General features: G+C 46.6%; 3 protein-coding genes across 4 annotated transcripts; 2 read left to right on the plus strand and 1 right to left on the minus strand.

Annotated features, from left to right (window-relative positions):
• Positions 1-7,290: 7,290 nt before the first annotated feature.
• LOC101877191 (zinc finger protein 862) lies at positions 7,291-32,658 on the plus strand. The gene is made up of 7 exons (XM_005154192.2): positions 7,291-7,406; positions 7,953-8,056; positions 8,927-9,189; positions 10,104-10,171; positions 25,776-25,963; positions 29,030-29,680; positions 30,494-32,658. The coding sequence occupies exons 1-7, from the start codon at positions 7,291-7,293 to the stop codon at positions 32,656-32,658; spliced, it is 3,555 nt and encodes a 1,184-aa protein (XP_005154249.2).
• Positions 16,759-20,262, plus strand: PRDM11 (PR/SET domain 11). The gene is made up of 2 exons (XM_013130321.3): positions 16,759-17,185; positions 18,880-20,262. Exons 1-2 carry the CDS (start codon positions 16,759-16,761, stop codon positions 19,464-19,466), a joined length of 1,014 nt encoding a protein of 337 aa, XP_012985775.2. The 3' UTR covers positions 19,467-20,262.
• Positions 32,659-49,126: 16,468 nt separating the features above from the next.
• SYT13 (synaptotagmin 13) lies at positions 49,127-63,678 on the minus strand. Of its 2 annotated transcripts, none has more exons than XM_005154193.2 (6): positions 63,183-63,678; positions 58,170-58,392; positions 56,169-56,303; positions 54,218-54,531; positions 49,795-49,924; positions 49,127-49,528 (listed from the first exon to the last, which is right to left on the minus strand). In XM_005154193.2, the coding sequence occupies exons 1-6, from the start codon at positions 63,363-63,365 to the stop codon at positions 49,224-49,226; spliced, it is 1,290 nt and encodes a 429-aa protein (XP_005154250.2). In that variant the 5' UTR covers positions 63,366-63,678; the 3' UTR covers positions 49,127-49,223. The 2 variants fall into 2 exon arrangements, with proteins under 2 accessions (XP_005154250.2, XP_012985777.2); XM_013130323.2 differs by having other exon boundaries at positions 56,169-56,309.
• Between the last annotated feature and the right edge of the window lie 513 nt (positions 63,679-64,191).

The raw sequence follows: 64,191 nt of genomic DNA on the forward strand, positions 1-64,191 counted from the left end.
TTTGTGTCAAATCCTGTAAAATCAGCATCATTTTCCACCTTTGCTAGCAACCACTGTAAGACAAATTTAAGACTAGTTCAGGGATTATTTCAGAGGTTCTTCTTCTTCTCCCTCTGAAATGTGCCTGTCATGAAATAGATCATGGCAGGTTTTGATGACATGTTTTGCCAATAAACCATTTAAGAGTGACAGTATGAACACATCTTGCATCCACTTGAAATGACAGGGGGAGTTCCAGGTTGGCAAATGGGAATTTCCCTGTCCCCAGCCTGTCTACAGTCAGGATGACACCAGGAACATAGAGTTGTGGCACCCTGATGCTGTTTGTCATGTCAGTTGTTGGTCTTGAAACCACTAAGAACTCTCAGCCCTCCCTGCAGTAAAATGGGTTTAAGTGCTGTGGTTTTGAAGGTTTCTTGTAGTCCTGATCTTTTTTAGTGACTTCAGAATTCAAGACTCAAAATGTTTCCTACTTTTCTGGTGAATTTACAGCTACTGACTGTAGTGGAGTAATTGGCAATGATTTCACCAAGTCCTAATCGCAGCACATGATGCTCAAATCCTACATCATCCATGCCCTGTAATTTCCACTAATTGAGTTTGAATTTGTGACTAACCCAGCTTGTCTCCAGCTGTGCAGGCTGTGCTCAGCCCTGCTCTGTGCTGTCAAAGAGCCTTGGCCTTGCATCAAGCTGGGATACAGGTCATTACGTCTTTCCCTGACATCAGCTTTCAGGATGTAGAACAGCTTTGCCCAGAGGAACATTAAGGGGGAAAGTTAAGCCAGCACTGTGACAACTGTCAAGGCAAAAGCTCTTTTCCCAGTGGAGCATGGGTTTGGTTCTGTCCATTGACAGTGGTCCTCCTGTGGGCAAACTGGTTCTCCCTCTTATTTTGTGGAATCTCTTGGTGTTTGCATTGGTGGTGAGCATGAGCTGGTACTTCATATAGTGACCTGATATGGTTGGCATGGCCAAGGACCTGGGTGAGTGAATTCACCTCTGGGAGAGCAGTCAGCTTGGGTCTTCCATGGCTGTTTGGAGGGAGCTCAGAGCCTTGAATGCTTTGCTTTATTCCCCCTTCTTGTCTCATCAGTAGCTGACTGTTCTGGATTCCTATTTCTGATAATAATATGCAACTGTAGAAGAAGCATACGAATTCAAGTCTGTCTTTCACCATGGGCCTGCACTTTAAAACATGTTACAAGCTACACAAGATCTTTCTTAAAAGCAGAGGGGATGACCTCCAGAAAGGCGGCAGTGAGAAACTGAGTGGAGGAGCTGTGTGCTGAGGAGGGGATGGATTCCTATATGGCTGTTTCACATGCAAGAATGTCCCAATCTGGGAAATGTGCCAGTAAAATGTAAAATTAAAGCTCTGTTTTGGAGGCTGATCCATGCAGATAAGAGTCTGAGGCTGTTAACCAGTAACTACAAGAGGGGCAATGATAAAGACAGAGTACTTGGAGACAGGAATTCACAGGTTTGTTCATGCTTTACCCCATTTGTACATTTTTTTCCTGCATTAGAGATTAACAGCTCCCATGTTCTTTTGTTTTCTGCTTCCCTGATAGTGAGCCACATGGCGAAGCCACTGCATGTGCCATGAAGATACGTGACACGTCCTTACCTACTTTGTGAAGAAAGTGGGAGAGGTTTATGTGGCACTGCCTGTGAACCCAGGGATGCCTCTTGGGATGTGGAGCAGTCATGCTCATGTCCAGAGGATGTGATGTTGTATGCAAATAGCACCTGGATCTGCACAGCATTCCTCTCACCTAGGGATCATCCTAGATGTTGTGGCTGCCCCGTCCCTGGCAGTGTTAAAGGCCAGGTTGGACAGGGCTTGGAGCAAGCTGCTCTAGTGGAAGGTGTCCATGCCCATGGCATGGAGTTGGAACTGGATGAGCTTTAAGGTCTCTTCCAACCCAACCCATTCAGTGGTTCTATGACTTTGCAGTAGGCTGTGTGCACAGTGGCACTGGGAGGACTGGCTGTCCTGGTAGGCACAAGGACATGCACATAGCAGGCCAAGTACCCACTGAAATATCTTCAGCAGTAACCAAGGAGCCTGCTCTGCTTATGCTTACATGGTGCTTCTCCACATCATGTGAAACCTTCAGAGGATCTTCATATTTAGGTGTTAGCCCAAACACAGCTATAAAAATTGTCCCCTCAAGAAAGAGAAAAGAACAATGAATTGGAGGAAGTGTAAAGTACAGAATGTGAACTAGACTCCTGTAGCAGTGGGAAAGTGAAAGAGGCGGAGAAAGGGCAAGAAAGAGGAACTGATGGGCAGTGAAATTAGCAAAACTTAAAACCAGCTTTAGATATATCAGAGTCTAAAACAGTCCTGAAAGCAGTTGGTGCCTGGAACTGGAGAAGTGTCAGAGGTTCCTTTCCTGTAGCTGGTAGAAGAGTTGGATGATGGTGCCAGTTGCAGTAGTTTGGGGAAGTACCAAACAGCAGCTACTACCAAGTACGTTTTAAACTTGCATCCATGGATTTTAGAAGGGCTGCTGAGCAGCACTCTCTGGGCAATAAATGCTGGTTTAAAATACATATATTAGCTATATATAACTATATATATATAATATATATATAGACATATTATATATGAGTTAGACTGAGAAAAAAGTGTGTGTTAGTCGTTTTTAAGTAAGCTAATACCAAGTCTAATCTGGGCAAGCTAGAATAGTTGGCAATCTGATGTCGGCTTTCAGTAAAATAACATAATAGCAGATAGGGTATGGATTGGTCATGATTTAAGGGGGTGCTAATTGCAATAATCAGCTTGTTCAAATATTTTAAAATAGGGGGTTTTGTGATTTTCTGATGTTGCTATAATTCTGCTTGATAAAGGTTAAAGCTTTGGTATGTGTTGTGTGTTTAATGCACTCAAGTTGTGCCACAGGTCATTGGAATAAGCATCTAGAATGATTCAGTGTGTGACATTGTTGGAGCAGGCCCAGAGGAGGCTACAAAGGTGCTGCGAGGGCTGGAGCAGCTCTGCTCTGGAGCCAGGCTGAGAGCTGGGCTGGGGCAGCCTGGAGAGAAGGCTCCTTAAGGGGAGACCTTAGAGCAGCCTTTCAGCAGTCAATGGGGACTTGTAAGAAAGATGGAATGGGATTTTTAGTAGGGCCTATAGTGCTAGGACAAGGGGTAAAGTTTTAAACCAAAAGAGGGGAGATCCATGCTACATAGAACAAAGGGAATTTTTCAATATGAGGGTGCTGAGGCGCTGGCACAGGGTGCCCAGAGAAGCTGTGGCTGCTCCATCCCTGGCAGTACTCAAGGCCAGGGGCTTGGAGCAAGCTGCTCCAGTGGAAGGTGTCCCTGCCCATGGCAGGGGTTGGAACTGGGTGAGCTTTAAGGTCCCTTCCACCACAAAATATTTGATGAGTAAATGAAAATCTGACTAAATGAAAGGAGAGCCATTGCTGATAAGTGTATTTCTAGCAGTGTCACATGGGAATTTTTTCTTTGGCTTGATTCTAATCAAGTGATGGGTGTTGGTCTCTTTTCCTGAGTAACAAGTGGTAGGGTGAGAGGAAATGCCTCAAGTTGGGCCTGAGGAGGTTTAGATTGGATTTTAGGGAAAAATGAACATGAGCCAGCTTCAGTGTGCGCTTGCAGCCCAGAAAGCAACTGTATCCTGGGCTGCATCAAAAGGAGCGTGACCAGCAGGTCAAAGGAGGTGATCCTGCCCCTCTACTCTGCTCTTGTGAGACCTCACCTGGAGCACTGTGTGCAGTTCTGGTGTCCTCAACATAAAAAGGACATGGAACTGTTGGAACAAGTCCAGAGGAGGCCACGAGGAAGATCAGGGGCTGGAGCATCTCCTGTATGAAGACAGGCTGAGAAAGTTGGGGCTGTTGAGCCTGGAGAAGAGAAGGCTGCGTGGAGACCTCATAGCAGCCTTCCAGTATCTGAAGGGGGCCTACAGGGATGCTGGAGAGGGACTGTTCATTAGGGACTGTAGTGATAGGACAAGGGGTGATGGGTTGAAACTTAAACAGGGGAAGTTTAGATTGGATATAAGGAAGAAATTCTTTACTGTTAGGGTGCTGAGGCACTGGAATGGGTTGCCCAGGGAAGTTGTGAATGCTCCATCCCTGGCAGTGTTTAAGGACAGCTTGGATGAAGCCTTGGGTGCCATGGTTTAGTGTGAGGTGTCCCTGCCCATGGCAGGGGAGTTGGAACTGGATGATCTTAAGGTCCTTTCCAACCCAAAATATTCTATGATTCTAAAATTCTTTACTGAAATAGTCACCAAGCACTGGAATAGGCTGCCCAGGGAAGAGGGTGAGTCACCATCCCTGGAGACATTTAAAAGATGTGTAGATGTGGCACTTAGGGGCATGGCTCAGTAGTGGTGGCAGTGTTAAGTTTATGGGCGGGCTCAATGATCTTGAAGATCTTTTCCAGCCTAAATGATTGTGTGATTCTTAAGTCTGTTTTTGTCCAGGAGGAAAACTGAAGGGGGCCTACAAGGATGCTGGAGAGGCACTCTTCATGAGAGACTAGTAAGAAGACAAGGGATGATGGATTTAAACACGTGGAGGTTTGAGTTAGGTATAAGGAAGAATTTCTTTACTGTGAGGATGATGAGGCACTGGCACAGGGTGCCCAGAGAAGTGGTAAATGCTCCATCTCTGGCAGTGTTCAAGGCCAGGCTGGATGTGGCTTGGAGCAACCTGCTCTAGTGGAAGTTGTCCCTGCCTGTGGCAGGGCATTGGAACTGGAGGATCGTAATGACTGTTGCAGCTCAAGCCAGTCTGGGATTCTATGATTCTAAAACACGAAGTTAATTTGGGTTATGTCTGTGGGCAACACAAAGTCTAAGCAAGTCACAAGTAATGAAAAGAGGCAAGTTAGCGGTGGAGTTGTGATCTCATGTATGCTGGACCACAAGCTGTTGTACCGAGTCTCAGAGCAGGAAGGAGGGAGCTGTTGCAGGAGCTTGGGCTCTTAAAGCAGCACGGTTGTTCAGAACAGAAACCAGTCAGAAGGTAAATGGGTGCTTGGATGCAAACATGGCAATCCTGAGCAGGGCAGGGAGGGTTTTATCGTGGTGCAAGGTGCTGCTCCCGTCAGCACAGGAGTGCTGTGGCCGGTGCTGCGCAGGAATGTTGCTGATAAGTTCAGGGAGGACCATGAGAGGGGAGGGAAGGCATACAGTGAAATGAGCAGCTCTGCCTGTAAAATAAACACTGGGTTTCTTCTTCGTCCCTTTTTCTGTGTTGGAGGCACGCTGTGGTTGAAAGGAGTTCACTGGAGGAAGCGTGGTGGCCTGCCTAGTGCAGGAGGTCACACTGCATCATCCCAGGGTCCCTATTGCTCCGTAACAGGAATCTCCAGGAGGGAAGAGTAGGAGAGGAAAAGCCATTGTCTGTTCACAGACAGATGTCTGCATCTCTTCCTACTGGAGCCCTGGGGGTTGTGAGTGTTTTACCTCCAGGTGCCTCATCTACCAGGCTTCCAAATGGGTTGGTTTACTGACCAAGAGCATCTGCTCTGCAGCCCACACCATTGCAGTCCCCACAGCTAACCAGCTCTGGGGCAGCACCCATCTTTTCTTGGGTTTAATAATTTCCTTCTCCCCCACCTGCTGCTTTTTGCCTTTTGAGCTGTTTTACAGCAGACTTCTCAGGAAAGGCTTCTCCTTTGGTATTCCCTGCCTGCAACAGCAACTGATGCATGGGGCCATGACTGGAGAGCTTCCCTCTCCAGAGAGTGCAGACCAGGGGTTAAGCATTGCAGAATAATGAGTCCCTCCTTGCCCTTATTGTCACTTTCCTTCTTACTGGCTGTAGTAATTCTGTGTCTTGTTTTGGGCACCTTGTAAAGGCTCAAAAATGTCTGTGTTTGCCTATATCTAATTGTATTTACACTTTTCTTTCAGAGCACTATATGAATATTAACTAGTGCTTCCTCGAGACAGGCTCGATAAAGGTCCTTCAGGCTGCACATTGACATGTGAGAAGCTGGGCTGGAAAAACTAATCATTTGTCCCCTGGCACAAAGGGGAGGCTGGGAAGAGCATTCCTTCTGGCTGTAAACAGGGCACAAACAGCAGACTTCCATGGTGCTCACTCCTGTACAACCACGTGTGGAATAAGGGAGTTCCTGTCTTCAGGGGGTTGTGACCTCAGAACATGGATTTTGTCCAGGGTTGTGATGAGGATGTGCTCTTCCATCTCCCCTGACAGAAGGGGTCTGGTCAGCTGCTGAGGCCCCTCTGTTGGGTGCTGTGAGCATACAGCATGACAGAGCATGCCATTGGGCAGTGGACATGGAAAAGAGGGGTGGATCACAGGGAATTTTGGGGACAGCAGCTGTGCAGTCTGTCCAGTCTAGTATGGTGCCTGAGGGCAGCCAGTGTGTGTGTGCCTTGGACTAAGACAAATGCAATGAAGAGGCAAGCAGCGCTCTATTCCTTGTGTCAAGCTGAGATGCTATGGAGCTTAATGGCTCTTCCAAAAATCTTGAGTCAAGCAATTCAGAATTATCATCATTTGCTTTATCAGTATTTTCTCTTCAGCACCATCCCATGATGGGGGAGGAGGGAATTGTTATCATTATGGAGTTTGCTGTCCTTAGACATTGTTAAGTGGTTCCTGGCTCTTGCATTGAGCCGAGGGAAAAGCATTTTCACTACAGCAGCCTGTGTGCCAGGAAGGCTGTGGTAGCTCAGATCAGGTCATTGCAAGGAATGGAAAGGTTGAGAGCATGTCTTGTGTAGTTTGGTGGAGTCCTGCAGGCACTGTAGGCACTTACCTGTTTGTCAGAGGTGTACGGAGCCCATTGAAAACTCCATCTGCAGAGGTGATAGGAACTGGTATATGTTATATTAGAATCATAGAATCGAGTGATGGGTCATAGAATCGTATTTGTAAATGGATCCTGGTTCACGCTACAACCTACATTACTCTTTCTTGTCATTCAGTCTCCAGACACTTGCTCTGAAGTGATGGTGCTCCGTATTTCCACAACACATCCCACCCATCAGTCTTAAATTCCGTGCATGACATTTTTAATGGGTGCTGTGGTGCATACTTAAGATTCTCCATGCCTCAGGTTGCTCCATGGTGACTCACACACTTCACCTGACCTGCGACTGAACTGCTCTTTCCTCCCCACTGTGGGAAGGGGTTTCCATCTATTTGTGCCCTGGAATATCACAGTGGCTCTTGATGCAAACTTGCTCTGCTGCTGCATCCCGGAGGAGAAAGGCTGTGGTTTCCTGGGTGCTCATTCTCTCCTCCCTCCCTTCATTCTCTTTCAGAACATGAGTGAGAACTTGAAGGACTGTTTGATCCAGACCCAGGCTTCCTTAGGGGAGATGGTGACAATAAAAACAGAGGCCTGCTCTCCGCGCCGGGACCAGGAGTATGGACAACCTTGGTACGTGGCTGAGCTTCATTCCCATGTACTCTAACCCCTTTCTCTCTACCTCCACCCCCCTGAGCTTAAAGTTGGTTGTGAGGGATATACTTGAACTTCTCAAAGTTATTAAAACCCTCCCATGTGAAGCTGGAAAAGACCTTTAAGATAATTGAGTCCAACCGTTACCCTAGCACTGCCAAGGCCACCACTAACCCATGGCACTGAGGGCCTCATCAACACAGTGTGTCAACACTTCCAGGGACAGTGATTCCACCATAGCCATGGACAGCCTGTTCCAGTGCCTGACTGCCATTCCATGAAGGAATTTGTCCTGATATCCATGCCTGGAGGTTCTGTAGCTGAAGCCAGTAGATGCTGTAGTCTGAGCCTTAAAGCCGTCTCAGGTACCAGCTTTTGGCAGGTTGGACAGCAAGTGGAGTCATTTCTCTGCTGTAGGTGTCAGGGCTAAAAGAGTTGATCAGGCCCCATTGCCTCTGCTCTTCTCTTTGTTCAGTCCCAGCATCTTCGTTGGTTAATGTCATCTTTCTCCTGTTCCCTCCCCAGCTCTGGAAGGCCTGACCCACAGTCCATGGAGGTGGAACCCAAGAAACTGAAAGGGAAACGGGATTTGATCATGACCAAGAGCTTTCAGCAGGTGGATTTCTGGTGTAAGTGTCTTGTGAGTGAGGGGAAAAGCAATGCTGCCACTTGCATAGGCTTTGGTCATTCCTAGTCGATGCCCTGCTGTTTTGGGGTGAGAAGCAGGGGACAAAAAAACTGAGGCAAATGTGTATGCTCCCCAGCACATTTGCTAGGAAGTTATTGCACAAAAGCAGTTTGTCTGTCATGGGGCTCTGCAGCAGTAGGGAGGTGAGTGGAAAGTGTGCTAGAAACGTGAAAATACACATAGGGGAAACTCCAGGAGCCTGAAAAACCCAAAGGCTTGGATTCAGAAACTGTTTTCCCCATATTCTGGGAAACAAAGTTGGTTGCAGTTACATTGGCATACCTACAGAATACCAAACTGTAGGCCTGAGTCCCTGTCCGGACACAGGGCAAGTACCTGGGGCTGCTGTCTCTCTCCCAAGCACTGAGTAAAGGCTGTATGATGAGGGTATTTGTTTTCAGGGTTGTTTGGTTTAGTTCCCCTCTGGTGTGTAGGGAATCAAACCCTTTGCCATGAGGACATCCAGGGATGTGCAGGGAGCCCTCAACCTCTGTCTGTGCAGATTGTGGTGGCACCTTTCCCTGTGTGTAGCTGTTGGTGGTGAATCTGTGTAGGATACCAGGGCTCATGCAGGCACAGGCATTGGTTGGGCAGGCGTGGGTTGGGACAGAGCCCTTGTTGAGAGTTGTGTGGTGAAACCAGTGAGCTGTTGGTGAAGTGTCCGCATGGAGGCCAGGCTTTGGGAAAGGGGCTTAGAAGGCTGGAGAGAGCTGAGCCACACTGGCCTTAGTACTGTGTGTCCTGTGAGCTGCATGAGCCTATACAGACATCACATCTGCCCAACCTAACTCCTGTCCCCTCACACCCACAGTCTGTGAGTCCTGCCAGGAGTACTTTGTGGATGAATGCCCGAACCATGGCCCCCCAGTGTTCGTGTCTGACACCCCAGTGCCTGTTGGCATCCCTGACCGGGCAGCGCTGACCATCCCGCCTGGAATGGAGGTGGTGAAAGAGCCCAATGGGGAGAACGACGTGCGCTGTATGAATGAGGTGATCCCCAAAGGGCACATCTTCGGGCCGTACGAGGGGCAGATGTCCAGCCAGGACAAGTCTGCAGGATTCTTCTCATGGCTGGTGAGTGACTTGTCTCCCCAATGAAGTGATGCCCCAGCCATTCAGCTCAGAGCTGGGGGACTTGTGGAGCCGAATCTTAGCCTTCTTCCCCCACCTCTGAAGATGCTGACCCACAGTAGGCAAACATCTACTGCCATAATTATTAGCAGCTTAAGGGTATAGACAGTGAAAGGAGATCAGATTCCATGGCACCACGTTCATGGCTGTAGGAAGCAGAGTTTGCTTCTTCTTGCCCCCTGGCCATGTTTTCCATCCCCATTCAACCCCTGGGGCTCCTCCAGTACCTTTTCCTGCTCTGGTCATTTCTTTGAGGATAGAGAAAGGACTGTATCTAGAGATTGCAGAGCTCTCTCATGGACGTGCAGCACTCTTTCTGAGCAGAGTAGGTCATCCAAGAGGCCAGGAGAGAGGAGATCCTGTCCATCAGGAAGTGATCTATATGCAGACTCCAGCACCAAACCCCATAATTTTTCCCCCAGTACTACAGGCTTTGCTTATCTCTTAGATAGAGATATCACTAGATGGACAGGTATTTATTAGGAGATGCAGGACTTGAGTTATAGGTGGGAAAATAATTGAGAGCTGCTGCTCTGAACTGCTGCTCATGCTTCTCTGTCTGTAAAATAAAGTGTGTCTCAGCCCTGTGCTGAAAGGGGAGTTAATCTCCTATATCTGAGGACTGTTAGCAGTTTTGTCAGCTGCATTCATAGTTCTGTATTACATTTGTGTGTAGGAGATGCCTCTTAGTTCTGAGTAGCCTCCACACACATACCCAGGGCAACAGCCTGTAGTACCAGGATGGCTGAGATTCATGTCCTGACTTAAGGCAGGAGCTGAAGCAGTGATTTGCAAGTAATATACTTTCTGTCTGGACCAGCTAGTTGACATACTCCATCTGTTCTCTTGTTTCACAGATCGTTGATAAGAACAACCGCTACAAATCCATCGATGGGACAGATGAAACCAAAGCAAACTGGATGAGGTGAGTCCAGTTGTCTTCTGCCTTCCCTTTTAGGGTTTTGTCTTCCAGAGAGAGGCCATCGAACACACTCCTTGTTTTGTGTGACAGAAAACCAAACCAAAATGCCACTACCCCTTCTGTAAAGGGTGTGCTTGTGCTCTTCCAGTGTTTATTGTCATGAGAATCCTTTGGAGGCACATCAGTGACAGGGACTAAAACAAGGATGTGTGTCTGGAGGATGGCTGTTTTCTGGAATGAGGACAAGTGATAAAGATGATCCTATTTGTCCACTCTTTCAAACGCTGACAGGTCTCACTCCATTGGTTTTGGTTCTTTTAACTTTTAGTTCAGATATTTGCAAAATGCTTTACATTACCCCCAGGGTACCATTTGATTCTGTTTGGGGCTTTTTGTCCTTTCCCATTTGATGGACATTGGAAAAGGTGCTTTTCTTGTTTTCTTTCTGGCTTCTCTTGAAACAATTGTCAGTGGTGGCTGTCATGGGTAGTGGCAGCTTTATTGTGTTAGGAGAGATGTGGAGTGAGTTGCCTCAGCTCTGAATGCAGAAATGCTGCCTTGTTCTTGCACTCCCTCTGCTGACTCAGCAGAGCAGAACCCAAATACCAGTCAGTGGGGCTGGCTCTGGTTTAACTGCAGCAGTAAGGGAACATGTTTAACCACAATGGAGTGCTTCAGGTATTGTCATGTACCTGCAAAGGATGTAGGTCACTCTTGCAGCCTCCCGAGACAGAGGCAGAGCACTGAAGTGCCTCCCATGTATATGGTGCATCACCAGGATGGAGTATTGTGCACTGAAGCCTGTCCAACATTCAGAGCAGTCCTTATTCAGGGGTGAATTTTGGAAGTGGCTGCTGTCAAGAAGGCATTTCACACAAGAGTAAAGCAGTGTGGGAATTAAGTGGTTTGTTGGCCTGGATGTCTAGGATTTTCAGTTGGGGTTTAGGAAAGAGAGAGGGTGAAGTGCAGGTGGATGCAAGCCTGACCTCACTGATAAATGTGGTTGCACCACTTCTGCTCCATGTGAGCGTTCACGTGGATAGCAGCAGTTCTGACCACTACCTTCACAAAGTTCAGCAAAGAATCTCATTTTTCTGTAATAATTCCAGCTGTTTCATTACTGAATGAGAGAAAATGCTAGACCTGGGTTGAGGCTGGAGTTGTCACCCTGAAAACAGGCAGTGGTACAGTGAACAGATAGGTTTGGGGGCATTGAAACTAAATGGTCCTAAGGTCCTTTCCAAGCCTAAGTATTCTATGATTCTGTGATTCTATGTATCTTGAAGTAAAGAATACAAAGTTCAAAAATCAGAGTGAGATTTTTCTGCTTGGATCTGGATCTCTATGTGATCTGGATGGTAAAGAAGCCAGTGGAAACATGGTCTTGGAAAGGAAAAATCCAGTGATAAACTCTTCTTCTTGCTGCCATGAACATAAGTTGGATGTCTTTATTTAAATGGGCACTACTCCTGGTCCCAGCACAAAAGAACAGAGTGTTCTTCTCTAAACTGGTGTTTGCCATGGTTAGGTCTCAGGATGAGTGTGGTCTGGGCCATTCTGTACAACCTGGAAAAGCAAGGAGGTTATGGCTTTGTGGAGAGGGAATGTTTGCAGCTCTTCTGGGAAAGGATGTATCAGTCTTACTGATCTTCCTGTTTTCACTCTTGAAAATTGCTTCTAATAGCAGTATAATGTAGAATCTGACAGATGGAGATAGTGGTCCTCAAGAAGCCTTGGTTTTGTTTGCAACCAGCTTTCAAACAGAGGTGTGCTGGATACCCTGTGTTAGGACATTTGTCATGGAGGTTACCCACAGAAACCACACTGCCAGGATGCTGTAGACAGCACTCTTTTTGTTTTTCAGATGGTGCTCTTTGCCATCACTCACAGATGGAGTGCTTTGCAAAGCAGATCTACTCACCCTCTGGGTAGGTGGGTATGGCAAGGGGAGGGCAGCTTGGGCTGACTCCTCTCTCTTCTTGTAGATCTGGCTATTGGTTTTGTTGTTTGACTACCACATCTGAGTCCATTTTCATGTTCCTGCTGAGAACAGTGTGTACTCTGCAGCACTTGATGGTTTCATTTCAAGTGGCTGTTCCAGGGCAGTGGATGACAGGGAGTAAGGAGCACAGAGCACAGCAGATGGCATGGCAATGGGAACATCCTCTTGCCCTTTCCCTTGTCACTCAGTCAGTTAACACAAACTCCTGATGCTGGGAGCATGTTCTCCTAAGCTGGCTTTGGCACAAGATAATGCACCCTTCTTCTCTGTGTTGAGTAATGTGTTTCCAATACTTTATGAAACTCCCTGGCTTTGACCTGCAGGGATGTGTGCAAACATCTTCCTCTGGTTTTCTGGGGAATCAGGATGACCAGTTACTATGGATTGCAGCAAACCTCAAACGAATTTGATGCTTGCTTGGACACAGACCATAAACTGCTGCTTATGGGAGTTCTTGGGGCTTCTGAAGGACTCTGTAGAATCAGCCTGGTTGTTCCTGGTTATTTCTGAGGAATTTCTGTTATTCAGTTGTTGAGACCTTTAAAAAATAATGGATCAGACCAAAGATGAAAGTTAATTAAGAAAGTCCAGTTTTCATCCCTCTGAGTATCTGTCGTTTCCTTGCTGAAGTGCTTCATGTGTGGAGTTTCCAGGCTAGTTGGGGCATTTATAGTCTGTATCCCTTCTTCCATGTGAATCCCTGAGTTCTCAGGCTGTTGGCACAGTTCAAATGCATCCGTTCCCTCAGCCCGTGGGGAAAGGGCTATTGCAAGGCTTCCTCACTTCCTTCTCCTTTGCCTTCCTTTCTGCCCCTTTCTCCTCCAAATGCAGTAACAAAAGAGGTTACGGAGAGCAAGGCTGTTCTGTAGGTTTTCCTGTATCTCTTTATAGTGGAGATGTCTGTGATTTGATCTTCATACAATAATAGAGCTTGGAAGGGAGCTTTGGTCAGGTGCTCCAACTGCCTGCTCAGAGCAGGATAAGTAGATCCTTTAAGCTGTTGGTTTGACTTTAGAGGACCTTTTAAAAGTCAGGGTTACAATGTCTGCCCATGTGTTCAAGGGCAGTTAAAGCCACCAGCCTCTGCACAAGTCACGTTGTTGAACTTCATAAACTGTCCTCTGTTACCTTGCAGCAAGGGGAGTAAATGTTCTTATCCATTACTGAAGTTTATGCAGATCAAAGGGATCCTAAAGTACTGCAGCACTGTGATCCCTGTTAAAAACCTACTGGAGAGCCCTGGAAAAAGTATCATACTTGTTTCTTAGAAGCCAGGAGAATTGGAGTCTGTCAATGTCTTCATGGGGTGATCAGTAAGTGTTCCCTGTCCTTGTAGTCACAACCTCACATGTGTTTTTAAAGGAATAGCTGAGCTGTCTTGCACTTGCATACTGACCTGGGCTGAGGTGTGAATTCACAACCTCACAGCTTGATAAAACCCACACAGCATCTCCAGAGAGATGCTTCCAGGTATCAGTGACTGCTCCTAGGGACATTCTGCATGCTAGAGGAAATGCTTGAGGGGAAAAGATCTCTCTGCCAGTAATATTGTCTGCATTTTTATAAGGAGGAGGTTAATGTGCCTGTTGGGAACCTCACCTTAATTGAATTTGTAATTAAAACTGGCCAGAACTCATTACTCTTTGCATGGTGAATTAGCTATTAGAATACTTAAGTTCTCTTAAATCATTTTGACCCAACTCATGCTGGAGTAAATGAGTGGAAACCCTCAAATCTAAATATCCAGGTCTACCACTCATTGTCCTATGTGCATTTAATGGAATGCCCTGTGTGGGAAGAGCAAAAAGGGCTCTAATTCCCCATGGGGGCAGCTTTGCTGCTGAGCAACCATAGGTTCAGCTTAGAAGAGGGGGTTCTTGACCAGATCTGGAGAGACTTGGGTTGTGCAAGCTCATCCCTCCCACCCAGGGGCACTTGGCAAATGCAGTTACTCCTTTTCACCAGAGCAGCTTGTCAGTGGAGGTGTGTTTCCACCACATGGAGGCACTGATGATACTCTGGTTGTAGGTACCATGGAGAATATACACGAAGCCCAGTTTTGCTGAATGTGATAAAAATCAAACTTTGCTCAATGTTCTTTGTGGCCTTTTGCCTCCTTCCAGGGTTCAGGTTGGGAGAACTCCTTTTTGCTTTTTATTATCCCCTTGAGGTCAGTGTAGCAAGTGCTTTGCTGGCTCTCCATCATTTCATTACCTGGCTCTCCATCATTTCATTACCATCTTCTCTCTGTAAATGAAGCTCCACCAACAGTATCTCAGGGATGCATTTACATTTGTTCTGGCAAAATGCATCTGTGTGCTTAGCTCCCAGCCGAGATCTGAGCAGTGTTTCCTACTGTTTTTCCAGCTTTAACCAAGGTTAACAGCTTCTGACACTTATCCCAGTGGAGGGCAGCAGTGTCAGTCAGATTCATTAAGCAGCAGTGTGACAGCACTAAGGAGAAACCAGAATGATATCTGACAAGGGGCACTTTGCCTTTCTGTAGGTTCTTAGTCTGCAGCCCACAAGCACATGAGTGCATCCCAATCCTTCTCCTGGGTCACAGCAGTGCTGGGAGGCACCTATGTCTGAGGCGATACCAGCAGGGCCATCACAAATGTGGGACAAGTGGGAAAAATGCCATGGCCTTTGCTTATACCAACCTTTCAGGAAGTATTTTGGGGTGGCTAGAGCCTGCCTGTGAGAGACAGGGTGTTCAGCTGAGATTTTGGGATTAAAGGTAATTTAAGATAACATAGTAATAGCAAAGATGCTATCACTATTACATAGCATCTTTAGTTTTATTTAATTTGGGACCATAAGCAGAAAGAAAGCTAACACATAGGGAAGCCAGTAGGTTTTCCCTCCCATGGTGTCGCTTCAGAGTTACAGTTGTTAGGTGTCCCAACCATTAAGATGTCTTATTTCTTGTATGTTACATCTTAATATCCCTTTTAAACATTGCCTTTCTAGGCTTGTGGTGACAGCTTGTGGAGGCACTTCATATTAACACTGAAGCCCTCTACCTCAGATGACCAAAGAGGTGGTAAATGGGCAGTGCCAGCCTGGCAGTGTTCAAGGCTAGGCTGGACAGAGTCTTGGGTGCCATGGTTTAGTGTGAGGTGTCCCTGCCCGTGGCAGGGGGGTTGGAACTGGATGATCTTAAGGTCCTTTCCAGCTGAAACCATTCTATGATTCTATGAATGTTGTGTTCTCCTCCATAACTCGATGCTGATGTACTTTCCTAGCTGAGAACTTCCTTTTAACGTATTAAGAACTACGTGATGTGAGGACTGAAAAGACCGACCTCTTTCAAAATAGTTCCCAACATCCCTGCTTTCAGTTGTGTTAAGATGTATTAAAGCAAGTCTTTTCTAATGTATAGCACTAGAATAACCATGTTGGCATTTATTTCTCTCTGCTATCATTCAAGTCAAGACATACACTTAAGTTTTCCCAGCAGTTCTGCTCCTCTGTGGCATCTGCTCTCTTCCATGCTGTTCTCCGTGCTCATACACAGCATTGGCCAGGGTGTCATTATTCCGCTGTCTGCGGTCCCACCTTGTTTATGTACTGGATGTTCACATAGTCTGTTTTCTCCTTCTCTGTTGAATAGATCTGCCACTGCCTTTCTTCCCCTAGTAAAAAGCTCCAGTTAGGACTAGTGTTCTGTTTAAGTTTCCTTTGACTGTGGCTGGAAGAGTTAACACCCTCCCCCTTTGGACAGAAGTGCCTCTTCTCAGGATGCTGCCTCCTCTTCTCAATGGGCTGAGGCTACGAGTTGTTGATTTGAAGCACTGCAAACTGGGTGCAGGGTCCTGCCAGCACCAGTGACAACAAAGCCTAGCCAGGAAAAACAAGTGGGTGGCCTCATTCCTTTTGAGAACAATGGGAAATGACAACCATTTCTGGGTGGAACAAGGGTTTGCAGTGGAGTGGATGAATGCTGGATGTGCCGTACTGCTGGTGCTGAAGAAGAGACTTTTCCTTAGGAGAAGCAAGTAGCAGAAACAGCCCCTCAGTCTAGTAGGAATCTCCCTTCCCTGTAAAACATCCCAGTTTGATGTAGCTCCTACATGATATCCTGCAAGTTTCAACAGAAAGGGTGATGTAAAAGTTTCCATTGCATGTTGTGCCAGGCAGAACAATAGGATACGCTTCAGGCCCCTACATTTCCTCAAGAGCTCATTTCTGAGCAATGTCACCTTAGAAGCTAATTCACCACCATGGTTGTGACTTCTCATGCTTATTCCTGAGCACAAAGTGCAGCAGGTGATGTGAGGATGTGCTGAAATCCTCACAACTGAGCCAGAGCATCAAAGTGTATGATTTCATTGTAACTGTAAAGCTGAGGAGGCTCCTTTTACACTATAGTGTTGCTTGGTGTTTTTTTCCTTAAGCTTGGGAATTGCTTCTTAAATCATGTGCCCTTTCCTGGTGCAAGTGAGGAAAACTGAGAGGTTGTTGCAGGTTGTGGGGGGAGCTGGATCCCACCTAACTCCTCTGCCCCAGTGCTGCACTGGCCAAGTGATTGGCTGCAGGGGGATGCTTTGCGCTGATTTCCTTTTACCCAATTGTGCTTTATGGGATGTTCAACCCAAGGAACATGGCTGAACGAAAGAGGAAGCCCAAGTTTTCCAAGGAAGAACTGGACATTCTGGTCACTGAGGTGACCCGAAATGAAGCCATGCTGTTTGGGAGGGAGACAATGCGTCTATCCCATGCTGACAGGGACAAGATCTGGGAAAGCATAGCCAGGCAGATCACATCAGTCAGCCAGGTGCCCAGGTCTGTGAAAGATATTAAACACAGATGGGACGACATGAAGAGAAGGACCAAGGACAAACTGGCCTTCATGCAGAGGTCCCTGTCCAGCCCTGGCAGCACGGGGCGGCCCTCGGCCATCGTCCTGACTGCCCACGAGAGAGCCATCGAGTCCACACTGCATTCGACACGCCAGAGGCACGGCTTCCGGAGAGCGGATCTGGACGTGGTTGACAGCCCGTCAACAAGCTGTAAGTATCACTGCCTTAACACCTCTTTGTCTTATGCTTGCATATCTCAGTGTGACACCACAGGAGCGCTGTGTGGTTTGGGTTGCCTTGTCAAGCTAGGTCCTTACTGCTGAGTTTGGTTTCAAGACAACCTGCTCTGGTGGGACGTTGAGATGGATTGAGGGAAAGCTGTTTCCAAGTTAAAATCATCTTTATCTAGTCCTTTTCCATGCTTTCTTCTAAGAGTAGATGCTGTTCAGATTCCACTTGCTTAATGGGTCATAAGTCTGAACTAATCTTACAAGTGAGGGAACATCTGTAGTTGAAGTGCAACTACCTCCAGTTCATGAAGAAGTGTTTGTAAAGGATTAGGAGTTCTTCATCTTGCATGCACCCCAATAAAACAGCAATGCTGTCAAGCTGAGAATCATGTGCCAGTTACTAATGGATCACTGCATGGTAACTATCTTCCAGGAGGGCTTTTGAGGGGGCTCAGTGCTCTTTGGTGTTGATGCTCTGAGGCCTGGCCACTAATGATTTCTCACTAGGGTTCTGAAGATTAAGTGCAAGTGCTGTGAAATAGGTAGATGATGACTCTCTTCTTCCTGGCCCTGCCTTCCAAGTTAATCTTCTTATACCACAGCTCTCAGACACCTTCCAGTGCTGAACCACAACCTGCTTTCTGCAGGTTCTTTCCCCACTTGCATACATACGGTTGTCTTGCGTGGAGGTACAGCTCAGAGGTGGTCTCTGAGCTTCTAGGGGTAACAAAGGAGAGAAAGAGGAGATAACTTCTTGGGAAGTGAACCAACTAACACTTCATGGGTGGCACTGTCCTACCACATTAGGTCTTATATCTGAAGTAATGTTAATGGGAAAGAAGGACAAAAGTCTTCAAGAACAAAGTGGGACTTCATGATTCTTTGCATCTATCTTGGAAGCCAGTTGTACTATTTCAGAGGTAAAATGAATGCAGCTTGTACAAGGAGGTAGTGGGCAGTTGCAACAAGTGAAGTATTGTTTCTTCTTACTTTTTGCCTGTACCTGTGAACTGGCACATCATTAGACTAATGAGAACTTCCCCATGGTGTTTTGCTTTGGGTTTGGTTTTGCATCAAGTATACTTGCCCTATTAATACAGGGTTTTGCTGCTGCTGTACCTGACTGCCTGGTTATCCCAGTGATGCCAAGCCACATAGTGGCTTTGCAGTTCAGACTTCACGAGCAGCTGATATTATGTCTATGCTTTGCTCAGAGGATGTAAGAAATTACATGGGAGCAGGGATTTGACATGAGGAACCAAATGTGTCAGGGTGTTCAGAGACTGGACCAAAGACCAAGAGTCTTTGTCCCTCCAAAATGTTCTAGCTGCTTATGGTTTTGGGGAAGGGATTCATTGCTACTGTCTGAAATGGATTTATGTTCTAGTAATGAACAATGCTATGTACAGGCTACCTTGGCAGCTTGGATTCCTCCTCTATTGACTGGGTTCGCCTGCTCTTGAGGCCTCTTATGGTTAAGCTTGTCACACAGATGCTAATGTTGCAGCACGTGCATGCTGAGTTATGCATCAGGAGCTACAGGCTTGTCTCAACTGGCACACTGGGGGGTGGAGGGAAAAACTCGTTTTCCCATGTGCTTTGAGATACCATGAAACAGAAGTCAGAGCTGTGAGAGATTCACATCAATAATCCATGCTTTCTCTTCTGTTCAAGCTGATGAAGATGAAGAGATGCCAGGCACTTCTCAGGGACACTGCTTCTCATCGCTGCAGAGGGCCAGTGCAGGAGCCAACCAGCCCTCCAGGCCCTCCTTTCTCCACACTTCATCCTCCTCGGAGCAGTCAGAAGCCACCAGGCAAAGGCAGGAGCTGCACTGTCCATCCCCACACACCACCTCGTCCTGCAGACCCCCGCGCTCCTGCACAAAGAGCCCTCCCCTCTCCAGCTTCGACCGTCAGCTTCTCCATTCCCACATGCAGCAAACAGAGCTGTTCAGGCAGTTCTGCCAGGAGCTGGTGGCTGTTCACAGGGACATGGCAGACAGCATGCATGTCATCGCTCAGAGCATGGCTGACCTCACCAGCCAGGTTGGCCAGTTGTGCCAGACCCTGTCAGAAATCCGTGATGGGGTCCAGGCTTTCCATAGGATGCAGGATCCTAGTGTCGTGCAGGGCTCTCCTCCTCAAGCAGCTTGCTCAAAACAGCCCCCTGAGCCCAGTGCAGAGTCTAACCAAAACACCCCAAAACAGACCCCTCCTGCACGGATTACCAGGTCACGGAAGAGAAAATGCCATCTTTAGTTTGCATCATATAAAGTAAAGAAGGGTGCCCCTTCCTCGAGCTGCTGCATGTTCATGTGGCCTCTCCATCTGTATCAGTACTCTGTGGGGAAGGTCAGCAGCTACCCCAGCCAGTCCATCCCCCTGCTAGCTAACAGCAGTATGAATTGTGGCAGCTGAATAGTAGGGCTGGCCCTCTGCAATGGCAAAGAGGAATCCGTAATCTTATAGAGCTTGGAATGTAGGACATCATTCTATTCATAGATATTAGGAGTTTTTGCTGGGCTCCCTATGCTTTGAATGCTCTATAAACTAAGAGATACAATAGGAATCATTGTCTTGATCTCTTCTTGTGCCTGTGAAATGTTATTTACTGAGACAGTGTATTACAGAGCTCTCTTTACAAGCAACCAACAAATATGCCCTACTACTGCCTTCCCATCATCTTCCTGCAAATTATTATGTGTAGTGTGCAGAGTCACATCCTTATGGCTCTAGAGACTCTTACTGTCATTATTACCAGCAGGAATGGATAATCCAGGGCTTACTGTGATTTAGGAATAGGTTTGGGGAGAAAGATATAAAGCAGAGCTTGTGCAAGGAAGGGAAGGAAACACAATGCTGAGGCCAGAAGGACAGGTCTGAGCACTGTGTGGTTTTAGATTGCTCAGAAGGGCTGCAATGGCATGTGCCTGGATCCTGCAGTGCCACATACACTTCCATCAGAGAGTTTAACCTTTGTCTGCTCCAGTCTAAAACCCCTACCTGCAGTTACTTATAATGTGACAGCATTTAAAGGTAATTGTACCGTATTATTTCCTTGCATGTTCAAGCAAGGAACTTCCTTGCATGTACAAGCTTCAGTTTTGAACCACCTTGCCCTCCCCAGAATGTGAGAGACTGCACAGAAACAAGGAAGGATGTAGGGCCTTCTTCTGACCTTGGGAACAGGTTGGTTCTGTATGGCTGTAATTCTGTCAACTTTAGTACAGTTACTTTGCACTTAGTGTTACTTAGGGTGGGATCTGTACTTCCTTCTCCTCTCATGAAGAGTTTACAAGCTAAATTCACAGCTGCATAGGTAAAAGTCTTAGATGTGCTGGTTTTGTACTTCTTGCTTTCCCAATACAGCTGCAAGGAAGAACTGTGTTACAACATTAGAATTGCATTAGTGCTGCATGAGGTTCCCATGTATAGCCCCAGTTCTGAAACTAGGCTTGAATAATGCCATCTCAGGTGGTGAGAATGTGGCACCTTTTTACATGATCTGTCTTCTCTTTGATTTGCACATCTGCACCTTCCATCCCTGCAAAACAAAAATGGACTATTAGTTGATCCTATTCTGTTCTATTACCATGATATGGTCCAGCAGGGAAAAGCTCCAAGTTAGCACAGTTAGCATTCTGCTGCTCGCCAGGCTGTCCTGTTGTATATGGTGGGTTGCAGGCAGTGTGAATTCCCATCTCAGGGCCATGTCTGGGCTATAGACGAGGCCAAAACGTTGTATAAACTTCAGCAGGTATTGAACATAGGCAGTGCAGAGTAGCAGAAGAATGGCTTTATGTGGTCTTGAAGGATCTTCCTGAATCTGTCTGGGCTGTCTCAGAAGTATAGTGCACTAGCTTGTCTCCTGGGAAGTTCACTGGATGTCTGCTGTGTCAGGCATTCCTGCTTGTCCCTTTTTAGTTGTTCTGTAATCATGATTCAAGTAATTTATTTTTAGTGGTGTGCTCAAGGAAGCAAAGGTCTGGCAAGGAGAAAAACCTGTGCTTTCTGAGGAATGACCTGCACTGGTTTCATGCAGAGGACATTCCTCATAGTGCTGGTACCAGACCAGGGAAGTACTTGCTCACCTTCCTCAGAGGATGTTGTTTTACTTCTGTTATGTGTATTCTGTAAAGTCACAGTCTCCCTTCAGCTGAAGGGAAGATTGGGAAAGGTGGTAGAAATGGATCTAATTTATGAATCGCAAAGAACTGAAATAAGAACCATGGTATATTTTAAAGGCTGAGTCCATAGAGTGCTGCTGCTATATATTAAAAGTAGTATTTTATATTTTTATAATACCTGGTCCCTGCTGACGTTCTCCCATGGATGCACTGTGATAGGATAAGCTCCTTGCATGTTGTCCAGGGGGATCCCTTCCAGGAACCCTCAGGTCTGCAGAGGAGGAGACTCCCATAGGTGCTGGGCACTGGAGGGAGCTGGTGGTGTTGCTGCCATCAGTTTACCCACACAGACATGTTCAGACAGAGCATCCTGGTGCAGGATGCGCAGCCTTCCATCCAAACCCCCAAAGGCTGGGCTCTGGTCAGGAGAAAGGACCTTGTGCTGTGACCTGCCTGATGTCTTCCCCCAGTTTCCTCTGTGGACTATTACAGATTGGCCCAGCTCTGGGGACATATCTCCTGCCCTGTGTAGACCCCTCAGTGGAGTGGCTTGTCTGTACTGGCTTGCAAAGGATGCTTCCTCTTGCACCCATCTTGTTAACTGACTGTTGAAGTAAGTGCCTGTGTCAAAGCAAACTGCTGTGCTCAATCCCAGTATCTCCATGTCTTGTACATGCTGAAAAAGAATTATCTCTTTCAAAGTATTTTTGTTAAGAATGCAATAAATATATAACACTTTTACCACAGTTGCCGAGTCGTTTGTTTCTCTCCTGTAAGATCTGCCTGAGCTGGTGATAAGCCTGTTACACATGCTGGGGTCTCCTGGAGGTGCCTGGGGTAGGGTTTGTGGGTATGGCACCTCATGGCATCTGCCTGGGCTTGAGGCACCTCTCATGTGGCATCTCCTGCCCTGCTTCTGCTTTAGGAAAGGCCAGTGAATGGCCTTTTCCCTGTGGTGCTCAGCCATGGCAGAGCATCAGTGGAGCACCACCAGGGCCAAGCCAGAGGGTGAGCAACACGGGGGCATGGGGTAGGCATGGGGCAGATCCTGCATGGGGAGGAGCTGGGTGGGCAGGAGCCTGAGCTTCCTCATTACCTTGATGTTTTCCTGGGCATGCTCACTGGGCCATCCCAAACCCTGGCAATTGGGTGTCCTGAGTGTGCTGCTGACTGGGGAGGCTATGGGAAAGGTGACCCTGAACAGGAGGGCTCTGTGCCTCCAATAGCCATGGGGTAGATCTAAGCCCCAGTAGCTGCAAATGGGTCATTAATGGTCTCCATTGATGCAGTGGCTGGTCCTGAGTAGCCTGGGCAAGAATCTGTGGTGTTCTTGAGCCTGGCTGAGGGACTGAGCATGAAGTGACCTATTCGTAGCTGTCAGCTGTGCTTCCTGCAGGAGCAGCTCTGGGTGGCTGGGTCTGCTCCATCAGTGATCCGGATCCCATTCCTCCTCCATCATGGTCCAAGGGAAACTCACTACACAAGCAGAGCCATGCCTGTCTGTGTGCAGTACTTGTGTCCTGGGCATCTAAACTAAGGGAGCCATCCTGCCTCTATGCAGCCCGAGTGTTTGGCACCGGGAAGGGACTGGCTGCTTCCCAGGAAGGTTGCTGAGGGTGTGAGCATTGCGGTCTTGGAAAGATGTGTCAATGAAGGCAGGTCCTGTGCTCTGCTCTCAGCAGCAGTCTGTGTCCCTGCCTTGCCAAGCAGGCTGCTCTTTAATGTGACTTCCTCCATCCTCAGCCTGTGGTATGCAGACCTTAGGCCAGCAGGTGAATTTGGGTTTAATGCAGTCCTTTATAACCTGTGTCATTTGTGCCTCTGTGGTCACCAGAGCAGCACTGGTTTCATTTATGCGGATGATCTCATCCCTCTTTATGTTACCTCGGGGAAGTATCACAGTTGTAAAGCTTCCTCTCAAGGAGTGTAAAGCAGTTACCAGCTGCCAGAAGCAGTCAAGAAACATGTTTGTGACTGGATTATTCCACTACTCTCTGCTAAGGGCTTCCTACATGCCTCCTGGTGAAATCAGCAGCACTCCCAGCTCCCTGATGCTCCAGGATGTGTCCGGAGCTGCGGGATGCAGCAGCAAAGCTGAAAGGCACTCCTCAGGCAGAAACCTGGAGGCACAAAGAGAGCAGTGAATGGGAAAAGCATGCTCATTCTTAATCCAATACTTCATCATTAAAGTGAGCCCTGGTGGGAGCAGTTACAGTTAACCATGCTCTGCCCTTCCCATGAAGAGCTGTGTTTTAGAGTATTCTGTACATCTCACTGTCACATGCGCTTTGATGGGGATGCACCAGGACATCCTGCCACTGCCCATTGAATTCAGTGCCACTGACTGTGGGAATGTGAGCCCTGAATATTGCACTAAGGAGCTGTGAGCCACCTCAGGGTGATAAGTGTTCAAGGCCAGGTTGGACAGAGCCTTGGGTGATTTGGTCTAGTGTGAGGCATCCCTGCCCATGGCAGGGGGGTTGGAACTGGATGAACTTAAGGTCCGTTCCCACCTAAGCCATTCTGTGATTTGATTCTACAATAAATCTGTGCAGGTGACCAGGCTTCTTTGCAGGGGCAGCTTTATCTTGTCATTGCTCTGTTTGGGCAGTGGGATGCAGAACAGTTGCAAGGTTTCTCTTTAGCTGATAGAAGCATCCTGGCATTCTGCTTGGACCAGGGAGAGCATCCTCTAGGATTTCCTGTGCTGTGGGACACCAGGCTGAGCCCAGCAAGTTGCTGTATCTCAGGGGTTGTACTGTCAGGCATCTCTGAATGCCTGGTGCACCTATTGTAGTGATGGCTAACACTCAGAAGTGACAGCCCAGCAGCGCTTGCTATGTGCTCTTGCAGGACCTCCTTCCCACTGCACTGCTCCAGGCCTCATTTCCTGCTCAGACACACACAACCTGGTGGTTTAAAAGTGCCTTTTGTGCTCAGAAGTAAACAAGGATTAACGAAAGCCAATGTTGGGGTGATTTTGGCACTGCCAGAGCCTGCTGCTTGGGTAATGACTGAAGATTGCAGAGCATCCTGCATCATTCACATTAGGAAAAATACAGCTGATTGTAGGCACATGCACCCTTGCTGAACATTAAAACCAGAATGGGTGGTCTGAGACACTGCAGACTTGTTTTGAGTGTTTTGTGGGAAGCTTCACCACGTTTGTGACCTTATGTGTTAGTGGGCTCATGTGCAGGTGGGCTTGTGTCTTCTGTGTGTGCATGCACATAGCTGGAGAAGGGGAGAGTGTCTGGATTTCTTAAGCCAAAGACATTCCTGTGAGCTATAAGAGAATGTTTGGGCAAGGACTTGTAGCAGCAGATGTCAGAGGAGCCATGTGCCACTTGCCTTCATTAATGTTACTGCAGCAGGGAGTATATATAATGCATGTGTAATAATAATAATAGAGTAATAGAAGCAAATGGAATAAGAGAAGAAAAAGCTTTTAGCTGTGAACTGTTCAGATCTGCTTGTAAATGCAATGATGGTGCCTCCTGGTTCTGGGTGGGTGTTAAGAGCTCGTGTTGGTAGCAGCTGGAACCAGTCTTACCAAGCCTCTTTAATGTTCTCTGACAGGAACACAAGGACTATGTGAGCAAATGATGTGATCCTAGCTATAGATGCATCTTAGCAAGTGAACAGAAGGCCGGTTGCTTGGAGTGTGAATTAATACATTTCTGCTGAGCTGAAATCTTACTGGTTTAAATCAGGATGATAGATCCCATGCCCAGAAGGCAATCTTCCTGTCAGCACTACAAAGAGATGCCCAATGTAGTGCTGGGTTTTCCACTTGCAGGACTGATTGTACTCTTCTGTCCCACTCTGCTGAATGCCCCAGTGCAAAAAATTCCAGTTCTGGCATGTCCTTGGTTTCCTTTTGGACAACCAGTGAATACCCCTGTGCACATTAGGTGTCCATGTTTCTGTCCTGAGTATCTCAATTCTGCTTGTCCAAGAGGAGAGAAGCAAGGAAATCTGGTGTCTACTAAAAAGAGAGATGGTGTTTTGGGAAAAGAGCCTGGCTGAGGGAAACTGCCATATTCCAGATGTTCCTGAGAGCAAGGGAGGAGTCGCTGGGGTGTGAAGTGGTAGTGAGGAGTCAAAAAGTCCTTGTTTCCATCACCAGGCAAAGCTATTTCTGCCTGTAAGATTCTGCCCTTACTGGCAGATGCTCCTTCAGGTTGGATGTACATTGTTGTCATCCCTTCCCCAGCAGAAATGGACCCATTGGCTTAGTGTTCCCTGAATGTTCGTGCTTGTTGTCCTGTATCTGGCAATTTGCACACCATTACTTATGATTCCATGCTTTCCAGTCTGGCTTTGTTGATGGCTCTCTATGAAGGTCATTCTGGCTCCATCATGGTTGTTATTCTGGTGCAAGGGGAGGGCACAGGAGAGAGCTTTGTGCTTCACACCCAGCTTGTCATTTGGCTTCCAGGTACGTGATCATCTCCCGGGAGGAGAGAGAGCAGAACCTGATGGCCTTCCAGCACAGCGAGAGGATTTACTTCCGTGCCTGCCGTGACATCTGCCCTGGGGAGAAGCTGCGGGTCTGGTACAGTGAGGATTACATGAAGAGGCTGCACTGTATGTCCCAGGAGACCATCAACAGGAACCTCACAAGTGGTGAGTCCTTTCCTTTCCACCCTTCTCCCTGCATCCCCTTGGGCTGAGACGTTGTTGGACCACGTGTGATGGGTGAAATAGGTGATGCACAGGCTAGGTGAGGAGAGCTGTATTTCTAGACACAGAGCAACTCTAGGTGAGAGTCACCAGTTATGCATGGCATGGACAGATGGGTGGATGGATGGATGGATGGATGGATGGGTGGATGGATGGATGGATGGATGGGTAGGTATACAAGAAGAATCAGATAAACACTGTCATGGACATCACGAAAGAGATTTGTGCTATGTTGTGTCATGTCATGTGTTGTGTAGTGTCATGTCATGTGTGTGCAAGAGCCTGAAGCAAAGCCCAGGGATCACAGAGCATCTCTAACACAAGACTTTCCAGCCTGAAAATTGCCAGGCTGGAGATCCTACAGACAGCATTAGGTTTTTCCTCTAAACATGCTGCTTCCTCTGGCTCCTTGAGTAGCCTGTTTGGGGGGACTTCATCTGGTTTTGTGTGCATAAGAAAGAGAGATCTCCTTGGTGTGTTTGTATGTCCATTTTCCTCGCTTAATTTATCTCCTCTTTCTTCAGAGAGATAATTTGGGATCAGCGCGACATCAGCTAGAGACTCCTTAGTCTCACAACCTTAGAGTGCGTGTACAACATACAGGAGGCTTTGTTCTTGTCACACTGATTCCTCCCTGGATAAAAGTTGTTCTTATCTTAAGGAGTAGCCGTTCTGGAACAAACCCAGCGGTCCTTTAGGTCAGTGTAATGTCAGCAATATAGGAAGCTTTAGAGGAAGGCAAAAACTCTTAATGCCTCTCTTCATCTATATAGTGCTGATACCTGAAGTTAATTAAGGGCATTTCTTTCCAGGCCTACCCACAGAATGGCAGGGCCTCAGAGGAGCAGCCACACTAAATATAACTTTCTAATTAAGATTTCCATGTATATTATTGCACAGCTGCTGTTGCTGCCTTGACTTGGTAAAAGGTGTCTCCTCTTTAATCATGGGGTGGACAAGATGTCCTGACAAAGCTGGTTATCCTCTCTCACCTTAGAGTTATTATGCACTTGCAGTGTCACATCTTGATGGCTATACTTGGGCAAGTCCCACTTCTGAATTAACATTGGTGTGAATGTGGCTTTTTCTATGTTGATGAACATCACTGAGTGATTAGATCCAGGCTGCAGTGACTTAGCTGCACAACATGCACGCGTTAGTGGTCCAGATGGCTTAGTACTTAGTACGGCAAGAGAAGGACTGTGCCCTTGGAGCAGCTGCTCTGGATGGTCACCAAGGCTCCTGCCCATGCCACATAGTCATGGTTTGTCATGGTGTTGTGGTTTGAAATGGTCATTCACAGCCTGCTCTGTGCTACAAGTGCAGTGAAGATCTTCTCACCAGGACCCGCCGTACCACACACTCAGGTAGAAACCTACATGGCCATGGAGAATATTCTAGGAGCATCCTGCGTCATGTTGGGCTAGGCCTGCATTCAAAAAAGCAGCACAGGGATGTTGTTAAACGGAGCATCACTTGGGCCATTGCTAGACTTGCAAGAGACGTCACCAACTCAGCTGGAAGGGCACTGGGAGGTGATCAGGGAGCAGCACCAGAACCTCTTGAGTCACTTTCTATTGAACAGACTTCAAATCCCCTGCAGATGAGCCCGTGCGTGAAGTGTCACACTTTAAACTCAAAAGGTTTTGTTTCTGTTGGCAGTTTCTGACCTGCCTTGCCAATGGAGTTGAGAACAGTAATGGGAGGGATCACCTTGTGATTTATAGCTTTTCCGTAGGGCTGAACCACTTGGGTGGTTGGGGGAAAAAATTGCTGGGGAACAAGAACCCATTCTCTAAACCCCTACCTCTGCCAGCGGTTGTTTAGTCTATAACAGGGAAAATACCAAGACTCAAATACCAATACTCAAGGCTCAAAAGCTTTGCCCATAGAAATCCTCATCAATGTGTTGAAAATGAGATCTGTTGTTACGGATTCAGTCCAGAAGAGGCTGGGGTTGCCAGCCAGCATCCAAACCCAATGCAAAATCCCTGCCTTTTGGGCCAGCCCTTTTTACAGTGCCTTACTCTAACTGTTTCAAGTCTTGCATCTTTTCTGCATTCATAGCATTGCTCTCCTTAGAGAGGGAATGGTAGCTTTTGCTCCGTAACAATTATGAAAGCATGAATACACTTTAAAAGCAAACAAAACCAAAAATCAGCATAAAGCAGCGTCTTGTTTGGGAAGCCATCAATGCTTGAAGTTATTTACAAGATAGAAGAATGATGGAAATTGAGCCAAACCTATCGTCTTTTGAATTTCCAGGTAAGGAAATCTGGCTATTCCATTTATTTTAAGCAATTAATAATTTGTATGAGGTTGCTTTTATTTTATTTTCATTTTATCACTGAATGGCCACGCTCTTAGACTCCACTGATGCCCCATCCTTGGAGGGCATTCACCCATTGTAGCTCAGTTGACAATGAGTACCTTTGGGGTTTAAGAGTGCAGGTTGTTTTTTACTCCTTTACCTTTGCATTTCTGGAGCAGCCTCCAAACTGAACTAGAGTAAAGGGGCTTGCAAACTTTGTGCCATGGTTGTCATGAAATGGTCCAAATCTCTCGCTGCACTGCTGTACACTTGATACCTTTTACCAAGTCAAAACAGGCATAGGTCTTCCAGCCAGCCAAAATAGTGCTTGGGCTCTGAGCGTTAGGTTCCACTGTGATCAGTCATTCACCTCGTAGTCCTCTTCCAGCGCAGGTTGGTTACACCTTTAGGTTAAACGAGCTGCCTGTAGTTGCTCTTCTCTTTAAAGTGTGTGGGTTCTACTCTGCTGTGGCTACCCAAAACTGTCTCTGTTTTTGCAGACGTGCCCATTAGCAGGGCTCCTTCCTCTCGCAAGCCTTGGTTTCCACTGGGTTGTGTCAGTTCCCTGGTTTGGAACGCAACGTGCAGACCTGCAGGGATTCAGCCTGCCTTTTTGTTCTATTTTCTGTTTGAGTTTTAGATTGAGGGATGTTGCTGGGTTCCTGGTGATAATCCCCACCCCTCGCTTTCCTTTCTAGGAGACAAAAGGTTACAGAGGGAAAAGTTGGAAAAGAACATGGAGAACCAAGAGGACACGAAGGGGCCACTCCAGCTCGCCTCCTTAAAGCAAGGGAAGAGCCCCTACAAGCGCAGCTGTGAGGAGGGAGAATCCCACCCCCAAACGAAGAAGAAAAAGATTGACCTCATCTTCAAAGATGTCCTGGAGGCTTCTTTGGAGTCTGCCAAATTCGAAGAGAACCAGTTAGTAACAAGTACACCACTTGCCATCAGAAAAGCATCTAAATACCAAGCTGAAGACATCTTTGAGCGGTGTGGCAGTGCCATGCAGCACGGCTCCCTGGGCCTCAGCAGAAACCGGAGCGAGGGGGAATGGAAGGTCCCTCATGGTTCCTCTTTCAGCTCCGCCAAAGAGATGGGAATCCTTGAAGATGAGGAAGAAGAGCCTTTGTCATTCAAAGCAGACAGCCCAACGGAGCTGTCACTGGCCTCTGCACAAGGCAACTCCCATGAAATCCCCACCACCTCCTTCTGCCCCAACTGCATCCGTCTGAAGAAGAAGATCCGGGAGCTGCAGGCTGAGTTAGACATGCTGAGATCTGGGAAGTTACCTGAGCCACCCGTGTTACCGCCCCAGGTACCCGAGCTCCAAGAATTCTCAGACCCCACAGGTAAGCCTTGCCGAGTAACAGCGTTCTCCAAACCCTGCCTAAGGACAGTAGTGAGATGCCTGTGTGCTGTGTACTCATCTAAAGCATTTTTGCCCTGAGTATTCAGGTGAACATGTTGGTTCCGCTGTCAGGTTTTGTGACCGGGTGGGCCAGGAGCTGTTGCTGTGGGCACAGTGGAAAACACTGTCTTGGGAAAGACTCTGTATGACAACTTGCTCTTTGTTGCCATTGTAATGGATAATGCACTGCCAATAAAAAAGACATTCCATTGCAGCCAGTTTGTTTGCTGTATTTTTGATGCCTTCTCTTCCAGCGGAAGCCCCTCTGCAGTGCCTCAAGGGCTAGCAAACAAGTCTGAATGACTGTGGTAACACTGAAATGTGTGCTCTTTGTGTATGAAATGATGTCCCGCTGTGCCCCTTGTTGGAAAGCCCTCTCTGTTTCTCCATTGCCTTAACAGAACCATGTGTCCCTTTCTGAAGATACATTTCATTTCCTTCAGGAATGTGTTGTTGAGCGGCCAGGAACCTTCACCAAAGGGAATATGTGGGTCATACCATGTATTGTGCAAGTGGCCAGGATGTAGTGTTCTTTCTTGCTGTGGCATGTTGGGACAAAGTTCCTGTGCAGAAAGATTGATTTGTTTTCCCTTCAGAGCCATGATTCAAATTCTACCTGTAGTGCACTGTGGGAGCAGGAGAGGGCAGGTTGTGGCCACCTCATCAGGCAATGCTCTGCTGTCACCAGTAGGATGCTTCTTTAGCTCAGCAACTTTATAAATACCTTTTCTGTTTGTTTTTGTTCTTGTTACAGCTTCAGAAAGCATCATCTCTGTTCCCACCATCATGGAGGACGATGACCAAGAGGTAGATTCTGCTGATGAATCAGTTTCCAATGACATGATTGCTGCTACAGATGAGCCTTCCAAGATGTCTTCTGCGACAGGCCGGAGGATACGGCGGTTCAAGCAAGAGTGGCTTAAAAAGTTCTGGTTTCTGCGGTACTCCCCAACACTGAATGAAATGTGGTGCCACGTCTGCAGGCAGTACACAGTGCAATCCTCTCGGACTTCAGCCTTCATCATTGGCTCAAAGCAGTTCAAGATACACACAATAAAGCTTCACAGCCAGAGCAACCTCCACAAGAAGTGCCTGCAGCTTTACAAGCTCAGGATGCACCCGGAGAAGACAGAAGAGATGTGCCGGAACATGACCCTCCTCTTCAATACAGCCTACCACTTGGCCCTGGAGGGAAGGCCCTACTATGACTTTCGGCCTCTGGCAGAACTGCTGAGGAAGTGTGAGCTCAAGGTGGTGGATCAGTACATGAATGAGGGAGACTGCCAAATCTTAATCCATCACATCGCCCGTGCCCTTCGAGAAGACCTCGTTGAACGCATCCGACAGTCTCCCTTCCTCAGCATCATCCTAGACGGGCAGAGTGATGACTTGCTTGCAGACACCGTGGCAGTGTATGTGCAGTACACAAGCAGCGATGGGCCTCCAGCAACAGAATTCCTGTCTCTTCAGGAACTGGGCTTTTCTACAACAGACAGTTACCTCCAAGCATTAGACAGGGCTTTTTCCAGCCTTGGAATACAATTGCAGGATGAGAAGCCAACTATTGGCTTGGGAGTCGATGGTGCTAACATTACCGCTAGCCTGAGAGCCAACTTGTTCATGACAATCAGAAAGACTTTGCCCTGGCTTCTCTGCCTGCCCTTTATGGTACATAGGCCCCACTTGGAAATTTTGGATGCAATCAGTGGGAAAGAACTGCCGTGCCTGGAGGAGCTGGAAAACAATTTGAAGCAGCTGCTCAGTTTCTATCGTTACTCTCCCCGACTCATGTGTGAGTTGAGGGTCACTGCAGCCACTCTGTGTGAGGAGACCGAGTTCTTGGGGGACATTAGAGCAGTGAAGTGGATCATCGGGGAGCAGAATGTGCTCAATGCTCTAATCAAGGATTACCTTGAGGTTGTGGCCCATCTCAAAGATGTCAGCGGCCAGACCCAAAGAGCGGATGCTTCTGCTATTGCCTTGGCCCTCCTGCAGTTCCTGATGGACTACCAGTCGATTAAACTCATCTACTTCCTACTGGATGTGATTGCTGTGCTTTCACGCCTCGCCTACGTCTTCCAAGGGGAATACCTTCTTGTGTCGCAGGTGGATGATAAGATAGAGGAGGCCATCCAAGAAATCAGCCGGCTTGCGGACTCACCCGGGGAATACTTACAGGAGTTTGAGGAAAACTTCCGTGAAAGCTTTAATGGCATTGCTGTGAAAAACCTCCGGGTGGCTGAAGCCAAATTCCAGTCGATCCGAGAAAAGATCTGCCAGAAGACCCAGGTGATCCTAGCCCAAAGGTTCGATTCCCGTAGCCGGACATTTGTGAAGGCCTGTCAGGTATTTGACCTTGCAGCTTGGCCCAGAAGCACTGATGAGCTCATGAGCTATGGGAAGGAGGATATGGTACAGATATTTGAACACCTGGAGACGGTCCCATCCTTTTCCAGAGAGGTTTGCCGAGAGGGGATGGACACCCGCGGGAGTCTGCTGATGGAGTGGCGAGAACTCAAGGTGGATTATTATACCAAAAATGGTTTTAAAGACTTGCTCAGTCACATTTGTAAATACAAACAGAGATTCCCCCTCCTCAATAAAATAGTTCAGATCCTCAAAGTCCTTCCCACCTCATCGGCCTGCTGTGAGAAGGGGCGCGCTGCCCTGCAGAGAGTGCGCAAAAACAACCGCTCCCGGCTCACGCTGGAGCAGCTCAGTGATCTTCTGACCATTGCCGTTAATGGGCCGCCCATTGCCAACTTCGATTGCAAAAGGGCACTAGATAGTTGGTTCGAGGAGAAGTCGGGCAATAGCTACGCTCTGTCAGCTGAAATGCTGAGCAGGATGTCGTCCCTTGATCAGAAGCCGATGTTGCAGAGCATGGACCACGGCTCTGAGTTTTACCCCGATATTTAGGAAGGAATGCCTCAGATCAGAAAGCTGTTGAATAATTTTTTTAATCTATACTCTAAACTTTGATATATTATATAAAATATATATATATATTATCTATATTAAGGAGAAACCCACACTGAAAGTTTAAAAGTTTAAGACGATGTGCGTCTGATAGAAGCTAAGCAGAGTTTTAAAGATTGAGACAACGTTTAGACTTTTACTGGTGTCTCCAACCATGGCAGCTGCAGTGTAGGTGGCAACATTTCATTCTTTAGAAGCATGTGCTGGGGCCATACTCTACATGTTCAAACCTAACTCTCTATAAGCTACACAACGGGTCTTTGTCAGCCTCATCCTCCCAGCTGTTTCTTTTGTATGCGTGTTGTTGTTGGGTTGGTTTTTTGTGTTGTTTTGTTTTGGTGTTGGTTGTTGGGGTGTTTTTGCCTCCTCAGTTTGAATCTCTGCCTCTCTTTCCGTTGTTCAGTCCGGTTATTGAGCCATTTGAGCCTTTTGTTGACAACCCTTTGTTCTGATTCCTGACAGAGCATCCCGTGCTTTTCTGTTGTCCCCAGTTCTCCAGCTCCATCCAGTTCTCTTGGCTGAGTGGGAGATATCTCCACTCATAGAGATTACTGGCAGGAGGGAGAAGCTGGGGGTGTGATTTTGGGTTTTTCTTCTGATTTAGCAACAAAACTGTGATGCCTCTTTCTCAGTTCTCCTTCCTTTTGGGCTGTAGAGTAATACTTGGCTTTCAGCTCCTTTTCTGATTACAGTAGTACCAGTCTATCATGCATATATTCTAACATGATGTCATGTGCAGACTATAAAATAGCAAATTAGAGAAGGCAGGGGGAAATTTTTTGCATTTATATTTTTATATTGTAGGAGATAAATATATATATATATACAACTATTCATTCGAAAACCAGGGCTGCTGTGGAAGCTAGACAGCCAATGAGTCAAGAGCCATCCATGGGCTTTGAGATTCAAAGGCTTAAAAAAGTATATTCTAATTTACATTATTTATACTATGTCTTTATAATCCTAGATTGTTGTGGGGGTTTTTTTGTTCTGTTTCCTTTTGTTTTCCTTTGGAATGACTGAAAGAAAAACCTGCTGCGGTTTGGTGGCAGGAGCTATCAATGCAAGATTATCTTGGATTATATTCATGTGATGATGTTCTACAAAGGTTCACGTATTCTCTTGTGACCAAGGTAACATGTTCCACAGCACAGCAGACTGATGACAGCAGGAAGAAGGGGTTGCTCTGCTTCTTCCTGTGAAATACTTCATCCTTTCTTGAAGGGATGCAAAGCCCAGCTGAAATGTGAATGGGGGACTTGCACCTTCCATCACATATTGTTCTGTGGGCTTGGGGTTCTTCTTTGTTTTATTCTTTTACAGTAAACGAGCTCCAGGTATTCACACAATATCACTTCAGGTTAGAAAAAACAAAAAAAAAGAAAAAAAGAGAAAAAAAAGAGAAAAACTAACCAAAAAAAACCCAACCCCACACAAACAAAAAGGTGCAAAAACTCCACAGATGCTAGTGCCTTGCCCTGCTGATGTGGCATGGACAGCACCAACCTGACCAGATTATCGTGGGGGTGAGAACATGTTGTCCAGAAGGTGTCTGACACGTTCTCACTCCCCAGAGGGATGAGCTTTGTGCCAAGCTGTGTTGTTTGGAAACATGATGGTGGTATCAGCAACACTGAACCTTTCCTTTCTCCTGTTACCCCCCTGCCCTTGGTCTTGGTGCTAAGATATCTCTAGAACCGTTGCTGCTAGTTGATAGCTTTTCATTTATATAAATATATATATATATATAAAATATTATTTTATTTTTTAAACTTTTTTGTTTGTTTTCAATGGAGATGTAGCATGTTTGGAACCGATCTCTCTCGGAGTCACTTTCACTGCCAGGGTTCACGCACTGTCTTCCCCGGAAAACACGCACTTCTACCTAGGTCTTGCTCACCCCCTGCTAAACCTCTTTGCCCCCAGCAGAACCACACAGCCAGCACTGGGCAGAGATGTGTGGCCAAGCCACTGTGGACTGGCTCTGCTTTCAGATCCCATGGGAACAGCTAGACTGGTGTTGGTCAGGGCTTTGGAAGTGTTTTCCCTCTATCCCTATGGGACTGAGCCTACCCAAAGCACTAGTGGTGGTCAGTCTTTGTGTCCTGACTCTGCTTCCTTTGCTGTAAAATGGGGCCAGATGGTCCAAGGGGTGTAGAGCAGACCCCACATACCTTCCGTAGCACTTACTCCCTGTCCCCTCTGCCTTACCTCAGATGGCAACGTCGGGAGCTAGGTCAGGGCATTGCGCCGTTGCAGAGCAGGGGCATCGATGCGCAACACCTAGCAAGCAAAATAATAGGTGTTGTTTGCGTTTTCTTCCCAATAAATGATGTGATCAAATTGACCCATTCATCTAGAGGAGTAAAAATGAAACCCTCTGCAGCTGGGCAGGCTTGGGCTGTTGTTTGCCTGATGGTAAAATAGGGATCTCTCCACACAAGGTGCTTCAGCTCACAAAGCGCTCAGAGCTGCTCCTTGGTAAGGAGGTGGCAGGCTCCCTCCTTAGCTAACATTTTGGAGATGTACAAGGAAGATGGAATTGCTGCTCCATTATTCTCTGACCTGGAGATGGGCAAGGTGAATGTAGATGCTGGAGACAAGAAGTGATTTGATGCACCAGAGGGGAATAGGCAGGTGGGGGAGAGTCTTCCTTGTCGAGCAGCAGAAGAAACAAGTAGCAAAGATACTTGATGCAAGCTGTGCTGGCTGTCAGAGGGGCTGTAAAGACAGTTTCCCTACTCCCTTTTTATTCCATTTTCTCTTGCTCAACTCCATTGCTCTTGGCAGGGGAAAATAATCACCTGCCTTGCTGTGCCAGAAGAGGTTTAGAGTGGATATTAGGAATAATTCCTTCCCCAAAGGGTGCTCAGGCATTGGACAGCTGGAGTCACCATCCCTGGAAGTGTTCACACACTGTGCAGATGAGGCCCTCAGTGCCATAGGTTAGTGGTGGCCTTGGCAGTGCTGGGGAACGGTTGGACTTGATGGTCTTAAAGGTCTTTTCCAACCCGATGGATTCTATGATGCTGTTTGCAGCAGTGAAAGCTTGTGGGCACGTGGGCCCACCAAAGTGCCTGGCCTGCATGGAGGGAAGGGACACTTGAGTGTCCAGACACCTTTGCAGACAGGAGTGCTCCCCAGGGCTTGTGCTGAGCCACCCGAGAGGCCCGTTTACAACTGCTCTGAGCCTTTCTGCTGTTGCCACTGGGGAGTAAATGGTGCCTTGCCTTGTTGGCAAGTAAGAGCTGCCAGAGGCTTCCCCAAGAATGATTCCTCTAATTTGTCACTCCTTTGCTTCATTTGCGAATCCCATCCTCAGTGACAGCTCTCACCGGCTGCTCGCATTCCTCATGGCAGAGCTGAACGTGCACCAGAGCTGGTTTTTCCTCCAGGCAGTCAGCTGGCAAAGGGAAAGTGCTTGTTTCATTTGCAAATGACTTTGTGTGCATCCGTGAGCAGCATTGGTAGGAAGCGTGATTCCCTGCCACAGGATGTTATGGATACCTGCAATGGGAAAGGTCAGGGACAGGGAGAAAAGCCAGCCCAGCTCCCCAACACAAACAATTCCCGGCTTTTGTCCTAGACAAACGCAGGTGCTTTGCAAGCTTTCCCTCTAGCCTTCCCTGCCTATCTCCGATCTGTAGCTGTTACTCTCATGGATAGGCTATGGATGGAAACGTGACTGCAGGCACGAGCAAGATGAGAAGGAATACCAATGCAAAGTGCCTCTGGCTTCCCTGCCTGGCCTTTCCTAGGAGCAGGTTCAATTGTGTGCCCTGTTTGCAATCCCCAGGGCCCGGCTGGGCAGCAGCAAGCATGGCGAAGGCTCTTTGGATCAGAGATCACCATGGTTTTGGTTAAATCCATGCCTTTCCTGCTGTGCTGAGTGAGTGAGAGGAGGTTGTTTTGAACGTGTTGCTTACAGCATCTTCGGCTGCACAGATAGATGGGTTTAATTTGTCTCAGATGAGCTCTTTATGTTCTCCCCCCTCCCTGTATCTTTGCTATGGCACTGGACTGTGAATAATGCACACTTCTCCAGACCCTCGGGTTTCTGTTGCCAATCCCCCCCTCCCCTCTCTTTGCTCAGGCTCTTGCCTCTTTCACCCTGCTGTGAAGCAGGAATCCGTGAAGCACATCCAGACATGTCCTTCTGCAGGGCTCGCCTGTGGCCGCAGGGGTCCCTCTGGCCACGAGGCCGAACTCAGCAGGGATAATCCTCACAAGAGACCAAAGCTCTTCCCATACCAGCAAAAGCACGTGGGAGCCACAGGGGGTTGAGAGGGGACGTGATGAGCAGGGTCCTGATGTGTTGCCTGCCTTGGGTCTCATCTGACCGCGGTGATGTCCCCCCTGTGCTGTTGTGCTTTTGCTGATACAACTCCTCAGACGTGATTCAGGCTCAGACCATCTCTTTCTCACAGCACAAACTCAACCAGGTCGCCCTCGGGGTCCTTCGGGGTCCCTTTTCTTTCTTATCTCATGAGGATTGCTGTTTGTTTGACCAGTGGGTAAGACAACCTAGACAGCCGGCTTGCAAATAAGCATCAACAGCCTCTGCTTTTGCAGATTGCCCTCTGAGCCCTGTCAAAAGAGGTCTTAAAAGCAGAGAAATGGTACGTTGCTCCCCCAGCCATTGTATTCAATGCAGTAATGCCTATGCAATTCCTGTCTCCCTTGGAGACATGTATGTGTGTGCATGTAAGCTAGTGTATGTATACAGTACATATGCATATGGTCTATATATTGTATATACGCACATCCCAGTACATATACACACAGTACAAAAAAAAAGATTAAAATCACATGCTTATATATCTATAAATAAAATCCTATATATTTATATATTTCTATGTTTTCAATAGATATAAAGATATAATATAGAGATAGTCTCAACCACCCTTGTGTAAGGCTGGCCCTGTGTTCTGGCACAAGGCACGTAACACTGAAGACTTTGGACTTTGGGATAGTTTTAGCCATACACTGAGGCCTGCATTTAGGTGTATAGCACTCTATGGAGAGGGGCTTTGCTGTGGTTAGGGCAAGGGGTGTCCTTGCTGGCATGTTAACCAAGTGCTAACTAAGGCTTGTGTCATAGGGGAACGTCTTGGTGGGGGGAAGTTGCTTGAGTGTCCTTGTCTTCTCCTGAGTACGCCTCTGGCTGAGGTCCTATGTGTTCACACTTGCACAGATACATATCCCACCTTCATATGCACTTTGCTCTCTCTGCATGGATGCGGCTGGCAACTGGTGCCCATGAGAATGGGGCTTTCTGTTGTTGTTCCCAGTGTTCCTTGGTGCTGGCAGGCTCAGCGAGAGCATGGCTTTGCTCATGGGCATCAGTTAGTGACACAGCCACGCACTGGGATAAAGGCAGCAGGAAAGCCAAGGCATTCCTGAGTAGAGGGAGGGCTGCTGCTGCGCAGTCAGAGGTGACAGGGATGGTGTTTGGAGCTGGAGTAGCACAGATGAGAAAGGACTGCGAGCTCAGAGCAGTAAGGATGGGAGTGTGTAAGCCCAATGGTGCAGCTCTGTTGGGCCAGGCTGGCCACTGCTGTGCTGCAGGAGCTGCTCCACTCCCTCAGGCTTCATGGATGCTCCTCATGGATGCTCCTCATCCTGCCTGGGTTGGGGACCTGGTGGCTTTTCTGGAGGAAAGGGAATGATGTGATTGAGCAGATGTGGTCAGCGGAGCATGTGGCCTTTGGGCCCCAACACACTGTGTGCCGACCTCACCAGGCTGAAGCACCAGAGGGTGCACCCCTTCTTGCCCAACCTGGTTTTGCATGACAGGCCTTTCTGTGCCGGGACTGGGGATGGATCCAGGCACTGGATCAGCCTCCCCTTAGTGCCCATGTCTGCGGGATGGACAGCAGCCTCATCCCTCCATCCCTCCCTTCACACAGCCACTGTTAGGACACTGACCCTGCTTCGGGGTGCAGTCCTTGGCTGATGCTTGAGGCAACCCAAGAGGTTCCTCTGGCCGGGCTGGCATCACCATGCTGCTTCCCCCTGAGTGCTGAAGGGGAGGCATGGAGGTTTGGCTTTGCAGGTCCACCCAACCATGCGCTCCTCTCCATTGGTTCCAACTGCTTGGAAGAGGATGGGTTGTAATTCCGCCTTGCTGAATGGAATAACTCATTACACTGGTATCGCATTGAGCTCTGCAAGCTCCCCCCAAGCCCTACCACACACCTCAGTGCCCTCTCCCCGGCCTCTCTCCTCCACACAACTGGTAATCCACCTCACCACAACCCGCCTGCCGGCAGCTCCCCATCCCGGCCATGCAGTGCCGATGGGGAGCCCCCGGCTCCTCATGAACCTCAGCGATGGTTTTCCTCGCTCCCAGCCCTCTCCCTTCGGATGCCACTGACACTCACGGAGGCTCAGCCCGACGAGGGGCTCCCCCTGCACTGCACCTCATGTCGAATAAGCTCGCTGGGCCTCGTGAGGGAACCATGTCTCATATGCTGTAATGTCCCGAATGCTATGGGAGGGCCACGGGGTTTTTCTGCCAGTCAATGGCATCCTCATAAACTCACCCGACTGTTGGCAAAAAAAGGCATTTTCTACTTGCAGAAAACAGGAGGTTTCGTCTCGAACCTCTCCATACCCACAAGCACAGCCCTGCTGAACTGTTTCAAACGATCTCTCACCCACCCACCACACACACACACACACAAACACATGAAATGAGAGGAAAATATCTAGACGTCTATTATTACATATGTATTAATATGTTAATATCACTCTTTTGGAGAACATTAAAAATGTTATTACTTTACAGACTATGCTTTATAGTACCTGTGTGAAAGGACCTAGGACACTGGATACGAATAGAGCTATGTTGATATATCATAGTATGTACACGAGAACCTTCCTTTTGTCATATTATCCTTGTAATGTAAAATGTTTGTTAATAAAAAAACATTTAAATTTATCACGTTGGATTGCTCATTCTTTGCATTGGGGGTTAGTGTTGTTTTCCCATAGCAAGGGTTATGGATAAGGGTAAGGGTTATGGGTAAGGATATGGGTGCCCTTGCAGTTCCCTTTCTAGCCTGGTACAGTGGTGGTGTTGTTTGCTGTAGTGGGCTGTGCTTGTAACACACATTGACATTTGAAGGATGGAGACTCTTCTCCTGAGCTCTTTGTGCTCCAAAGCCTGGGGAAGTTGTTTTCCTACCCTTAAAATAAAGGGCAAGTTTAACTTTGTATTCTTTGACATTAAGGTTATGGTTGAGGCTGAGTCCACGAGGGATGAACTAAAGGTGTGACATTTAACACAGTTCAATGAAGTAAGAATCATTTTGGACATGGAGGTTCTTGTACCCCTAAATCTGCATGGGTTTGAGAGGCAACATCTTAAGTTGGAGTATCCATGGGTTAGAGCTGGGCTGTGGGTTGTGTTTCCTGACCAAACACTGTCAAAACTGAGAACATTGGCTCCTTTGGGTTCACTTTGGGTTTGCAGGGCAGTGCAGGCAGGGAGGACATTGCAAAGGTTTAGGCCAACCCCTCTGTAGCACATCACCCACAGATAGAGATTAACATAAGCAGGGAAAATGCCTTCCAGCTCATCCGATTGCTCACTCAGCTGTAAATGTGTCTGTGAGGGAAATCAGGACATACACGAGCAAAGCTGACTGCATGGATCCTGTGTAAGCACTGTGTGCTGCAAGTATTGATGCTGATGGTACTGATGAGTACAGGTGAAAGCTCTCATAAACAGGACTGGCTCTTTAATTTAACTGGGTCAGGAGGGATCTCAGTTTTCCAATTGATCCTGGGCATGGGTACCTGGGAATAGATGGATGCCAAGTGTTACATGAAGTGGGCAAGCAGTTTAGCCCTGTAGCAATGTTTAATGCATAAACAGAGTTTTACTCCCCTTTTGAGGCTCTACTGTCATATGGATGCTCATAGTCTTGGACTTGAGCATCCATAGGTTAGGTGGCCAGCTGTATCCCACTGTTGCAAGGTGAAATGCTTTGCAGGTTGCTGGTGCTCCCAAATGAAAGGAAATTTGGGTGGAAATTCTGGCTTTCATGGAGATTTGGGTTTAGAGGGCTCTGGTCCAAGGGAAAGCATGTGTATGGATGTATTAGACCCCATGGGTGATGGACTGTGCAGAAGCTTTGGTTTCAGAGTGAATGCTCCCCAGTTTTAACCTAGGGACTGGAAGCGAGAAGTTATTTCCAGACTTAGAAGTGGAAATAACCCAAAATCAGTGAACCAATAGAAAAAGTTGCTTTTAGTGACTTCCTCAAAGTCATCAAGCAGGCCAAGTATTACAAACAGCTTGCCATTACCTGGCAGCTTTCACTGTAATGGTTTAAAATAACTTCTTTCTGAGCAGTAATCAAAGTCCTGGTGCTTGTCAGGGCTCCTCCAACTTAGGCTCCAGGCTGGTGGAAACCTCATATCTGGGGTTTTGCCTTTGCTTGTCAATTGGCATCATGCAAAGCAGGGCAATGCTTCACTTTCAGCAGCTCAACCATGTGTAAGGGCAGTGTGTGAAGTGCATTACTAAGGTGCTTTTGTGCTGTGGACACTTGACCAGCTGGGTTGGCAGTGATCAGCTTCCTGATGATAACTTCAAACCAAGGTCTTAAAGCAAGATGCCTTCAAGCAAAGTGCATGAGCTGGTGTCAGGAAGGGAAGCTTGCACAAGTAAATCTGTTGTAGGGCTAAAGGTGCCCTTCATGTTTAGGGCCACTGATTGTCATGTCAATAGGAGTGAAAAGGAAATTGCAACACTCCTCTGTGATGGTTTACTGTGAGGTGTCCCTGCCCATGGCAGGGGGGTTGGAACTGGATGATCTTAAGGTCCTTTCCAACCCTAACTATTCTATGATTCTATGGTTGTCATAGCACTAAAGCCTGGTGTGCTCCTCCTCAGCCCTGCTGCTGTCCTGGACATGGTCCATGGAGAGGTCTGTTGATCAGCAGCTGGCATTTATAACTTGATTTAGCAAAATAACCCCAGTGTGTTGTTTCTTCCTGGAAACAGGACTTGTGATGTGATGCTTGCAGGCATAACAGAGGGGTTTGCAGTGCTTCCTGGGTCTGTCTTCCCTATCTACATCTCCTGAGGAAGGAGGGGAACATGGGCAGCTGAGGACATCAGTGACACGAGTGGGTTTAAGTGGATACCCCCAATGTGTTTGAATCAGAGGGATGGGGCAGGCTCTGTGGTGACACAGAACAGTGGGGCACAGGGGACCAGAGGCTGCTTCTTGCTGAGCTGTTCCACATGGATGGAGCCACAGCTCATTTACAAGGGGCTCTAAAAATATCCATGGGATAATCAAAGGCTCCTGCAGAACAGCATATGTGCCAGCTAGGCTTGTGAGCTCTCTGAAGTGCCCTGTTTGATGTTGTTTTGATCCAAGGGGGAAAACAAGTGTGCTGTCTGTGCTGCTGCAGCTGCCCCACTTATGGGGACACTGATGGTCCCTCCAGAGGAACGGAGGGGTGGGAGAGCAGCATGGAGGGGATGGGGACGGGATGGGGATAGGGAGCCTTGTGCAGCACTGGGATGGGATTTGTGGGGCTGCCTCACATTGTGATGCTCAGGAGAGCTGTCCTGGAAAACTGGGTAAGCTTCAGGTCTGAGCTGTCTTCTCAGGGGCATCTTGGAGCTGCTTCCTTGCTGGGTTTATTCTCAGTACATCTGGAGGGGGCCTACAGGGATGCTGGATAGGGACTCTTCATCAGGAACTGTAGTGATAGGACAAGGAGTGATGGGTTCAGACTTGAACAGGGGAAGTTCAGACTGGATATAAGGAAGAAGTTCTTTACTGTGAGGGTGCTGAGGCACTGGCACAGGGTGCCCAGAGAAGCTGTGACTGCCTCATCCCTGGCAGTGCTCAAGGCCAGGTTGGATACAGGGGCTTGGAGAAACCTGCTCTAGTGGAAGATGTCCCTGCCCGTGGCAGGGATTTGGAACTGGGTGAGTTTTAAGGTCCCTTCCAACCCAAACCATTCTGTGATTCTGTGATTCCACATTCAGCATGCACTAAGTTCAGGGAAGCAGAGGAACAGGCTGCAAACCTCTATGGCCATCACTGGCAATGGCTGCACAGCTGGTGGATTAGGTGCCACTCTCCTGGCACACAGAGGATTATGGGCCAGTCCCATTTTAATGTTTAAATACCGTGGGAGGAGAAAAAGCTTCTAATAACTCCAAAGTGACAATGAGCAGCAGCATTAAGAATGGTTCTGCAACAGCTATTGCTGCTTCTCAATGCACTGGGCTGGGAATTCCTGAGTAACCCTGTGCTAATCCTCCCTGTGGGAAGTATTGTCCCTGGCAAATGCACTCCCTGTGCAGCAAAAACACAGCTCCTTTGCCCTCACATCTGTGGGTAATGCTTCAGTAGCATCAGCCTCACTGTGCAGCAGACAGGCTGGTGACATCCATTTGAAAGGGCTCTGGCAGGTTTGCTTTGTTGTTTCTCCTTGTGCTTTAATGCAGACTGCAATGGGTAAGAGGATGCCCCCAAACTGTCAGTGAGGTAAATGCTTCCCACTCCTGCCCCCAAAATCTGCTTTCTCTTTTATGTACAGCTTTTGATCTCTATGTCTTGTTAGGAATCAGCTCGTTGCAGTGATGGTATTAGGTTAGCTAAGCAGGTGTTCCTCCTTACTGAGGCAGTTACTTGAAACTATTAAGTGGCAAAAAGGCTGAATCCAAACTCACTTCTTAGTTTTGTTTCAGAGATGGAGCCAATATCTGGGAGGAACCTGATTCCCAGATTCTATTCCTTAACCTCCTTACAGTGGCAGGAAAGCCTTTCCAACACTGTTTAATTGCCACCTTGCTGAAAAAGCCAATAGATGTCCTGTGCTTGGCCATGATAGGACTCCATAGCCGACTGCTCCCCTTCTCATCAGACACCCATCCTTGGTGACACCATTCTGAGGACCTTCTGTTGACTCATCCCTGTCCTTTGTACCCCTGACATAAGGTGCAAGCAAGGGGATATAAGGGAAACAACACAGACACACTGTTGGAACAGTTCGGAATCATTTACTTGCAGTGATTTACATGTTGTGCTCTAACACTGAACATAACGGCTGAGCCTCATGCTCTGCTTTGTGCTTTGGACTGTGTGAACACTATAGTGTCTTGACAAACAATATGTGGCTCTGTACCATAAACACACTGGGACACCAAAGGACCAAGTAAGCAGAAAAGCCTTCTCATGCTGGAAGGCTACAAAACACTATTTCACTTTGCTACTGTTCTTGTGCAGTTTGATTATTACCGATAGAACAAACAAGATAAGGTGTCAAGTATTGGTATTTACTCATCATGCTTCTCTTTCAACAAAAGAATCAAATACACTTGAGACTTAGTGAAAACCAGAAACACATAAAAACGCTGCCAAAGCTCTGCCCTTCAATTCAATCCAACTTCAAACTGACCTTCAAAAGAGTGCAGGAAGCATGGTCCAAGCCACATTAGCTCCCAACTCTTCCTAAATATCACCATTCCCAACTCATCTTAGACATGAGGAAAACTTGGGAAAACCTTGGGCTGTATTTCTAGAGCCCAAATTGCAGCCTCCTCCATTCTGGAAGAAAACCAGTCTGGGTGTCTTTGGGCACCACTGCTAGATAATACTGACAGCAGATGCTGGCAAAATGCAAAGTACTTTAGCTCAAGGTGTTGAAAGCACAGTAGTGCCTGGGAGAATAGTTAAGCCTAAATCTTTTCCCAGCCCAGTTGAAGGGAATTTTCCATTGATTTTGATGTATTCCCTCTTTGCGAAGTAAACGTGGTTCCTATCACCATGCAGGGATATTTGGGATACAAAGTGAGGGGAAAACTGTGCACTGAAATAGTGTTACCCTTACAGGGGACCAGCTGCAAATGCTCCCCCTTACAAGTGGGGAAGGCATGAGGTTAATAATGAGTCTAAAGCATCCCAGAGATGTCTAAAGCATCCCAGAGATGTTTTAATAACTATTGATGATTCTGCTTTTAAATCTCTTACCTAAAATCAGACTAAGTCACTTCTCTAGGAAGATCTAGCTCTGAGGGCAGGTCAAGGCAAAGCAACATATGGTTATAATCTATATTTTAACCAGGTAACTAGCCTCAAGTTATATCCTCTCGCCTCTCAGTCCTGCCCAGAGGCCACAGCATGAGACCACCTCTCCCAGGTCATGCTGGATGCAATATGGGAGCTGCATTTCTCACTCTGTTTTACAGTAGTTGTGTTGTTTGGGTTTTGTCACTGGACAAGGGACTGTGAATCCCTGTCCTTAAATCTGTAACCCTCTGTCCCTTTGTGAAAGGATTGCTCATTCTGACCAGGTAGATCTCCCCCCACCCTCTGTTTTCATTTCCTTCTTCCCTGCAGTCTCTTGGCTTACAGCTTCTTCATGTTAATGGGCTTTTGCTATAACCCATTAACATGAAGAAGAATAATGAGAAGAACAACATGAAGAAGAATAATCAGTGCAACCACCAAATAGCCACTGGGGACTCTAATGCCTATTTTTGGTCACACACACAGCTAAAGAACATTAATTGCCTGGGAAGGGGGGGTTTGCTGCTTCTCTTATGATGCAGTTTATAAGCAGCACCCTTTGATTTAAGACTTTTGTGATGTTCCTGTATTTAGGAGCTGGAAACCAAAGGGTTGCCTGGCTCTGTTCCCTGTCCTTCCTGCATTTGAGTGATGCTTCACCAGCTTGTGTTGCTGAACTGCTGGATATGATGGCACGATGCATTTCCAAACACTCTGCAGTTGTATTCATGATGTTGTCATCCACCACAACAGCTCCCTGCAGTTTGTCTGCTTGGACCAGTTTACCATCTCCAGGCCTTGGAGTGCTGAAGCTTAGGGGCATAAACCATTGCTAAACAGAGATGAGGGCAGGGCCACGGCAGGCAATGGAATGTGGTGACAAACAGCTCCTATTAACAGAGTTCAAAAGGGCCTGAGCTGAGGGTCCCTGCCCCTCCAGTACCACACGTACGCAGCATTCCTCCTGTCCAGGAAAACCAGCGCCCTTCCCTGATCCTGCTTCCATCCCCAGCACATGAAATGCTGCCTCATTAAACAAGCACCCGTCAGGCTTTGTTCAGGTTGAGCTGAATGTGAGAAACATTCCTTCTGGGATAAAATGCCAGACAACAGAAATGATCCAGCTGGGAAAGATGCATGAGCTTTCCCTCTTCCTTTCTTCCTATTTAAATCCCACTGCAGCACAGTGAGGGAACACCACCATTTGTTAACACTGATGGCACCACTTTGCTCCTAAGACAGATTTGTAGTTAAGCAGTGTGTAGACACGTAAAAGGGACATTGAGAGATTATGTGAGGGGCTGTGCCTCTAGAATGCTATAGGATTGCTGTCTAATTGCAGGGTGTGCCAAAATCTCTAGGGACAGATAATGCTGTTTACCATCAGTTACCAAGATGTTATAAAAGGGTCGTTAAAATAAGCAGGAGGCAGAACTAAAAAACTCTCTTGGCAGCAAGGCAAATATTTCGCCCTTTAGGCTTTCCGGTGCCAGCCAAATAGGTTCATACCAGGGGATTATCCTTAGTGTTATCCTAAATATAAGGAAGAATCACAGTGCTGCCAGGGGCCTGTGTGTAGAGTAGGCCAACATTGCAATGACTTTTGCACTTCAAGGGAAATACTGATTCCAAATCTGTATCAACAGGCACCTATGAACAGAGCAACTATTAAGAATTCACCATCGGATGAAACCCTGTGTCTACTTTGTTCACAGCATCCTACAACTTTCAGTTAATAAACAACCCCCCACAGAGCAAAACAAGAAGTCAATTATTTCTTGTTTAAATCCCCTCTAACCAGTGGAGCAATATCAGAGATTAAAACATCAGCTCTAAGGTCCATTGGCGTACTTAGCTTTTCTGTTTGGTTGGTTGATCAAAGCTGTTTCTATCACTCTCTATGAAATGATCCTGTAACTCCTGGCTACACCAGCTTTAAAGGGAAGAGCAGTTTAACCTATAAAGGGTAACAGAGTTTTCAGTGTGCATCAACCTTGCCAGTCCTTCCACAGAACCACAGCATCGCTGAGGATGGAAAACACCTCTGGAGATCATCTTGTCCAAACCCAGTGGGGTAAACTGGATCTGGTTGTTCAGTATTGTATCCCATCAAGTTTTGTTTCCGAGGATGGAAGCTCTCTTGACAACTTGTTCCAGTGTTTGACCATCCTCAGAAAAATTTGTCTTTGTTTTTATCATGTGTTCAAATGGAATTTCCTTTATTGCAATTTGTGCTCTTGCCTCTTGTCCTTTTACTGAACAGCACTGAAGAGTCCTCTCCTAGATCAGGTATTTATACATATTGCTAAGTTCCCCCTGACGTTTCTTTTGACCAGGCTGAACAGACCCAGCTCTCTCAGGCTCTCCTTGTGCAGAAGATGCTCCAGTCCCTTAATCATCTTCATGGCCATTTGTTGCACTCTCTCCAGTAAGTCCATACCTTTCTTGCACTGGGGAGCTCTGAAATAGACACAGCACTCCAGATGTGCCCTCACCAGAGCTAAGTAGAGAGGATCACCCCTTTGACCTGCTCACAATGCTTTTCCTATTGCAGACCAAGACACTATTGGCCTTCTTTGCTGCAAGAGCACATTGCTGGGTCATGTTCAACAGAATGCTCAGGTCCTTTCCTAGGAAGCTGCTTTCCAGATGGTCAGCTCCAGGCCTGCACTGGTGCATGGGGTTGTTCTGCAGGAGCATGACTTAGCACTTCTTGTTGAACTTCAGGAAGATCCTGTCAGACCATTTCTCCAGCCTCTCCACATCCCTCTGAATAGCAGCACAACTGCCAGGTGTATCAGCCACTACTCTGAGTGTTGCATCATTTGCAAGCTTGCTGAGGGCATGCTCTGCCCTATTGTCCAGGTCATTTTAAGAAGATGCTAAGCAGTGCCATCCCCACTACCAGCTCCAGTCGCCACTTAGTGACTGGCTTCTAGCTGAGCTTCATTGCCTTGTTTGTAACTGTGCTGCCACTTCAGTAAGTTTTCAGGCACTGGTTTTGGTGTATTCCCTTTGCCAACAGGATGGCAGCATCTGCTAGACTTGTTTGACTAAGCCATCAAAATGGGATGGATACTAGATAAAGCCTAGCTTATATTCTGAATTGAACAGAGGATCAAGTTGACCCTGCAAATATGAAGTTCTTTGAGTTTTTCAGTGCTACAAACTACATAGCTCTGTTTTCAGACTGTTGAGTGCCTTGTCCTCGTTGAAGTCCTTTAAAGCTGTTGTCTACTCCTTTAAATAAAGTGATAGGACAAGCAGTGTGCTTATGGGGTCATAACATCATCACTGTCAATGCCAGATGTTCAGCCCATCGAGACACAAAAGGACAGTAAACAGTAACATTTAAGCTACAACAAGTCTTGAAAGTGCACACACAAAAAAACAAGCCTTGGGGAGTCTGTCTGGTCAGTGAATTCCTTCTGTCTGGAAGTGATGAAATACATGTCAGTTCTTAAGGGTTGTTTTTGAGTAAGGCTGGTATGAGAATTTGGGTGCAATAGTTAACTGTCAAACCAAAACCGTCAATCAACCACTAAGGTATGAAATGATCACATTTCTCTTGCCTAGTCCTAAATATTGCCTGGAACAAAAGTACTTGATATTCCTGGCTCAGAAAAAAAAAACCCAAACAGAAAACATGGCAGTAAGCAGAAAGATTTGGTCCAGGTTTTTGGAGGTAACTTCCTGTCCGTGTTTAGGGTCTTCCTGGGTGATCATGTGGGAAGATAGAAGATGTAGGTATTGTGCTGAAGGATCCTGAAACATTCACATTTTCAGCAGTTTTCATAAACCCTAAATATCAAACACTCAAGCAAACAAAAGTACATGAAGGTATTTGACTTCCTGTTTGGCAGTGGGTGCTTCAAAGGCTACATAGGATGATAGTGTTGATTTTCTCACTCTCTTCTTCCTCTGTTTTCTCCCTTAGTTCTAGATATCTGTTTATTGCACATTGGCTTCACTCTCTCATACTGATACTTTATGTCTGCAGTGAAAGTCACTTCTGTGATTTGCATTTCTCACAATCGTATAAAGTATTATGAAAAACAATGACTGGTAAAGCATCTGCCACGTGTTTGTGATTATGGAGCCAGCACTCATCAAGGACTTGTGTGACAGAGCCAGATGCCAAGGAGGATCTCACATTTCCATGATACCTTTGCTCCCCTATAGAAACAAGGACCTCACACAGATGACAGCAGGCAGGCTAGAAGAATTCATTCAAATCAGCCATCCAGCCAACCCCCGTTGTTTGAGAGAACCACTTGATCAGATGAGACATTGTCCTTTAAATACATTTTCCAAGCAGATTCCCAGGCTAGGATGAGGCAGGAAAATCAGAGAAGGGGGTATAAGAAGGATGCTGTGCTGGTCAGCTTTGTGGAGGGGAAGGTGGAAGGTGAAATGCAGCTTATTCACCCAGGCTCCGAGGCAGGAATCACAAGGAGCCTACATGTGGAGCTGGTGCCACATGGCGATCTGTCTCCTGGGATTCCTCAGCATTTCTTCCCAATGGCTCCTCTCCGTGCCCGTGACATGTAAGCCCAGGCTGCACTTGCCAAGCACGTGGCTCTGCCCAGCACCAACCTGGCTCAGCATTTCCAGCTCCACACTGGAGGCACGCAGGAGCTCTTGAGGCACCTCGAACATGATCATCTCGTTCCACACAGGGTTGATCTTGTGCTTTGCGCGTTTGGTCTGCTTCTTCTTCAGCTTCAAGGACTGATGCCTCAGTGTCACCTTGACAGAAACATCTGTATAGGAAGTGGAAAGAGGCACCACGTTAATGAGCATGCAACAAAATGAGTGCAAGAGAATTCTAATTGGTGACTGAGAGAGAGAACATGAGAAACATTGATCTTGGTTTTGGTTTTCACTTTTTAGCAGTTATTCAAATCTCTTTGGCTTTCTAAGACAAACATTTACTTTCTTTCTGCCAAGCAACCACCCTTCCCACTTTCCTTCCAGGTTTACATAACAGCAGAAACAACAGTCTCTGTTTTCTTGCCATTCTACTCACCATTGCCAAGTAGATCTTTCAGCTGCTTGGAATGGAGGTTCTTAGCCTTGATGATCACCACCAGCAGGCGGTTCGCTGCTGGCAGGTAGCTGATGGAGAGCAGGACCTCCCCATGGCCCGTAGATGGCTCCTGGAAATGGATATGCAGGAAGGGTTCATTTCATATACTATCATGGCCATAACATGGAATGCTAGAGTACTATTTAGGAATGCTAAATAGTATGAGGTGATGAACTGACCAAGTTGTCTCCATGTCTTTGTACAGGGGATATCTTCCCAGTTACATTGAATGAGAATAAACCTGGCAAAGATGTCTGTCCTCCACATTTAAGTTACTGCTTTCTTTTGTGAGTTATTGCTTTCTTTTTGTCATTGGAAGGTAACTGCTTCCTTACATCTACTTTTAGTGGAATATTTAATCAGAAGAAGAGGATTTGGGGCTGAACTACATGCAAGTAGTCAGATACTCATTTTTGAGGTTATCTAGCTGCTTTTTATTTACGTCACCTACTTCCATTACTGCTTTTAATCATTCACTCTTTATTTCAGCGGCTTCTGTGGATTTGTATTAGATACTAGAGAAATATCCTTCCTGTGGGGGTGGTGAGACATGAGAAGCTTGCTGCCCAGAGAAGCTGTGGCTGTGCCATCCCTGGCAGTGTTCAAGGCCAGATTGAATGGGGCTTGGAGCAAGCTGCTCTAATGGAAGGTGACCCTGCCCATGGCAGGGATTTGGAAGTGGATGAACTTTAAGGTCCTTTCTAATCCAAACCATTCTATGATTCTGTGATTCTTTCTCTCAGAAGGCCCTGACCTCACATGGACCATGGTCCACACTGCCTAGCAGGAGTGTAGGTCTCCCTAGGAAATAGTAGGAGATACCCAGGGCTGTGCCACAGCCAGACCCTGGAGCTGGAGCTGAATCTTCTTCGACACCATCACTTGGTATAGTAAAAAGCCCACTCATTCTGAAATCCTCCATGAGCTCCACACAGTGCTTTATCTACTCTTCCTTCCCAACAGTCTTCCCTCCAGCTTGTGGGCATCTCTCCATGCTGCCCTTCAGGATTTCCTCCAGGACAAAGGCTTGGAACCATCAGTCCTAGATTCAGCAGGGAACACTTTTGGTTCTCTTTCCTTTTCTTCTCTTTTATTCCTTTCTTCCCATTAGTGATTGGCCTCTTAGCCTCCTGACCTTTCCTTCTCCCTTGCCTTGGGCAACCAACCCCAGAGGGGGAAGTAGAGGGACCACATCACCCATCACTCCTTCCTGGGAGAACAGTGCCATTTCCTCCTCCTGAGCTGGCTGGGAAGCAAGGGAAGCCAGGAAAGCCCATGCTGGTACATGCAGAGCTGCCAGCCTGTGGCAAGGAGCAAAAGGGGAGCAGTAATTCTCTCAGTGAGTAGGAGCTTGTGACAGAAATCTGCTTTAGTGTGAGGTTAATGACCCAGAAGAGTCCCAGAAAGCCAATGTCAATTCAATAGACTCCCTTTGGACTCTTTAGCATGATCTACACGCTTTAGGACAGGCAGCCCTTCTCCAGGCCATTCCTGTACTCTGCGCTATGCTTCTAAGTGAGCCATAAATATTTCAGATTGAGTTTTCACCCGGTTACTCACAACAGGCAGGGGCAGGCCCCTGTGTGCTCCTCGGGAGCTGATTGACTCTCCCAGCAAACGCAGCCGTCATCGCTGTCTGGTTGGAATGACTGATTTGTCATGCACAAATCAAGGGGGAGGCCATTAGCAAGGAAGCCTGAAATCCAATCCCAAATCAGCCCCAGTAAATCTCTTTCTCAAGCGCTCAGGTAGAAACAAAGGGCTCGTGTGCATTTCACTCGCATAAATCCTGCCCTGCATCTAAGTAGATGTTAAGAAACCCCACAGCATAGAACCAAAACAGGGGCAGATTCAAATAGATGTGTATTCACTATGAAAGAATGGGTGTTTGTACATGGATGGGCAAACACAAACACCACCTCAGTATAAAACCATAGTTAAGATAGGTCATAAGCTGCTTGTGTTTATTTACACCCTCTACATCTCACCAGGTCTCACACTATAGCTCTTGGCTAGAATTTGGTTCCTGTAGCTCCAGGCACACATAGATAATGTGGAGATTGGAGATAAGGGTTGGCAGAGCTCTGTAAACGTGCACACACACTCATGCACGTACACACACACACATTGTACACACATACCACATCTTGTGCTTATGGCTTGTAAGCTCCTAATATCCTGATCAAGGTTTTGACCAGTCTATATCCACACGAACACAAAACCTACAGTGGTTGGTGTCTGATGGAGTTTTGTGTGAAGAGACCAAGACAAAGGTAGCTTTCCTTCCCACTCCTTCTGGGATTTGTTTTCTGTATTTTCCTTTTGCCTATTAAACCCATAACCTGCCTTTTGTGCTGCAATTCACACAACCACCGGAGCCTTTCGGTCTTCCTTTCTGTACAATAGGGAGTTATCAATGAATTACGTGTGCATCACAAAGGGGAAGGTGCTATCCGAGGAGCCACTATCATCACTGTCATTAGCAAGGCAGTGGGAGGGAAGGAAGACAAGATAAGGATATCAGCCTGCAGGATCTATGTTTGCATTGCTCACAGACCTCACTGAATTCCTGAATACGAATTGCACTACCTGGTTAGCTGCAAGCTCCCCTCTGAGCTCCTGCACTTGTGTGTGGGAGAATCACTGGGAAGGCAGGGATGAGATTTCTGCCTCTCATGGCATCTCAAGGAAATGTCAGACTTTGTTTAAAGCCCAGAAACTTTGTTCCTGGATGGATGCTGTCAAAAATAGCTCCTCTTTTTTATCAGCTCCTCCTCACTCCCTCCCGCTCTGGTTCTCAATGAATGATTCAGGATCTGTATATAAGCTCTGTGTGCAATGGTTGGCTCTCTCAGGTCCCAGATGACGCAAATTCAGCTTTCACTGCACATCCTCAGCTCAAACTGGGGCACTGCTCAGCAATGCTGTGAGTGTTAACCTTGTGCTGTCAGCCTGGAGATGAAATGAATGCCGTCCTGTTTCTGTGCAGGTGTGGAGCTGGACCACGGCAGAGCACCCAGTGTGTCAGGACCTCATCGGGTGCCCTTGGGTGATGAGTGACCATTGCTGTGCACAGGCTGTTCCTTGGGTATTGCTTACAAAGCAGAGATTGCAGTAGGTGAGGGGGAGGCTCCATCTATCTCAGTTTAGGAATTTAAATCATTGGAGTAATTTCTTTCAGACACCACTTTTTGCAGCAGGGGATTGGGAACTGAGTTCAATTTACAGCTATTAGGCTGCTCATTACTAATATGCAGCTATTTAGCCTGGTTCTTGAAGCTTATTAAACCTCATATTTGTTTCTGCTGCCTCTCTCTCTGCCAGAGGATTTTTAAAGGCCAGCACTATTAGCATTCAAGTGGTGATCAGGCAAATGAGCATTATAGGAAATCAGACATTCTAACTCTGCACTCCGTGCCTGTGGCCATCCCAATGGAGAGCCCTCAGCCCCAATGGTGATAGGCAATCATTTATTTCAGCATGAGTAGCGACAACGATGCGGTTGTTTTGCATTGCTCACCCCATATACCAGAGTACAATAGGTACCCACTTGTAGCAATGTATTAGTAGCAACAATAGCAGCACCATGCTGCCATGTTGTTAAGTGTATTGCTGCTGCTAAAAGAATCTAGATCATGGCAAAGAAAAGGCTCCTGAGGAGATGTGCAAGAAAGTGCATGTGAAGCATCCCCTGTACCTACTTCAAGTACTACTTCAAGTACTTCTCTACATTTTCCCTGTCTGTGCAGCTGGAAGGTGTGTATAAGGAAGGAAAAGGAAGGTTTACTGTTTAAGACCAACACAATGCAATGAGTGATGTCTTGACATCCACCAGAGCATACAGCACTGGATTGATCCCAGAAAGATAAGTTGTTTTCAGGCCAGCATTTCGATCCCAACAATGTACTTCATTCCTAGCTTAAGGCTCCCTGGTGTGTCACTATATGCCTTACCCACATCCAGCTCTGCAGAGTCCCTCCATCCTGCTCTGTAAGCACTCATTCTGGTGTTTCAGCTCTTGCTACCATGGTCCTGCATCACTAATTCACAGAAACCCACATAACTGCTTCTAGACACAGGCTTTGAATTGGAGACCAATGTCAAGGGTCGTGTAATTGAAGGAGGCCAGGGAGTTCTGACACATCTTAACTGCCAGAAGCTGTAGATGGAAGGGCTGGTTGATAGGCCTTTGGCTGCTTTCTGAAATGGTTTTAGCTAGAGACCAGCACAGAGCAGTGCAGTGACCTCTGCAGTCACACATCACCCCTCTAAACCTTGCTCCAAACAAATACAGCCACCCACTGACATGGAAGAGGGCTTCTCTTGTCCAAACAATTAATCATTAGAGTTTCTGGGTCCTTACCTTATCTGGGATCTTTAGCCTTTCCCATTGGGCTGTCCCGAAGGACTCCTCCATGTTAGCAAGGCTCAGTTTGAGTTCCCCCACAATGCTGTGTCTGGAGAACTTGTCGCAGTTTCTCAGGGTGAGAGTCAATGTCCCCTCCGGCATGTCCTCCTCTGTTAATGGGAACCGCAGGACCTCCTCCCAGAGGGTGTGAAGCACCTTCTTCTTCAGCTCTGTTTGGGCTTCAGTAGTACCAGACTTGCTCACCAGCGTGCCCAGTATGTAGCAATGGCAGCCAGCATCTTGGTCCCCACTCATTCTGCCATGCATAGCTGGAAGAGAATGATTGATTTTAAGGACCTCTCACAAAAGACAGCCATGAAATATCTGTGACTAAACTGCTCCCTTTATGATAGCCATAAAATGAAACAGCTTCATAGACATTGACCCCTGTTCCTGCTTGTGCAGGGCAGACTAAGCTATATGACCATGCTGTGGTGGTTTGCTCATGCTGCACAATGTCCTTGTCCTTCTGCTGCTCAAAAGGATGCTGTTAGTGTTTGGGAGAATAACAGCCAAGTTCAAGGAAACATGCTCTGTTGACAGATGCAGAGCAGCAATGAGCTGAGCCTCAGCATGGCACAGGGACTGGCAGCTCTCATTTACTTTCACATAAAGAAAGCCTCTTACTAAGGCTTCAAAAGCATTATGGTCAGTCACAGACATCAGAGATGGGAGACACCTCCCTCTTGGCACACGTCAACCCCTGCAGGCCAGTGGGGGATACATCTAAGGGTTAATACAGTTTGCTTGTACAACCTCTGGTAAACGAATCCTTCAGAAACCATCCCACAGCCCCAGAGATCTTTGTCAAGAGACATTCATCCCGAGTTTTACATCCCTTTTATGTTGAAAAGCCTGGAGTGAGAATGGACAGCTCCCCATGTCCCATCGCCTGTGGGGTTTCCTGGTTTCTTGGGAAGCAGAGCTGGATCCTGCTGGGTGACAATGAGGCACTAAGGGATGATGAGGAGGAGGAGGTGCAGGTTCTACTGCACCACACATGCAGAAGATCCATGGTGGCAGTCAGTAGTTGTGGTGTCCTCCCCGGAAGGGAGCAGAGGGCTTGCTGCTGGCAGGCAACCCACAGCAGTGGCTGTCGTTTAGCATCCTTTCGATTCTCACCTCAGAGGGTGTGATTTGATGAGGTTTCCACAGAGATCTGCACAGTGCATGAATTATTCACTCAGCTTATTTTGCTTTCCCAGAGGAACTGACGATGCTCCAGCCCTGAGCGGGGAAGCTGTTACAGTTGTCAGCTCCCACTTCAGAGAGTGACACAGAGCCTGGCTGCCTGGCCAGGCACAACAGAGGGAACTTACTCAGTGGACTACAAGATAAGTTTGGTATCTCCAGCTCAGACCTTGACTTGACAAAGAGGCAGTAGGGAGTGGGTGAATCAAAGAATGCAAGTTATAGAGAGGAAGGAGATTGCAACCCCATTCCATTGCCCCAAAAGAAAAAATAGAAATAAGAGGTTGCTTTGTACTCTGAGAAAGGAGAGGCCCATCTTGGTGCCTGATTTCTACTTTTGAGCTGTGCAAACAGTTGTTCTCCATCCCTGGAGACATTCCAGGCCAGGCTGGATGTAGTTCTGGGCAACCTGATCTAGTTGAAGATGCCCCTGCTCATTGCGACAGTGTTGGACTGGATGACTTTTGAAGGTCTCTCCCAACCCAAACTATTCTATGTTTCCATGGCACATATTCTATGTGCCATGATGGCACTTCAAGCAGTGCCATCCCCAGGCATTTCTATTCTGCAAGAACAGAACCAGTGGAGTAGCCAGCGGTCCTGGGGACATTTATTGATTTTAAGGTAGAAGGGGAACTCTCTATAAAATCAATGGTACAAGGTGTCTTGTACCCTCCAGATGGAGAATAACCAGTGGAAGACCTCTGCCCCTTACCTTCCAGAAGGGCCACACGCAGCTCAGCTCTTTCTTGATCATACACCAGGGAGTAGCGCAGCTCGGGGGCCTGGTTACAGCTGGCTGCCCTCTCGGGGTTCAGGTGCTCCGTGACACACACGTCCTTTACTACACCTGCAACTGAAATAACCCCTTTAGCAAGCAGGTCTTCACCTTCCAAGGAGCACAAATCCACCCTGTATTGACTTGGCTTTTATAAGTGTCTTACTATTCCTGCACCTTGTGTGCAGGAATGTCATTTCTGTTCCTTTTTCCTCCATCATATCTACTTTTTGCACTGTTTTCTCACCCTTTCAGCTCTTTCTATAGCACTTGTACAAGCCTTCTGCTCTCCACCACTTTGTGCTCTAAGATGGTTCACACACTTGCTCTTTTACCTTGTGCCTAAACCAAGGTGCCAAAACTACACTCATTACTTGTTATATTGGTTTATATTGGTTTTAACTTGCATTGGGGAATTGAATATTGTTGTTCCTTGGAATGAGGACATGAACCTGCTTTTGAGCTGCCGTGCATTAGTTCAGATCTCTCTAAATCTTTTTATTTTTCATTTTAACAATACAGTCTTTGTCATGTAGAAGACATCTATTCCCATAACTCTTGACCAAGTGGAAGTTAATGAGCTTGGGAAGCTGAAGCCATTGCTCCATGCATGATTTTGAAGTTGAGTACATATTTTATATTGAAATGAATCAAACTGCAAGACTAAAAGGGAAGCCACGGCTTTTTTGTCATCAAAAGCTGTTATCTGCAAGGTCAGTTCTGATTCACACAGAAAATAATAGTGGGACTAGCACATTTCCTCCTAAAAATCTCAGCCAGCCACAGTCCAGATCAGTTCAATGTGACAGCAAAATAAGAATGCAACAATTCTTGCTTTATTTCAGCAACACTTGAGCTACGAAATCAGGCGCAGCAGGAAGCAAACTTGCTTATGTCATTAGCAGTGCAGAGGCTCTTACACCAACACACTTAAATAAAGCTTTAGCCCACATGCAGCCATCCTCCTTCAGCCTCTCCACCCTATAATCTTCTCCCTGACACCTAAGGATGTGGCTCAGACAGCCTCTTCCTCCAATGCAGCTGCTTCCCATGGTTCGTACTTTTCCATTCTTGCAAGTGTCAGGGTGGAGGGGAGAATGTAGGAATCATCCTCCCAGAAAGGCAGCAATATAACCTCAAACAACTCCAAAAACCTAAACTCTTTTATAAAGCCATGGTAGATGGCACCGTGTATCTGCCAAAACATCAGGAAGATTGTATTAGGTAACCATAAGAGTCAATTATTCTGTTAAAAGACAGTTGTGGATGTAAAGATCAGTATGGAAGCAACCCAGACATGCTGCCAGAAGTATATAATTAACACTGCATTTTCTCCAAGGCTCCAGGAATCTTATGTTCCAGGCTTTGGCATGTTACCCTTTGGGCTGGCTGGAAACAAGTATTCTGTTTGACAAAAGAGTCTGAGGTGTCAGCCTTTGGTTTCAGTGCACATTAAAGCCAAGGGTATCTCACCAAACCAATGGGGGAAAAACAGTAGAGAAAATAAAGTAGAAGCTTAAACCCTACTGCCAATGTCCTTGATAGGGACAGTTGGCATCTGTCCTGGAGGAGCTACTCTGCCTAGTTTTGGCCAGATACCTCACCCATATTCTGGCAAATGGTCTCAGTAAAACTACACTAAAACATGTTTTTGTACAAAATGTCTGCTTCCAGTGAACAAAAGATGTTTAAGTAAAACCAATTTAGAACCAGACACAACTACAGCTTTGTTAACAGACTGTCATGATCTACATGGCTACTAACTACTAAACACATGCATTGAAGACAGAACTCACTATGTTCGTTATAAGAAAGGAAAAAGCACCCATGTCTTCTTTTTCCCCTTTATTTCTCTAACTACAGTCACGTTATGCTCAGAAGCATTACAGATCTACACTCAGAAAAGCAATTGTTAGCATGAAGACCAAATGCTCCTACCGTTTTGAGGGAGAACAAACAGCTCTTCATTAACTTGGATCTTCATCCTGTTCTCATCCAAACCAATGTGTTTTCCAGTAGCTGGTTCTTCTGTTGTCTTCAGGGAGTACTGCGTGTAGTTAACAATTTCAGGTGAAGTTACTACGGGTTTGGGGCCATAAATGTTGGGAAACTTCAGGAGTGCTCGAGGCTGGACTGGCTCTGCCGTTTTCTTAACGTTGAACTGAAAATTAAAACCTTGTTTATTGCTTTGTGCTGGTTACGCTAATTCTGGTTCTCTCAATGTTAAACAAGCTAAGAAAAAGGGAGAAAAGACGATGCCTCTGGTCATACTTCCCATCACTGTCTCTTGGGGTGTAGAAACCATTGTCTGTATGCCCAGAGATTTTCTTGACAAAGCCAATACCCTTCCACCTGGTGTATGTCTTTCCAGTTTTATCCCTCTATAGATGTTTGGTTGCAACAAGAAAAAGGTATATTCTTAATGTTTGATTATTCCTCTGTTCCTGCACCCGTTAATCCTTCTCTTGTAAGTCTGTGTTTTCTCTTAGAAGAGAAACCAACCATGAAGTTAATTTTGCTATATGGATATATGATATTTGCTTCTGATTCAGCCTCTTGGACTATCTCTTGGCTCTGTGGAGCAGAGCTCTGCCTGACCCACAGGCACACATTTCCTCTTTATTACACCAGGATTGAAATTTGGATTTCAGTTTGTTCCTAACAGTTCAATTCCCTGCTGAATTGTGAACATGGAATGAGAGGAAGAATCTGACTGGCAGTGTCATGCCCAGACAGCCCAAGTAAAGTTTGTCACAAAGGCATGACTGTTCTCCCAAAACAATGAAAAATACATTAGTAGAATATAGCAGTTCCTCTTTCCTTATGTCCCAAGAAAGGATCCTGTCAGCTGACTACTGAAATCATTCCTTATTCATTTATATTTAGATTAATCTATGTGAAAGAACAAAAGCAAATGACCCTTGCACCAGATTTTATTAATGTTTCCAAAACACACAAGACAAAAAGCAGAAGTAAACCTGCCATTTTGCTGGATTATTGTGCAGTGGGATCGCCTCCAACCCTGCCGCCTGCCAACCCATTCTGTGTTAAATTTAGATTGAGGGTGAGCCAGAAAATGTTTGCAATTGTAATTAAAGTTTTTCATTAATGTCATTGTTTCCTATTAATAATGAATATAAATGATGCCCTCAAGCATTTGTCTGTGTTGGGATGGTGTGGTCCCAGTTCATATATCCTGAAGGAGCATACCTATCCCTCAAGAAACAGAGCTGAAGAAAGAGAGCTGTCTTGGATTTTAGCTCTTTAGTCATACTCTGCTTATGGAGCTCATAGCACCATGGTTACATGCACTTGGCAGTGGTAAAGAGCTATTTAGGTCACTGACTCCATGTTCTCAAGGTGCATCAGTGTTTAAGAAGTCCACTGCGTAACACAGCATCTTGTCTTGTTTAATCTGAAGGGCTCTGAAAGAGAAGTGGGCTGAGAAAGAAAGAAAGACGTCACTGTGTGCAGTCCCCACCTAGCATTCAGCTGAGTTTAGATGTTGTGTAAATCACATGGTGCAGGTCTGTGAGTGAGATCCCTCTTTTAGACATGTGAGCCACATCAGTCATAAAACACTTAGGCAACTTGAAGTTACTCATCCAAACCTTAAATGCAGTTCTCCATTCTTCTGCAATTAAAGCAGACTAACCAAGCAAAATAGGTTAGGAACCACTAGACAATAGCGTGAAAAACCAGGTCACTTTTGTTCTGTGAAGGCATTACTTCTAACACACATATAGTGTCTGCCATGGTGCTCAGCATCCACTGTTCTTTCTCTCCTGAAGCTGCTCTATAGGGCTGCTGTCCTGCCAATCACTGATGGATCACTGACCATCACACCTCACCACTATGCCTGGCACTTTGGGATTCTTTGGGATGAAGAAACACCGTACAAATGTGAGGTGTTGTCAGTACAATCTTTTCTTCCACTTGCTGAAAGCCAGGCGTTTAGTCAGGAAATCCATCAGCACACAGCAAGTAAGAGCTCCACTGGGTCTCAGTATTCCTCTTGCCTGTCTGCTCTGCAGAATTAGAGATGAGAGGCATATGCAAGCACAGTGGGACTAACCCACCCCCTCTTCCAATTGCATCTGCCTCTGTTTATTATTATTGCTGCCAGCTCTGTTCCCAAGTGCTGTCTGCTAATCCAGTTACATAGCAATGCCCTATGGAAGTTCCAAATCAGCAGCAGTATCTTAAAAGAAAGAGATGAGCAGAAGAGTTCAGGTAGTTCTGCATAAAATGCATGAAAGCAAAGGAACCGAAAGGAGCAAGAAGGCTGCAAATGACCCTTCAGGGTCCCTGCCCAATGTCCTTCAAGCAATGCACCAAATTATTACCATTGCTGGATGTGTTTAGGAATCTTCATCTGCATATTTTGCTGAGACTTTGCGTATTTCCAGCAGTTTTAATGGTTCTGTAGATATATATCTTTGTATTTGAGCTTTTTCCTCCTCACATATGCAGGGCATGTCCCTGGGGAGCCTCTGTCTATAGGAAATACAAGCACTGCTGTCATGGGAGACATGCCAAGTGAATAAAATGCAGTCTTGCTTCGTCTCTCTTTTGTCAACCCTGTTTATCAGAATCAGTGGCCCTGACAGGTTTCAATAATTATGTCAAGCACTGGCTAGGACATACAGTATATTAATGCAGTAGGGAAATAGTCCCAACAGAACAATTTATAAACATAGACACAGATGATAAAACTCCACAGGCTCAGAACTCACTCTGAGATGAACACCATCAAGGTATAGACTGATTCTGAATCACTGACAACACAGGGGAATGCATGTTCCTGGCAAGAAAACTATTTTAACTGGAAAAAAAACCCATGTTTAAACACACTCAATATGCAAACTAAGAACATTTTGCACTTTCTGTGACAGAATGTTCATTCGGCTGCTAGAATTTGGCCAGATTTCTTTAAAAGGAAAAAACCTAAAATCAAACCCAGTAACATCATGAGAAATAATGCTTGTAATCAGAAAGTCTACAGCGCTAAAGGAGTACAATCACTCAGGTAATAGTGATACATTGAGGCCAGGTTGGATAATTCGACCCCTGTTGGTCAAGTACTGGATTAAGTTATGGAGAAACATGAGTGCAGAAATGTGAGGACCATAAGATAACAGCTGCTGGGTATGAAAAACTGGTTGCACTTTACAGTGACTTCGTGCTTATTTCAGTCATGCAAGTAGGATGGCACCCTGCAGGACAAACACCAGGATGGATTAATGTTTTCCCAAGATACAGTCCAAAAGGTTGTATAAAAGGAAAATGACCAGTCCAAGTTAAGGTAATGATTTGAGTGGTTTCTGAGCTGGAAGATTACAATGACAAAAGATCTCTTGTAGAAGGAGACTGATGGTAAAGTTATCTGTGGTTAGTGTTGTTCCAGACAACAGCTAGATAAAATGCTATGTTAAGTGATATGGCTGTCCAAGTTACACATTTCTAATTCATTTTAACAGTAAACTTGGAAAATCTCAGCATTATTGTACATCCTTATATACAAGAGTTGGCAAATCCCCTGTGTGGGTCAGAAAAGACAAGAAAAGAACATGACAAAACTATCAGACACAATAGCAGGTGAAATTCATCCTAGGAAAATAGAAACAGATTCTGGGACGTATTCACTGTGCTCATGGATGAATGCTCTGAATTAGCAGCAACCCCTTGAGAAATCCTAAGCTCAGTGCAGATGTTCATCCATGGTCAGTGGAGCAATCCTCTCTCTCCTCAGCAACCAGAAGCTCTGGTAACATGATTCTGTGTATCTGCACCAGATCTTACAATACAATTAGTAGATCTGGTCATCATTTCTCTGAGCAAACTGCAACAGAAACAGGAGGATGCCAGGGTTCTTTTCTAGTAAGAGCCTGAGAGCGGTAGCCAAAGAGAGCTGAATATGTAATTACAAACATTAGAGTTCAATTAGGACTCCTGCTACGCTCTTTACGAATACAAAAATAACAGGCAGCTTAGTTAATTAGAAGGCAAACAAAGACTGTTATACAATGGGTCACTGGTCTTTGGAAATGGCTAACATTTGCTTGAATGGCTAGATGAAAGTGAAAAGGATGTAGGCACATACAAACATCAAGAGCAACAGGTAGTACTTTCAGAGACTGACCAGTGCGATAGCTCATGCTAAAGACCATAATTAATGAAGGAAATCAGTCAAGCATTTCCTTTTGAAAGAGAACTTCTCATTAATAAATGTATTAGCAGGGTCCTATAATTCCACTTGCTTCTGTTGTAAATCAGGGGGTTTGGATTATAACACGAAACAAAGACCACACAGGCATGCTGGATATCATCCATACTCCACATTGCTCTTATAGTAAATGAAAAAGCAATTAATCATGTGATGAGGTTGTCCAGTCATCACACTCCAGATTGTCACATATTATTACCATTACAATGCCTCATTTTAACTTCACACATAATTAATCCCCTCAGTCAGAGGGGCAGAGGGAGGAGGAGGGATGGTTTTCATAAGAAACCAGCTGTTGACAGGAAACTATCCTGCAGGACCCATAAGATACTGTGAACAGAGTTAGAGAAATAGCTGCTATAGGAGATCCCAGCAGGAATCATCTCCTCTTTACAACGCTGCATGCACATGGTAAAGTCCAGTCTTCTCTCCTTAGAAAACCATTTCCTTTGTGATCTAAGCAGCATTTCCAGTCCTCCTCCCCTATTTTTCCCGTTATCAGCTCTCTCTTTGGCAATGTGGCAGCTATCTCCTGCTCCGGTAATTCCGTGGGTCACTGAGCCCATCTCGGCTATCCCCTCACTCCTCCTCCCATTAACATGTTGCCACATCCTGAACACGGCAAGCAGATAAATAGGCAGCAGAAATCACATGCTGAGAAGCTGAACAGAAAAGTTGCATCCCCACCCTCTGCATTTAAAGGAAAATCAGAGACTGTGTCTTACTTGCTGGACTGGCTGAAGCACACTGGGCTTAGTATTTTCCGTGTCCTCCTCTTGGTCCTTTTCTGAGAGTCCTTTCCCAGGTTGCTTGCATTTGCAGAGGCAGGTGAGACCGCAGAGGGCAAGGATGCTAGTTGCAGTCCCTAAGGTAGCCCCCAGGGCTATCACTGGGGCAGATAAAACCATTGTCCTGGGCTGCACAGGAACAGAAAGCACAGAAACACTGTGGCTGCTTCTCCTCCCTGGGATAGCAGCTTTCTCACATCCACTTTGATTTCTATCCTGGCTTCATTCTCCTTGAAAGTCTGAAAACAATTCTCTTGTGCAGCAAAGAAAAAGGGACCAATCTAGAGACAGAGATAAATCATCCCACCTTTGCTAGGCAACAAGGCTACCTTTCTATCCTAATGATGGAGTTTCTGCTCCAGGTCAGGTAGAGGAAATAGTGATTGAGGTGCCTGCGATCTCCATATAGCTGCAAACAGGCAGTTTTCATTGAAGCCTGTTCTCCAGCTCCACTGGGAAAAGTCTGATGTGTGATAGAGAGGAAAGACGTCAGCAGAAGGGGCTGGGCCTTGCTTGCTAACTCACAGAAAGTGCATCCAGCTCCCTAGCAATATTTCTGAGGGCTAGCTTGCTAATTTGCTCAAAAAGGTTGAATTTTCATGTCTCATAGCAAAGACAGTGATTGCCAGAAAGTGCTGGCTGGAGAAACCCTGTTAGGATAACACTGCATGATAGCACTACACTCAGAGTAAAGCCTGTGTGTAACCCAGGCAGAACTTTCTCATTCTTCAGAAGCTGGGCAATAAACACATGCAATAATGAAGCACCGTCCCAATTCCACCACCTTCCCCTCGAAGCACGGGGTCTGAACCTTTTGGAGCTGCTTTCTGTTGCATCAATGCAAAGCAGTGCTCCTATTTAAAAAGACAGTGGAAAATCCAGTCAAATGAGACTCACTGGTGCATATGCTGCTTCCACTGGAGAGGATGAGAGAGCAAACAACATA

Source organism: Melopsittacus undulatus, chromosome 4 (assembly GCF_012275295.1).
Source record: "Melopsittacus undulatus isolate bMelUnd1 chromosome 4, bMelUnd1.mat.Z, whole genome shotgun sequence".
Lineage (NCBI taxonomy): Eukaryota > Metazoa > Chordata > Aves > Psittaciformes > Psittaculidae > Melopsittacus > Melopsittacus undulatus.

Excerpts from the sequence above, each read along its gene's own strand:
- LOC101877191 (XM_005154192.2), top strand. The coding sequence starts at position 7,291 with ATGAGTGAGAACTTGAAGGACTGTTTGATCCAGACCCAGGCTTCCTTA. Across the intron at positions 7,407-7,952 it reads CAGGAGTATGGACAACCTTG|CTCTGGAAGGCCTGACCCAC; the intron begins GTACGTGGCTGA and ends TTCCCTCCCCAG. Across the intron at positions 29,681-30,493 it reads AGAATTCTCAGACCCCACAG|CTTCAGAAAGCATCATCTCT; the intron begins GTAAGCCTTGCC and ends TTCTTGTTACAG.
- PRDM11 (XM_013130321.3), top strand. The coding sequence starts at position 16,759 with ATGTTCAACCCAAGGAACATGGCTGAACGAAAGAGGAAGCCCAAGTTT. Across the intron at positions 17,186-18,879 it reads TGACAGCCCGTCAACAAGCT|CTGATGAAGATGAAGAGATG; the intron begins GTAAGTATCACT and ends CTTCTGTTCAAG.
- SYT13 (XM_013130323.2), bottom strand. The coding sequence starts at position 63,365 with ATGGTTTTATCTGCCCCAGTGATAGCCCTGGGGGCTACCTTAGGGACT. Across the intron at positions 49,925-54,217 it reads GGCTAAAGATCCCAGATAAG|GAGCCATCTACGGGCCATGG; the intron begins GTAAGGACCCAG and ends ATCCATTTCCAG. Across the intron at positions 49,529-49,794 it reads GAAAGATCTACTTGGCAATG|ATGTTTCTGTCAAGGTGACA; the intron begins GTGAGTAGAATG and ends CTTCCTATACAG.